Genomic DNA, 72,089 nt, shown 5'->3' on the forward strand with positions numbered 1-72,089 from the left:
TAATCAGCATCACTGAAATCCCACAACACCTATGCAAAGCATAGATATTCAAAAAGCAACACCATTCTCCGTTCCCCAGTTCGTATTTCAGTTTGGCTACACTCTACAAACACACATAACCTCAAACCTCATGCAACTAGTGTCACCAAAGTTGGAACATGCTGTTAATGTAAACAGTTGTGACGTCACGCTCATCAGAAGCAAACATGTTGTTATGAAGCATTGCCTAGTCTTCCTACAGCCTTTGACACATTTTGCTGTTGGCAAATGCTTGTATTAGCACTGTATTTTGTTGTAGTGGCCCATTTCCTTTGCAATGCAGCGGCCACACCGTTCAAACGCACGCAGGGCTGAACTACGGCACAGCCGACACAGGTAAGCGACACCCAGCATTCACGAGTGCAGCTATACCGCTACACCGAATTTTGGAAATGGTGCGTCGCGCACCGGATGCACAGAACGAAGCAAGTAGATAGTGCAAGCTGCAACGCAGCACGACACGCGTCTCCGCTCCACCGACTTCGCCATTGCTGACCACATGCGTCGAGTCAACAAGACTGCCCCACAAACACAAACATGCAGTCTGAAACGCAGTCACTCGTTTCGCAGTGTGCATTGGTCCGTTTGACAGTGCCTTCCTCCCTTCCGCAGACATCGCGGCGCTTCCACTCATGCCAGGAGCTGTACGTTCGGCACGCGGCCTTTGTCTCGCTCGGTCCACGCGGTCGTGTCACGACTCATCACTGCAGTGTATACACACTGTGGTCGAGCTATACTGCAAGGGCAACACGCCTGTACTGACGAATGTTAATGATGCATTGAATTTGTAACATACTGTAAGACTTCCGAAGAATAAATGTGTTACGACCAAAACTGTTCTAGTCATTCCGTCACCAAGCCTCTCCCTTGAACATAGTGCGTGGGCATGGCAATAAATGACTGTAAGTTGTGATACCACACTCTCCGTTTCACTGGTGACCCCGACGTGATTCGAGGCTAAAAACACATGGTGTCGAATGCTCGTCAGTACGATTGACGTGGAACTGCGAGTAGGCTGGCACTTACCCGCTTGCACCCGAACAGTGCTACATCGATTTTTTTTAACATACTTTTTTTGTATTGTTTTTGTGCATGTGTTTCGTTCCGACAGTCTACTGTTATTTTATTATGTTTTACTTTGTCGTGTTATTTTCATTGTATGCTTTCCCTTGTACAAGGACTCAACTCTAAGCTAAGTTGTAAAAGACCGTTGAAGACCTGCTCGCACGCAACAAGTGACTGGAGAGTGAGCTACAATCACGGGCTACATGCGCAGACACTGCACAGCCACAGACAGCTCAGGACAATTTTGACTCGCAAATCCACACCATACTGGCGCCGTCTACAATCGCTGGAGCACCCACAAACACTGGACTAGTGTTGATCAGGCTGCCCCCCTTTTGGCCCCGCGACCCTGTAATGTGGTTCAGCCAAGTGGAGGCGGTCTTTATGAGCAACCACATAACCTGTGACCTGGCAATATTTGGACACGTAGTAAGCTAGCTCGAAGAGAACTACGAGGCCACAATTCGGGATATAATCACTGCCCCGCCGACGCAGTCATCCTACAAACGACTGAAGGAGCAGCAGATCCAGCAGATCTCATCGTCCAATGAACAACGAGTGCACCAACTGTTGCGGCAAGAGGAATGCAGCAACCGGAGGCCCTCACAGTTCCTGCACCACTTGCGGAGCCTTGCGCAGTCCGACCTAGTGCCAGATTCTCTGTTATGCACTACCTGTGTGTCCAGTCTCCCAGCTCAGGTGCAGGCAGTGATAGCAGCACAGAGATGCAGCTGGACGCCGTCGCTAACTTGACCGACCAGGTGCATGATGCGCTGACAATGGCGCCTAGCACCGTGGCCGTGGCAGCTTGCAACACTGTCTCCCCACATCCGTGGTGGCACGCACCTCCCGCAGCCACATCGGAAGCCAACCTACACCAGCTAGTGCAAAACTTGACCGCACAGGTGGGAGCTCTCTCCACGCAAGTCGACTGGTTGGCGCGCTTGCAGCAAGAGGGCAGCACGCACTGCAGCAGGCTACAGGCGGTGCAGCTGGCATCGCAGCAACAGCTGCTCCAACGGTACCCTGGAGACGTCAGAGCAGGCACAAAGCGGTTGCTGCTGGTACCACACCCGTTTCGGCAACGAAGCAACCAGGTGTCTCACCCCTTGCTCGCACCCAAACGCCAGCTGCAACCTGGCCTAGACGCACCCTTCTGCAGAGCGATATCGAAGCGTCTGTTTGTCGCAGAATGGGGTGCAGGCGTGAGGTACCTTGTCAACACGGGTTTGGACCTTTCGTATTCCCCGTTCTATGTAAAGAGAATGCAGGCGGGTCGAGGCACTCTCCCTCACAGCGGCAAACAGTTCAGCTATTAAAACATACAGCACACTCAGCCGCAATTTAGATCTAGCTCTACACCGCACATTCTCGGCCACTACGGGCTGCTAGCCGACATCTCAAATGGCCAGCTCATCGACACCACAACAAATTTAAAGATAGTGGGACAGCGCCGGCACACCGCATTCTACAGTGTTAAACCCGTGAAGTGCCCTGGACCTTACGCTGACATCCTTGAAAAATTCTCCGATCTCACTTGCCCAGACGGCGCACCGAGAGACATTAAACATTCGCCGGTGCACCACATAACAACACCCGGATCCCCCACATTGTGTCGCCCACATCTACTCGTGCCCGATAGACTTGCAGCAGCAAAGACAGAATTTGAGGCCATGCTGCGGCAAGGCATCATTTGACCATCGAGCTGCCCATGGTCATCGGTGTTACACTTAGTACACAAAAAAGACAATTCGTGGCGCCCATGTGGAGACTATCACACGCTTAATTTGCGAACGGTGCCGGACCAATACCCAGTCCCACACCTGCAAGACTTTCAAATTCCGGTGGCGCCCAAAGACATTAAAAAAACAGCTATTGTAACGCCCTTTGGACTTTTCGAAAGCCTGTTTATGACTTTCGGTCTTCAGAATGCTGCTCAGACTTGGCAGCAGTTCCTGGACAGCATCTTGCGAGATTTGCCATTTTGTTTCGCGTACCTCGACGACGTCCTGGTGTATTCCAAGTTGTCCGAGCTCCACCGCTGCCACCTAATGACCGTTTTTCATCGCCTGAGTGAAGCCGGCATCGTTATTAATCCAGCGAAATGCAAAATCGGTGTGACGGAAATCGAGTTCCTTGGCTACTTAATTACCCCTACCGGATCAACGCCATTACCGGAGAAAGTGCAAGCAATACTGAACATGCCGCGTCCACAGACACACAAAGTATTACACTGTTACCTCAGCATGTTAAACTTCTATCGTCAACACCTGCCCAATGCTGCTGCTGTGCAAGAGCCATTGACTAAGGTGTTATACGGCTCTATCTCAAAGGAAAGATCCCTGTGAATTGGACAGGCACAATGGGGCAGAGCTTCACAGACTCAAAACGAAATATAGCAGAATCTATGCTGCTCACCACCCAGTACATGACGTGGACTTGGCTGTAGTCGTGGACGCCAGCCAGGCTGCCATCGGTGCGGCGCTACAACAGTGCGTCGGCGGGAGCTGGCAGCCTCTCGGTTTTTTCTTTTAAAAGCTGTCCGAATCGCAATGCACTTATGACCGAGAGTTGCTTGCCTTGAATGCGACAGTGAAATACTTCCGACCATCCGTAGAAGCCTGACAATTCGTAATTTTCACCGACCACAAACCGATTACCCACACGTTCCACAACAACCACACTAAGTGTTCACCGCGCCAACTCCAGCAATTGGAGTACGTGTTGCAATTCACGACAGACATCTGATACATTTCGGGGATAGACAATATCATTACCGATTGTTTGCCCCAAGTGTGTGCCGTTATCTCACCCCCTGTGAACTTTGAGGACGTCACCCAAGTACAGCAGACTGATGAAGAACTGCACAGCTTCCATCACGACACTTCCAGCGGCCTGCAACTGGAGATGGTGCCTGTCCCCGGCTCTGCACGGAAGACTTGGTGTGACATCTCAACCGGCACGCACCAACCGTTCCTTCTGGAGAAATTCCGGCACAGTGGCTTCGACTGCGTCCACGGACTGTCACACCCTGGCACCAACACCACTGTGACACTCGTGGCTGTGCGTTTCATATGGCCCGGGCTTTGGAAGGACTGCCACAAATGGGCGCGCACTTGCACGGCATGTCAGCGCGCCAAAAGTCAGGAAGCACACCCACGCACCCATGAGCACCTTCCTTGATGCGAGACGCCATTTTGCACATGTGTACATGGACCTCATTGGCCCGCTTCCATTCTCTCACGGCAAGCGGCATCTGCTGACTATGATGGACCGCTTCACTCTCTGGCTGGAAGCAACGCCCGTCGCAGACATCACCACCGAGACCGTCGTCACCGCATTCGTCGGCATCTGGGTGGCCCACTTTGGATGTCCCAGTCACGTGACAATTGACCGTGGCCGCCAGTTCAACTGCGCATTGTTCACACATGTCGCCAGACTGTGTGGCATCCAGTTACACAGGACAACAAGCTACCATCCGGCATCAAATGGCATGGTTGAACGGTACCACAGGACTCTGAAAGCCACCCTAACTTGCCACGACACCTCGTGGCCAGAGGCAGTCCCACTGGTGCTGCTCGGCCTGCGAGTAATGCCGAAGGAGGAGATCGATGCGTCAACTGCCGACCTTGTGTACGGAAAGACTCTGACAATCTCGGGCGATTTCGTTGAAGAAGTACCACTCCCACACGATGCCACAGCACCCACTCTGGCAAAATGTCTGCGCACTCACATGGCCGGCTTCCGAGCGCACGCACTGACGTGGCACGGCACTGGGAAGGTATTTGTGCACGCTGACCTGCAGCACTGCACGCACGCCATGCTGCATACGGACACACTACAGCCATCTCTCCGGCCGCCCTACAGCAGAACACATTGCATGATCGCCAGAGGAGACAAAACGCTGGTTATCGACTGCAACGGGAAGCTGTCTGTTGTGTCAATCGACCACATCAAGCCAGCTTACATCTTGCCCGCTCCAGCAGCCACACATTTCTTCGATCCAGCAGAAGATCTGGTTACTGACGACACTGCCTCTGGCAGCAATCAGACGGAGCGCACACCCGTAGCCGCTGGTGATGCACAGCTGCAGCCTGCTGTCATCGCATCACCACATGCACCTCCCATACCCCACCCAGGCAGCTGACATGGCCGCCCAGAATGCGCCCACCACAGGTGCACCGATCATCCCCACCACAGCTGCCAGCGGACATCATGCGCACTGTCTGCCGCATCCGATTCAAACGGCCATGCTGCGTCACCAACATGCTGTGCCACCCAAAACAGCAAACATGCGCCCAAGCCGACGTACGCCGTCAGAAGCCGGCATCCACAAGCTGCCGTCCAATGTAGAGATCCGGCTCCAACTGCCTGCGACCTTGGCCGGTAACTCCAGTCGAGCCCCGGAAAATGCCTCCCGTGTCCGTCACGGCTCCTGGACCCGCGTTCGCATCCCTCTGCCTCCGCCGCATTGAGGCCGGTTCGGCATCCGTGTCAGTTTAACGTATTCGCATCGCTGTAGAGCTCCGGACATCACACTCCACACCGCCCAGTTTGTCCGTCGGCGGCTCCCGGACCCGCATTCACACTTACGCATATTCTCTGGACCTCCATTGTCTCGAGCGTTGAGGTCAGTTCGAATGCTGTACTGTGTTCCCGTGACTGAGTCATTTGGTGAACTTGTGGAACGTTGTAACGTATGAACACTTGGACTTGCCACTCTGAATAATGTAAATGGTAAACTTTTCCTGTAGCTTTTGTGGATGCTCAGCGTTATTATCAAGATGTCATTGCCTTCGCCGCGCGCATGCAATGGACAGTTGTAGCCAGTGCTTCACGCCACTGTCACTAGCCAACCACGCGAGGACACGCCCACTGACCGCATGCTCGTCAGTCCGGCGCACTGACGTCATGGGCCGCCACCCTTCCAACGCTGACCGACCCCTGCCAATGTTGCCGCATTGTCATCACAAAGTGCACGAACTTAAAACACGTGCGCCACAGAAAGATACCCACGTTTTAGCAGCTACAGAGCTCTACTCTCCAAGGGGGGATCTAGGTTGCGGCCACACCGTTCAAACGCGCGATGGGCTGAACTACGGCACAGCCAACACAAGTAAGTGACGCCTGGCATTCACAAGTGCAGTTACACCAAATTTTGGCAACAGTGCATGCACCGGATGCACGGAACAAAGCAGGTAGACCGTGCAAGCTGGTCAATGCAACACGACACACGTCTCCGCTCCACAAACTTCGCTGTCGCAGACCACCTGTGTTGAGTCAACGCGACTCCCCGGCAAACGAGTACGCGCAGTCTGAAACACAGTCAATCGTTTCACGGAGTGCACCCTTCTGTTTGACAGTGACTTCCTCCCTTCCGTGGACATCCCCTCGCACCAGGAGCTGGACATTTGACGACACAGCCTTTGTTTCGCTCAGTCCACGTGGTCGCGCCACAACTCATCACTGGAGTGTATACCCTCTGTGATCGAGCTGTACCACTAGGGCAACATGCCTGTATGGACACGTTAATGATGCATTGCATTTGTAACGTAGTGTAAGACTTCCGAAGAATAAATGTGTCACGACCAAAACTGCTCTAGTCATTCCGTCACTAAGCCTTTCCCTTGAACATAGTACGTGGGCACGGCAATAAAGCCGGTTCACCGCACGTTATTGACTGTAAGCGGTGATACCACACACTTCGCTTCAGCAACTCAATTTTTACTTTCGTTTATTTTATTGCTGCAGTATTATTCTGTAGTATATCCTTTGTTAGATATATGTTCTTAGCAGTCAAAATAAAAAAAACTTGCTAACTAAAAACTAAAACAATGAAAAATTCCTGGACTTCTAAAAATTCCCGGATCTCCCGTGTTTTATATGCCCTGTGTAATACCGTGTGAAGAGTCAGAAATTAAGTAAGATACATTCCACAGGAAAACAGAAAAAGGTAAAAATTAAGAATGGTAGTTACAGGTTCAGATCATTACATTTTCAAATTCAAAATTAAGTTCACACCACTAAAAAAGAAACCAAAGTGCAATAAACGAAAGAGGAACTTCGATCCCCAACAATTATTTAGAAATGATAAATATAGAGAAGTCACACAAAACATAAAACTGACAGATAATTTAGAAGAACTGGTTCAAATTCTCAGGCAACAAGCAGAAAATTTTGTCCCATTGAACCCATGTAAAAGGCATGTCTGGTGGAACTCAGAATGTGACAAAATTCATGAAGAAAGACATCATGCATGGTTAAAATTTCAAACACACAAAACAGAAGAAAATGCAACCAACCTCAAAAATATCAGGAAAAAGTTCACACAAATTATCAGGCAAACCAAGAGACAATCTCAGAAAGATCTAATCGACTCAATAGAAGAAAATTACCACAAAATCAATTCCAGATACTTTTATAAAATGTTTGGAACACAATTACAAAAATTTGCCCCTCCCACATTAATGCTGAAAAGGAAAGATGGAAAAATGGCACATAATGACAAGGAAACTGCCGAAATCATGGCAAAAGCATTTAGTAAACTTTTGAATTGTGAAAAACCCCAGGTACTTTTAGCAATTAATACAGATACACCCATCAAGACTCCACCTGATCTCATAAATTCTCCAACAATCCAAGAGGTGGAAACGGCACTCAGAGAGATGAAAAATTATAAGGCATGCGGAGAAGACCAAGTTTCTGCAGAAATGTGGAAATATGTCAGTGATATTATTTTGAACATCCTTACACATAGCCCTAACAAAAATCTGGATAACAGAAAAGTTCCCTGAACGTTGGACCACAGCCATAATCCACCCACTCCACAAAAAAGGAGATAAAAGCAACCCAAGTAATTACAGAGGTCGGTCGGTCGGTCGGTCGGTCGGTCGGTCGGTCGGTCGGTCGCTCTCTCTCTCTCTCTCTCTCTCTCTCTCTCTCAGACTGCACATACAAGATTTTCTCCAGAATCCTATACAAGAGGATCAAAGAACAACTAGAGGAAGAATTAGGTGAAAACCAAGGAGGCTTCAGACCTTGGAGAAGCTGTGCAGAACAGATCATCACTTTATAATTAGCCATAGCATATTACAAGAAACAAAATATACCTCTTGTAACAACCTTTGTGGACTTTAAAAAAGCATAATACTGTATCCATAGACCTACAATGTTAAAAAGCTTATGAAATTTCGGGCTCCATACAAAATTAATCAAATTGATAGAACTCACCTCAACCAACACTGTTTCAAATGTAAAGTTCAGGGGGGGGGGGGGGGGGGGAGGAATTCTCTGAGCCATTCGTCATAAAAAAACAGGTTTAAGACAAGGAGATTGCTTGGCACCCCTGCTGTTCAACTGAGCTTTAGAATACATAATGAGGGAATGGTTCAAGACTAACCCAAAGAACATCCAAATAAGAAGACTCAAAGTCTAGAGTTTGCTGATGAACTTGCTGTCCTGTCCAACAGTATTCAGGAAACCAAACAAGTTATCTCACTACAGGAAATAGCACAGAAAATTGGTCTTGGAATATCCTTTGAAAAAGCAGTCATCATGTTAACTGACCCACCATACATAAAGAAAACTGCCATAGGAAACCAAGAAATCAAAATTGTAGATAAATTTAAATATCTGGGAGACATCATAACATAGAACCTCAATGAAGAGCCAACATGGCATAACAGAATAAACAAATTGACTAGAGCACAATATATCACCAAGAACACCTACAGCAAAAAGAGCCTTTCAATAGCAACAAAATGAAAACATCACAAAACAGCCGCTCAACCAGAAATTACGCAAGTGAAACCATCTTCAAAACAACTGACACGGTACAAATAGACAAAATACTCAGAACTGAGAGAATAATCATCAGAATGTGCATCAATAAATCATACCAGAAAGATGGACACTGGAGAGCAGCTACAAATGAAACAGTCTACAAGGAAACAGAACCGGTAATGAGCACAATCAGGAAGAAACACATTTCATTTTTGGGACATCTAATCAGAACATCAGAGAACAGAATCATCAGGAGAATAATAGAAACATTGTGGAATAGTTAAGTGCAACATTAAGTGGAGTACAGAAATCAAGAAAGATATGGATGAGCTACAGATTACACTGGAAGACCTAAGAAACAAAACTGACAAAATCAGGAAACTCACAGACAAACAAACCAGACTGCAAATGAGAATCAACAAACAGACAATACGAAGGGTGATTTCCGATGAAGAAAGAAGGACAAGATCTGAGAGAATGAAGAAGTACTGGGCTGACAGGAAACTGAAAAATTCTTTGTATAAAGTTGGCTGGAGTGGTCCAATGAAAGCCATAAAATTTAAATAATAGTAGTAGTAATAATAATAATAATAATAATTGGAAAAAGAAAACACTACATGGCAAGCACCAGTATCATCTAACACAGCCACACGTCGAAGAAGATGCATCCAACACATGGCTAAGAAAAGGCAACATATACAGTGAGACAGAAGGATTCATGATTGCAATACAGGATCAAACAATAAACACCAGATATTACAGCAAGCATATTATTAAAGATCCCAATACCACAACAGATAAATGCAAACAAATAGAAACAGTAGATTACATCACAAGAGGATGTACAATACTAGCAAATACAGAAAACCCCAGAAGACATGACAATGTAGCAAAAATAATACATCAGCAGCTTACCTTACAACACAAACTTATAAAACAACAGGTTCCCACATACAAATATGCACCACAAAATGTACTGGATAATGATGAATACAAATTATACTGGAACAGAACCATTATAACAGATAAAACAACACCACATAAGAAACCTGACATCACACTCACCAATAAAAAGAAGAAATTAACACAACTAATCGAAATATCCATACCCAATACAACAAATATACAGAAGAAAACAGGAGGAAAAATTGAAAAATACATCCAACTGGCTGAGGAAGTCAAGTTGACATCATACCAATTATACTATCAACTACAGGAGTCATAGCACACAGTATCCACCAGTACATCAACGCAATACAGCTACATCGAAGCGTATATATATACAACTACAGAAATCTGTAATTATCGATACATGTTCAATTAGCCGAAAGTTCCTAAATGCAATGTAAATAAAATAGAAAGAAACTTCCACATGGGAAAAATATATTAAAACAAAGATTCCAAGACTTACCAAGCGGGAAAGCGCCGGCAGACAGGCACAATGAACAAAACACACACACACACACAATTACTAGCTTTCGCAACCGATGGTTGCTTCTTCAGGAAGGAGAGAGAAAGACGAAAGGATGTGGGTTTTAAGGGAGAGGGTAAGGAGTCATTCCAATCCCGGGAGCAGAAAGACTTCCCTTAGGGGGAAAAAAGGACAGGTGTACGCACGCGCCCCCCCCCCCCCCCCTCCACACACACACACACACACACACACACACACACACACACACACACACACACACACACACACACAGACATATTTAAAGGCAAAGAGTAAGGGCAGAGATGTCAGTCGAGGCGGAAGTACAGAGGCAAAGAAGTTGTTGAAAGACAGGTGAGGTATGAGCAGTGGCAACTTGAAATTAGCGGAGGTTGAGGCCTGGCGGATATCGAGAAGAGAGGATATACTGAAGGGCGAGTTCCTATCTCCGGAGTTCGGATAGGTTGGTGTTAGTGGGAAGTATCCAGATAACCCGGACGGTGTAACACTGTGCCAAGATGTGCTGGCCGTGCACCAAGGCATGTTTAGCCACAGGGTGATCCTCATTACCAACAAACACTGTCTGCCTGTGTCCATTCATGCGAATGGACAGTTTGCTGCGTCATTCCCACATAGAAAGCGTCACAGTGCAGGCAGGTCAGTTGGTAAATCACGTGGGTGCTTTCCCACGTGGCTCTCCCTTTGATCGTGTACACCTTCCGGGTTACAGGACTGGAGTAGGTGGTGGTGGGAGGGTGCATAGGACAGGTTTTACACCGGGGGCGGTTGCAAGGGTAGGAGCCAGATGGTAGGGAAGGTGGTTTGGGGATTTCATAGGGATGAACCAAGAGGTTACGAAGGTTAGGTGGACGGCGGAAAGACACTCTTGGTGGAGTGGGGAGCATTTCATGAAAGATGGATCTCATTTCGGGGCAGGATTTTAGGAAGTCGTATCCCTGCTGGAGAGCCACATTCAAGGTCTGATCCAGTCCCGGGAAGTATTCTGTCACAAGTGGGGCACTTTTGGGGTTCTTCTGTGAGAGGTTCTGGGTTTGAGGGGATGAGGAAGTGGCTCTGGTTGTCTGCTTCTGTACCAGGTCGGGAGGGTAGTTGCGGGATACGAAAGCTGTTTTCAGGTTGTTGGTGTAATGGTCCAGGGATTCAGGACTGGAGCAGATTCGTTTGCCATGAAGGCCTAGGCTGTAGGGAAGGGACCGTTTGATATGGAATGGGTGGCAGCTCTCATAATGGAGGTACTGTTGCTTGTTGGTGGGTTTGATGTGTGAAGCTGGCCATTGGACAGATGGAGGTCAACGTCAAGGAAAGTGGCATGGGATTTGGAGTAGGACCAGGTGAATCTGATGGAACCAAAGGAGTTGAGGTTGGAGAGGAAATTCTGGAGTTGTTCTTCACTGTGAGTCCAGATCATGAAGATGTCATCAATAAATCTGTACCAAACTTTGGGTTGGCAGGCTTGGGTAACCAAGAAGGCTTCCTCTAAGCGACCCATAAATAGGTTGGCATATGAAGGGGCCATCCTGGTACCCATGGCTGTTCCCTTTAATTGTTGGTATGTCTGGCCTTCAAAACTGAAGAATTTGTGGGTCAGGATGAAGCTGGATAAGGTGATGAGGAAAGAGGTTTTAGGCAGGGTGGCAGGTGATCGGCGTGAAAGGAAGTGCTCCATTGTAGCGAGGCCCTGGATGTGTGGGATATTTGTTATAGGGAAGTGGCATCAATGGTTACGAGGATGGTTTCTGGGGTAAGGATTCCAGGAGTTCGAGAAAGTGGTTGGTGTCTTGGATGAAGGATGGGAGACTGCATGTAATGGGATGAAGGTGTTGACATACGTAGGCAGAGATACATTCTGTGGCGGCTTGGTAACCAGCTACAATGGGGTGGCCAGGATGTTTGGGTTTGTGAATTTTAGGAAGTAGGTAGAAGGTAGGAGTGCGAGGTGTCAGTGGGGTCAGGAGTTTGATGGAGTCAGGTGAAAGGTTTTGTATGGGGCCTAAGGTTCTGAGGATTCCTTGGAGCTCCACCTGGACATCAGGAACGGGATTACCTTGGCAAACTTTGTATGTAGAGTTGTCTGAAAGCTGACGCAGTCCCTCAGCCACATACTCCCGACGATCAAGTACCATGGTCGTGGAACCCTTGTCAGCCGGAAGAAGGATGATGGATCGGTCAGCTTTCAGATCACAGATAGCCTGGGCTTCGGCTGTGGTGATGTTGGGAGTAGGATTAAGGTTTTTCAAGAAAGATTGAGAGGCAAGGCTGGAAGTGAGAAATTCCTGGAAGGTTTGGAGAGGATGATTTTGAGGAAGAGGAGGTGGGTCCCGTTGTGATGGAGGACGGAACTGTTGCAGGCAGGGTTCAATTTGGATAGTGTCTTGGGGAGTTGGATCATTAGGAGTGGGTTCAGGATTACAGTTAAAAGGAAGTCACGCTTGATCAAGGTCCGCGTCACTTTCCATTTTTGACCAGACATAACGTCTGAGAAGAGAAAGAAATAATAGTAGTAATAATAATAATAATAATAATAATAATAATAATAATAATAGAGATGAGTGCTTAATTAATTTTTTGTATGAAATATTAAACCTATGCTGTTATACAGGGTCACTAACTATTGCCACCAAGAATAACTCTGAAAGTATGATAGCAGCTGAAAAGTTTGTGGGACAAATGTTGCATGGGACAAAGAGGGCCATAATATGATGGTTTTTTGTTACTAGGTGGGGTCGCGTCAGATATGAAGCTCAATTTTTTTTAAATGGGATGCTATGGTTTGTTCCTAATTTCCGATAGCGGCTATAGATACAAATCTAATGATGTGTAACAGTAAGGCTTTTGAAGGTCAAAAAGGTGGAATGAATGTCCATTTACAGATGTTCAAAGTGACGACCATTGATATCAAGGCAGTGCTGCAATCTTATCATGACTAAATATTCAATCTCATCATGAGTAAATATTTGCTTAATACAGCGTATCCACCCAATGTGCCACTGACATGTAAGCACCATTCGACGGTTTTGCACTACAACAGTGATAGGAACGGTAAGACTAGTATCGTTGAATCAAGTGAATGCGAATGACGTATTCCTTCGAAGAACAAGTCGATAGCTTCTCATTTACGGAGAATGCTAACGACATTCAGCGAGAGCTAGAGACTTAAAAGCTGAAAGATATCCTCAACATACTCACCTTACATGTCGTACATTTAAATATGTGTTTGATAAATTGAGAACAACTGGATTTTTAACATATCTGAAACAAATCCGGCAAAGGAAAGTTTCTAACAACGAAATGGTAATTTGTACGCTTGGTACTGTAGTTCACGATATTTGTGTTAGTTCTGTGGTGTTTCAAAAGTCTAATCAGGAAGCATCGTGTTTCTTTACCGCTTGAGCGACGCCAGGTATGTTAAGTGGAGACTTGTTATTTAAAAGATTTTGTTTCTTTTCTTTCATGTCGAGCGTGGCAGCAAGATGATCCAGTGGGGACTCTAGACGCACCGGACGACGAGAGCTAACCACTATGGCAGAGTAGTCTATGGCCGGCAGCTGGAAGAACCATTGAAACATCATGCTGACCGTTATTAAAACATATGTTTTATGTTTCTTTTCTTTTTTTAGAAAAGGAAAAGGAGTTCAATGTTGAATGTGGAAGGATAAAGTTTGTAATTGGATGTCAATTGGTTATCTGTTAATAAAACTTTTGAGTTGGAACAGTCAGTTGACTGTTGTTACGACATGCATCGGAAATATTACTTACGAGTGAGATTTGCAAGTTTTATTAAAATTCAGACTTCTTGAAGAGGTTCTGGCAGGGTTTTGTCGAGAGTGTGGACGATCTTCAATGGTTGACTGGTTTGAAGTTTTATTGGTGAGAGGTCGACACATATTGATATTTTTAAAATAATCAATACTGTGAAGTGTGTTAGGATTCTGTTTTAAAACTTTATCGCCGATTGTGGTCGGGAGGATCAGTTTTAAAGGGGAATATTTCATTGAATGAGAACAGGATTGAGTCTTTAGTGACATTAATTAATTATTTAAGGAAAAATCAAGGAGAATTTCAATTTATTCTGGCAAAGATATCAAGGAGTGTCAAACCGCACAACGAACATATAGAAACTGACTTTGTTGAACTGTCAATATTTTTTTATGATAAAACTTGTCTACAACAGGGACTGGTGAATTTTGCTGGTTTATCCTTATCTACTAGGTTGCACCTGCTACAGCTTAATGTTTTTCTTTATCGATTTTTCAAGTAACTGGGAAAGAACTTATAATCTGATCTGCGGCGGACCGTTGAAATTGGGTACACGGTTAGGTTGTTGTGAAGCCTGTTGGTTTGAAGATTGCCTTTCTTTCCCCTGCAGCAGACATCGTTGCTGAGGTGCTGTGACAGGATCGGTGGTTCAGTGCAGTTCGCATCAAATCGCAAGGGAATCTGGCATGAGCCAGAGTAGTGTTGTTCGTGTTCTGCATCGTCATAAGTATCATCCTTACCATATCAGTCTACACCAAGAATTAACTGGTACAGATTGCATGTGTCACATTGAATTCTGCTGATGTGCTCAACTTGTTTCAGAGGAATGACACATTTATTAATTTGATTTTATTTACTGACGAGGCTACATTACCAAACCATGGAATGTGTTAATTTGCATAACACACATTATTGGGAAACTGAAAATCCATGTTGGCTGCGGCAAGTTGCACACCAAAAACCATGGTCGGTGAATGTAGGGTGTAGGATTCTGGAGAACACAATTATAGGCCCCTATTTCATTGAAGGAAATCTCAATGGTAGAGGTGCACCACATTCCTGCAAGAAACATACATCTGTTCTTACAAGAAATACTTTTAGGACCAACGAACAGAATGTGATATCAACACAATGGGTGTCCGGCACATTTTTTGCTGATGGCTAGAAATGAATTGCAGAGAGAATTCCCAAATCATTGAATTGGATGCGGCAGAGATGTGTCGTGGCTGGCTGGTTTGCGAGACTTGACGCCTCTGGATTTTTTTCTTGTGGGGACTTGTAAAAGACATTGTTTATAGAGACACTCCAACTATAACTGAAGAAATGCGAGAGGGAATTGTCAGAGCATGTGCTTCCATAAGTGCCAATGCGATAAGGAATACCACTCAATCCATGATAAGAAGATTGGAACACTGCATTGATGCCAGTGGTCATCGCTTCAAACACATTCCGTAAATGGACGTTCATGCCCCCTTTTTGACCTTTGTTGACCTTCAAAGCCCTTACTGTTACACATCACTGGATTCATCTCAATAGCCACTACCAGAAAATAAGTACCAAACTATAGCATCCCATTAAAAAAAATAATAAAATAAAATAAAAAAAAAAAAGTTGACCAGCATATCTCTGAAGCAACCCCACCTAGCAACAAAAAACCAATGTCATATTATGGCCCCCGTTGTCCCATGCAACTTTTGTCCTACAAACTTTTCAGCTCCTATCATACTTTCGGAGGCAATAGTTAGTGACTCTCCCTGTATACTGAACACCGCCAACAATCTTGAACATAAATTATAAGTATTTCAAAAAGTTATTCTATGTTTAAACAAAGAGAGAAAAATCATTTATTTCAATTCTTTTTAGTGTGCTACGAAAGTACACCAAAATATAAAATGATTTTTTAGTACACAATTTTTCCTTCGTATTCAAAAAATTATTTATCATCATACAAGAAATTTGACTATTTTCTTTAATACCAACAATTTTCATTAAAAAATGTTACAGATGACATTACACATTTCCTGTAAATTTTCTTATGATTTTATGTTATGCAAATATCTTCATAACTTCATTTGGTATATTCTCAAATTTTGTAACACTGTTGCTACAAGAGTTTCCACAATCAACAACTTCCCAAATATTCAACTACAGATAAAAATCTTCCTTAGGACAACTAATTTTCATGTGTGATTACTGAAGTCACATAGTGCTGTACAAATTCTGTGTGAGGGGGGATGTTGTAATAAATTAGGATCTGACAGAAATTTTACTCACATAACAAAAAATGTGGATTCCTTTTCATGGGTAAATTACATTATCCATAGCTGTGGGTGTTCACAGAGTTTTCCAGTCGTTGGATGCAATTTTGCCTTAAATATATATTTTTTTATTTGTGTGTGGATACATTCACATATTGTGGGGATACACTACGAAGATTATTTACAAATAACGGCAAATGCTCTAAAAAACAAACTTCCATTCTTTATTATTGTCTTACCATACAATTTTAAATGCAAACAAAACATGTTACCATTTATATCTTAATTTTTATAATACTGATATATAACCGAAATCCATGTATGACAAGAAGGTTAATGGTTGATTATTGTCAACATTTTATAAATATTATCAACGGTCATTCTTAAAAATCTTTAAAGAAATACAGATGATGTAAATAAAATAGAAAGAAACTTCCACATGGGAAAAATATATTAAAAACAAAGATTCCAAGACTTACCAAGTGGCAAAGCGCCGGCAGACAGGCACAATGAACAAAACACACAAACACACACACACACACACACAGACAGAATTACTAGCTTTCGCAACTTATGGTTGCTTCTTCAGGAAAGAGGGAAGGAGAAGGAAAGACGAAAGTATGTGGGTTTTGAGGGAGAGGGTAAGGAGTCATTCCAATCCCGGGAGCCGAAAGACTTCCCTTAGGGAGAAAAAAAGGACAGGTGTACACTCGCACACACACAAGCACACATGTCTGCACACGCACACATGCACGCGCAAACGCATGCACATCCATCCATACATATACAGATACAAGCCCAAACTCTCTGCCTTTATATATGTCTGCTTGTGTCTGTATATGTATGTGCGTGTGTGTGAGTATATACCTATCCTTTTTTCCCCCCTAAGGTAAGTCTTTCCGCTCCTGGGATTGGAATGACTCCTTACCCTCTCCCTTAAAACCCACATCCTTTCGTCTTTCCCTCTCCTTCCCTCTTTCAGAAGAAGCAACCGTCGGTTGCGAAAGCTAGAAATTATGTGTGTGTGTTTGTGTGTTTTATTTATTGTGCCAATCTACCAGCACTTTCCTGCTTGGTAAGTCTTGGAATCTTTGTTTTTAATATATTTTTCCCATGTGGAAGTTTCTTTCTATATACACTCCTGGAAATGGAGAAAAGAACACATTGACACCGGTGTGTCAGATCCACCATACTTGCTCCGGACACTGCGAGAGGGCTGTACAAGCAATGATTACAAGCAATGATCACACGCACGGCACAGCGGACACACCAGGAACCGCGGTGTTGGCCGTCGAATGGCGCTAGCCTGCGCAGCATTTGTGCACCGCCGCCGTCAGTGTCAGCCAGTTTGCCGTGGCATACGGAGCTCCATCGCAGCCTTCAACACTGGTAGCATGCCGCGACAGTGTGGACGTGAACCGTATGTGCAGTTGTCGGACTTTGAGCGAGGGCGTATAGGGGGCATGCGGGAGGCCGGGTGGACGTACCGCCGAATTGCTCAACACGTGGGGCGTGAGGTCTCCACAGTACATCGATGTTGTCGTCAGTGGTCGGCGGAAGGTGCACGTGCCCGTCGACCTGGGACCAGACCGCAGCGACGCACGGATGCAAGCAAAGACCGTAGGATCCTACGCAGTGCCGTAGGGGACCGCACCGCCACTTTCCAGCAAATTAGGGACACTGTTGCTCCTGGGGTATCGGCGAGGACCATTCGCAACCGTCTCCATGAAGCTGGGCTACGGTCCCGCACACCGTTAGGCCGTCTTCCGCTCACGCCCCAACATTGTGCAGCCCGCCTCCAGTGGTGTCGCGACAGGCGTGAATGGAGGGACGAATGGAGACGCGTCGTCTTCAGCAATGAGAGTCGCTTCTGCCTTGGTGCCAATGATGGTCGTATGCGCGTTTGGCGCCGTGCAGGTGAGCGCTACAATCAGGACTGCATACAACCGAGGCATACAGGACCAACACCCGGCATCATGGTGTGGGGAGCGATCTCTTACACTGGCCGTACACCTCTGGTGATCGTCGAGGGGACACTAAATAGTGTATGGTACATCCAAACCGTCATCGAACCCATCGTTCTACCATTCCTAGACCGGCAAGGGAACTTGCTGTTCCAAGAGGACAATGCACGTTCGCACGTATCCTGTGCCACCCAACGTGCTCTAGAAGGTGTAAGTGAACTACCCTGGCCAGCAAGATCTCCGGATCTGTCCCCCACTGAGCATGTTTGGGACTGGATGAAGCGTCGTCTCATGCTGTCTGCACGTCCAGCACGAACGCTGGTCCAACTGAGGTGCCAGGTGGAAATGGCATGGCAAGCCGTTCCACAGGACTACATCCAGCATCTCTACGATCGTCTCCATGGGAGAATAGCAGCCTGCATTGCTGCGAAAGGTGGATATACACTGTACTAGTGCTGACATTGTGCATGCTCTGTTGCCTGTGTCTATGTGCCTGTGGTTCTGTCAGTGTGATCATGTGATGCATCTGACCCCAGGAATGTGTCAATAAAGTTTCCCCTTCCTGGGACAATGAATTCACGGTGTTCTTATTTCAATTTCCACGAGACATATTTAAAGGGAAAGAGTTTGGGCAGAGATGTCAGTCGAGGCAGAAGTGCAGAGGCAAAGATGATGTTGAATGACAGGTGAGGTATGAGTGGCGGCAACTTGAAATTAGCGGAGATTGAGGCCTGGTGGATAACAGGAAGAGAGGATATATTGAAGGCCAAGTTCCCATCTCCGGAGTTTGGATAGGTTGGTGTTAGTGGGAAGTACCCAGATAACCCGGACAGTGTAACACTGTGCCAAGATGTGCTGGCCGTGCACCAAGGCATGTTTAGCCACAGGGTGATCCTCATTCCCAACAAACACTGTCTGCCTGTGTCCATTCATGCGAATGGACAGTTTGTTGCTGGTCATTCCCACATAGAATGCGTCGCAGTGCAGGCAGGTCAGTTGGTGAATCACGTGAGTGCTTTCACATGTGGCTCTGCCTTTGATTGTGTACACCTTCCGAGTTACATGACTGGATTAGGTGGTGGTGGGAGGGTGCATGGGACAGGTTTTACACCGGGGGCGGTCACAAGGGTAGGAGCCAGAGGGTAGGGACGATGGATTGGGGATTTCAGAGGGATGAACCAAGAGGTTACGAAGGTTAGGTGGACAGCGGAAAGAAACTCTTGGTGGAGTGGGGAGGATTTCATGAAGGATGGATCTCATTTCGGAGCAGGATTTGAGGAAGTCATATCCCTGCTGGATCAGAGTCTGATCCAGTCCCGGGAAGTATCCTGTCACAAGTAGGGCACTTTTGGGGTTCTGGGTTTGAGGAAGTGGCTCTGGTTATTTGCTTATGTACCAGGTCGTGAGGGTAGCTGCGGGATGCGAAAGCTGTTTTCAGGGTGTTGGTGTAATGGTCCAGGGATTCAGGACTGGAGCAGATTCGTTTGCCACGAAGGCCTAGGCTGTAGGGAAGGGACCGTTTGATATGGAATGGGTGGCAGCTGTCATAATGGAGGTACTGTTGTTTGTTGGTGGGCTTGATGTGGGCGCATGTGTGAAGCTGGCCATTGGACAGATGGAGGTCAATGTCAAGGAAAGTGGCATGGGATTTGGAGTAGGACCAGGTGAATCTGATGGAACCAAAGGAGTTGAGGTTGGAGAGGGAATTCTGGAGTTGTTCTTCACTGTGAGTCCAGATCATGAAGATGTCATCAATAAATCTGTACCAAACTTTGGGTTGGCAGGCTTGGGTAACCAAGAAGGCTTCCACTAAGCGACCCATAAATAGGTTGGCATACGAGGGGGCCATCCTGGTACCCATGGCTGTTCCCTTTAATTGTTGGTATGTCTGGCGTTCAAAAGTGAAGAAGTTGTGGGTCAGGATGAAGCTGGCTAAGGTAACGAGGAAAGAGGTTTTAGGTACGGTGGCAGGTGATCGGCGTGAAAGGAAGTGCTCCATTGCAGCGAGGCCATGGACGTGCGGGATATTTGTGTATAGGGAAGTGGCATCAATGGTTACAAGGATGGTTTCCGGGGGTAACAGATTGGGTAAGGATTCCAGGAGTTCGAGAAAGTGGTTGGTGTCTTTGATGAAGGATGGGAGACTGCATGTAATGGGTTGAAGGTCTCCTGACCCCACCGACACCCCACATCCCTACCTTCTACCTTCTTCCTAAAATTCACAAACCCAACCATCCCAGCCGCCCCATTGTAGCTGGTTACCAAGACCCCACAGAACGTATGTCTGCCTACGTAGATCAACACCTTCAACCCATTACATGCAGTCTCCCATCCTTTATCAAAGACACCAACCACTTACTGGGCATTTCCACTGAATATTCTCTCATTCATAAGTTCTCAGCCACCTTAACTATCCTCAAAAGTCAGAGGATGTTAATGACAATTCATCTGCCCCCCACCCACGGCAATGATACAAAACTCAAGTTTGCCATCTAATTGCCATCATCTGTCTGAAACCTTAGCTATCCATCACCACCTACACGGCCACTCCTTATCAATATCAGTTTTATTACATCTAAAACAGATCTTTTACATAGCCAGTTTCTCTGAATGTTCATCAGATTATTAAAAGTTATAATCATACAACCACTGGGGATGTCAGCTTTTGCCCAAAATTACAATTTATTTATACATCCCACCTATCCATGTTTCCTACAGAAGCCTTATGTCTATCTCACTTGCCTTAATTACTTTCAGTTAATATGATGGGCATCACACAAAAATTTACTTTAAGGCCAGAACTACCAAGAAATAACATAAAAACAAATTTTAGCTTTTGAGGAAATCTTACACCCCACCCCCGAACGCTGGCTTTAGTCTGCAAGTTGTGATGTTCTCCAAGTATAGTTGACAACAGTTTATATATGTCTGCATCACTTGCATGAAGTATTCAATTTTTTGCAGAAATATGAAATTGTCAACTTACCTGGACAACAAAAATAGAACTTTTCTCCTTAATTTAAGGAATAGTCCTAGATTATATTTTGATGTCTACATCAACATTTGTTGACTGTGTATTGGAATTAATTAATCTGCAAAAATACGAGCTTCTTTCATAATGTACTTTTCAGATTTTTTTTTTTTTTTTTTCACATTTAAACTTCAAACTTTATGAATGAACTGTTTCATAATGTGCATTCATCCAATAGTGGCATTTTAACAATTTCATTTAACTATTAAGAAACAATTTATTATTAAAACTGATTTTTACATTTATTTCAAAATTCATATATACATTTATAGCACTCACAGAATACTTTAAAAAGTACCATACTGACAAAAGTATCAAAAATTACTGCTTTTACACACTGTTATATTTACAAGATTATGAGTTACCGTAAGAATTTGCACAACTTTTTTCATGTATGCTTTACACTATATAACCGCAACGACTTTTCTGAGAGCGCTGACAAATAAAGTATTCCATCCACGTTCAATGGGCAAATATCGATAATAGGTTCTGAAGCCGGAAGACTGAGAAGACGCTGACCTGAAGATACACTCCACACGGCAACAATTTTTGAGCTCTCAATGTGAGCTGCCACCAGTGTATCTCCCTGCACAGAGACAGTACAGGGTCTTGACAAAAGTTTCTGAGTTGTACTTCCCATAAATGTGTGCACAGGGCAACAAACTGCACTTGTGCCATCTGCCCCAAACTGACACAAAATATGACAAGAATTTGGAACCCTTGCATTAGGCCTAGTAGAGACTAAAATATGATCTGTGTGTTCATCATAACACAAAGAAGTAAAAGGTCCAGAAAGAGGTAAATGTTGCACTGAAAAATTATCTGCATTTCTTTCGTATGCACAACATGAATTAAGCCTACATGCTAAAAATCCTCCCCGTGACAAGGTTCTATTTCCCTTGGCAGGAAAGGCTGCTAATGACGTAACAGGTGATGTATCTCCAGGTACAGAATGACGTGCAACTGCATTACTCGTTTGCCTCATATCAAACTGGGACACTACACCATTCTGGCTTCCGACAAAAAGTACATTTGGATCATTAACATCCCAGCAACAGCTCCACAGAGAACTGTCTGTTGTATATGTATGTACAACAGAATTACTTGTGATATCCACTAATTTAGCACATTTGTCCAGAGAAACAGTAAGAAGCAATTCATTTCTTTCATGATGAAATGCCATGTCCCTGATTGGCTTTGGATGGAGGAAGAGAAATTGTGTTGGATGCAAATCTACAGCATCTATCTTTTTGATACCAAAACCTGAAAACAGATTATTTGTAGAGCTTTGCGAAACAACTAGAAGCTTGTGCCACAGGCTGAATGCAGCAACACGGCAGCCTCCACTTTTACAAACTTCTATGGTGCGATCGTGTAGGATACGTATATTTCTCTGGGAGCTACTCTGAGATGCTGACATTTCTCTTCCACGCACTGCATTCTGTGACTGAGATGAAAGCAATTGTTCGCACTTACGCTTTAGTTCCCAAATTTCCTTTAAGTGGAGTTCCTGGTTCAACTTAGATTGGGCTAATTCAAGAACAAGTCTATTTTTCTCTTGCTGTAAGCTTTCTACCTGCAACTTCAATTTTTCTTTTTCTACAGTGTCAAGTGCTTGAACTCTACGAGCATATAAAAATCTTATGTCTTTTGGTGACGCTTTTTTATTGCACTGAGGGCATCTCCTCTGTCCAGCTGAGCAAGAAACTTGAAGCCAGCGTGTAATACACGAATATCCAAACAGATGTCCACACCTTAGGGAAATCAGTCGATGACTTCCTGCATTGGTCCAGAAATCCATGCAGATTGGGCACAAACTTCCATCATCCCCATCATCAGATGCATTCAGGTCGTCTTTTGTATCTGGAAAGAATGTGTGATTATTGCAGTGATTAAAGTATTTTACATCGGTAATAAAACATGTCATACTGTAAGGATTGCTCGACTAATCCCCCAATGAAGATATATGGAATTTATTTGGATAATGATAAGACATAAAACAGAAGCTGCAATTTATACAAAATAGGTTACCTGCTTTGCACATTTTTCAATTTGAGCATTTATATACATACTCACTGAAAGCAGCAAAATCCACTATAGCTATACAGGCATGAAGCAAGAATAAGCACCTATAGAATTTGGAATGAAATGATAGCTTAAAGCACTGGCAATACAAATACACTTTAACACTGAGGATTTGGCAACTAAAGTGTCGTCCAACTGGCTTATTCCGTGTTTTTCAGTTTTTATGAATTTTGTGCAGCAGGTTTTACTGTACAGAACGTAAGTCAGTTTACTGCATTTGAAAGAGCGGTAATTTTTTCTTTGAAATAGTGCAGATTTACAGCAGTCCCAATTTTTCAATATTAAAATAAAGTGTTTGTTCACAACCAAAAAAATAGTTTTTCCTGATTAATTTCCTACTGGAGGAAGTGGTTGGTACTAAACATACAACCGCTAGAAATTTTATTATTTTAACTGATAATTGCTTATTTACATCTGCCTTAGCGTTAAAAATTTTTGAAGCCTTTTGGAAAACTAAGTACTACATCACATTATCTACAGTGATACCAGGTATCTTTTCTAGCCACTTTCCCAGCCATTAACTTGCTTCGTTTTGGGCAAGCATTACACCTCCTTTAAAACCATTTTGACAATTCTCTATCTGTAAGAAATTTAGGAAAATTTCTTAAACTGAATTCTGTTGTCAGGTAAACTATTTTGAGTGAATGTTGATTCCAACAAGCCGCCTCCATTCACCAAAGTATCTCCCAATTCAGTAATAAATTCAAGAAGATGCTAGCAGGCCTCAACTTTCATACAAAACATATTAACAGACAATCATCACCTGTATTTTGCCTGCCATTTCTTACACTGTATACTCTTAAAATTATGTATTTGATCCAAGCTCTGTATCATCATATGATAAATAAATAAATACCCACTAAAACGTGGAGATAACTTTCTTGCCCTAAATTATTTTGCTCCGTGTCTAAAGGGCATCTGCTCACTGTGATCCACAGTAGCTTTGTTTTTATTCTAATTTGTATTAGAACCAGTCGGGGTTTCATCTTCTCTATCAATCCTAATTTTGTTCTGACACTGATAGTGGCCCCCCCATGAACCATGTACCTTGCCGTTGGTGGGGAGGCTTGCGTCCCTCAACGATACAGATAGTCGTACCGTAGGTGCAACCACAACGGAGGGGTATCTGTTGAGAGGCCAGACAAATGTGTGGTTCCTGCAGACGGGCAGCAGCCTTTTCAGTAGTTGCAGGGGCAACAGTCTGGATGACTGACTGGTCTCACCTCGTAACATTAACCAAAACAGCCTTGCTGTTGTGGTACTGCGTACGGCTGAAAGCAAGGGGAAACTACGGCCGTAATTTTTCCCGAGGGCATGCAGCTTTACTGTATGGTTAAATAATGATGGCGTCCTCTTGGGTAAAATATTCCGGTGGTAAAGTAGTCCCCCATTTGGATCTCCAGGTGCGGAATACTCAAGAGGACATCGTCGTTATCAGGAGAAAGAAAACTGGCATTCTATGGATCGGAGCGTGGAATGTCAGACCCCTTAATCGGCAGGTAGGTTAGAAAATTTAAAAAGGTAAATGGATAGGTTAAAGTTAGATATAGTGGGAATTAGTGAAATTCGGTGGCAGGAGGAACAAGACTTCTGGTCAGGTGAATACAGGGTTATAAACACAAAATCAAATAGGGGTAATGGAGGAGTAGGTTTAATAATGAATAAAAAAATAGGAGAGCGGGTAAGCTACTACAAACAGCATAGTGAACGCATTATTGTGGCCAAGATAGACACAAAGCCCATGCCTACTACAGTAGTACAAGTTTATATGCCAACTAGCTCTGCAGATGATGAAGAAATTGATGAAATGTATGATGAGATAAAAGAAATTATTCAGGTAGTGAGGGGAGACGAAAATTTAATAGTCATGGGTGACTGGAATTCGACAGTATGAAAAGGGAGAGAAGGAAACGTAGTGGGTGAATATGGATTGGGGCTAAGAAATGAAAGAGGAAGCCGCCTGGTAGAATTTTGTGCAGAGCATAACTTAATCTTAGTTAACACTTGGTTCAAGAATCATAAAAGAAGGTTGTATACATGGAAGAATCCTGGAGATACTAAAAGGTATCAGAGAGATTATATAATGGTAAGGCAGAGATTTAGGAACTAGGTTTTAAATTCTAAGACATTTCCAGGGGCAGATGTGGACTCTGACCACAATCTATTGGTTATGAACTCCAGATTAAAACTGAAGAAACTGCAAAAAGGTGGGAATTTAAGGAGATGGGACCTGGATAAACTGACTAAACCAGAGGTGGTACAGAGATTCAGGGACAGCATAAGGGAACTGACAGGAATGGGGGAAAGAAATACAGTAGAAGACGAATGGGTAGCTCTGAGGGATGAAGTAGTGAAGGCAGCAGAGGATCGAGTACGTAAAAAGAAGAGGGCTAGTAGAAATCCTTAGGTAACAGATGAAATATTGAATTTAATTGATGAAAGGAGAAAATACAAAAATGCAGTAAATGAAACAGGCAAAAAGGAATACAAATGTCTCAAAAATGAGATCGACAGGAAGTGCAAAATGGCTAGGCAGGAATGGCTAGAGGACAAATGTAAGGATGTAGAAGCTTATCTCACTAGGGGTAAGATAGATGCTGCGTACAGAAAAATTAAAGAGACCTTTGGAGAGAAGAGTACCACTTGTATAAATATCAAGAGCTAAGATGGAAACCCAGTTCTAAGCAAAGAGGGGAAAGAAGAAAGGTGGAAGGAGTACATAGAGGGTCTATACAAGGGCGATGTACTTGAGGACAATATTGTGGAAATGGAAGAGGATGTAGATGAAGATGAAATGAGAGATACAATATTGTGTGAAGAGTTTGGCAGAGCACTGAAAGACCTGAGTCGAAACAAGTCCCCAGGAGTAGACAACATTCCATTGGAACCACTGATGGCCTTCGGAGAGCCAGTCCTGACAAAACTCTACCATCTGGTGAGCAAGATGTATGAGACAGGCGAAATACCCTCAGACTTAAAGAAGAATATAATAATTCCAATCCCAAAGAAAGCAGGTGTTGACAAATGTGAAAATTACTGAACTACCAGTTTAATAAGTCACAGTTGGAAAATACTAACACGAATTCTTTACTGACGAATGGAAAAACTGGTAGAAGCCGACCTCGGGGAAAATCAGTCTGGATTCCGTTAAAATGTCGGAACACGTGAGGCAATACTGACCTTACGACTTATCTTAGAAGAAAGATTAAGGATAGGCAAACCTACGTTTCTAGCATTTGTAGACTTAGAAAAAGCTTTTGACAATGTTGACTGGAATACTCTTTCAAATTCTGAAGGTGGCAGGGGTAAAATACAGGGAGCGAAAGGCTATTTACAATTTGTACAGAAACCAGATGGCAGTATATTGAGCAAGCAGTAAAGTAAACAAAAGAAAAGTTCGGAGTAGTTATTAAAATCCATGGAGGAGAAATAAAAACTTTGAGGTTTGCCGATGACATTGTAATTCAATCAGAGACAGCAAAGGACTTGGAAGAGCAGTTGAACGGAATGGACAGTGTCTTGAAAGGAGGATGTAAGATGAACATCAACAAAAGCAAAACGAGGATAATGGAATATAGTCTAATTAAGTAGGATGATGCTGAGGGAATTAGACTAGAAAATGAGACACTTAAAGTGGTAAAAGAGTTTTGGTATTTGAGCAAAATAACTGATGATGGTCGAAGTAGAGAGGATATAAAATGTAGACTGGTAATGACAAGGAAAGTGTTTCTGAAGAAGAGAAATTTGTTAACATCGAGTATAGATTTAAGTATCAGGAAGTCGTTTCTGAAAGTATTTGTATGGAGTGTAGCCATGTATGGAAGTGAAACATGGATGATAAATAGTTTGGACAAGAAGAGAATAGAAGCTTTCGAAATGTGGTGCTACAGAAGAATGTTGAAGATTAGGTGGGTAGATCACATAACTAATGAGGAGGTATTGAATAGGATTGGGGAGAAGAGAAGTTTGTGGCACAACTTCACTAGAAGAAGCGATCAGTTGGTAGGACATGTCCTGAGGCATCAAGGGATCACAAATTTAGCATTGGAGGGCAGCGTGGAGGGTAAAAATCGTAGAGGGAGACCAAGAGATGAATACACTAAGCAGATTCAGAAGGATGTAGGTTGCAGTACGTGCTGGGAGATGAAGGAGCTTGCACAGGATAGATTAGCATGGAGAGCTGCATCAAACCAGTCTCAGAACTGAAGACCACAACCATAACAACAACTGATAGTGGATACCCCCATTTTGTGTTTTGTCATAAAAAATAAACACATTCCTCATGTCTTTCCATTTCACGAACAGAAAGTGGTCTCATCTGCAAAATGAAAGTTGTAGTGTTTCTCCCACTACTTGGCAATTAGATCTTTTCAGAATTGTACAGTAAGGTCATCTTGGAAAGGAATACAATGTGTCTGTCGCACAACAATTTCTGCGCTTGTACTGCATGTGACCTCATGAGATGCAATGCATGGCAACAAGATGAACATGAATGCTGCAAAGCACGTAACACCTTGTGTTGTCTGTACTTGTTTCCCCACCAATATGAGTGGCAGGTGCTGCCATCTACATCTTTTGTGTTATTACACCCATCATAGAGTATCTTCATACAAGCTGTAAGAAACATTGGAATACAATAGAAAGAAACTTCCACATGGGAAAAATATATTAAAAACAAAGATTCCAAGACTTACCAAGCGGGAAAGCGCTGGTAGACAGGCACAATAAATAAAACACACAAACAATCACACAAAATATCTAGCTTTTTTCAGGAAAGAGGGAAGGAGAGGGAAAGACGAAAGGATGTGGTTTCTAAGGGAGAGGGTAAGGAGTCATTCCAATCCCGGGAGCGGAAAGACATGTCTGCGTGTGTGTGTGTGTGTGTGTGTGTGTGTGTGTGTGTGTGTGTGTGTGTGTGTGTGTGTGTGTGTGAGCGCGTGCATGTGGGGGGGGGGGGGGGGGGGAGGGAGAGCCACGCACTGTGGACAAGAGGGTCTGTACATTGTTACCTAACATAATTCTACGAGTGTTGAATATATCTGTAGTTCATAGTGTTAACTGGGATACACACTTTTCATTATGGGTGTTTTAAAATGTCAGTACTTTTGTATAAGAAAGAAGGTAACAATATTTTGTAGTTTTAGTTAGTAAGTCAACTAGCAACATCCATATTTGCACCGAAAGAGCCTCAAATTTATCCCCTGCTAAATTTTTTTTTATCTTTGTGTTACCTTGCTACTGTGTTTTCCAAATTTGCCTTTATATTTTGCAAAGACAGTTTAAAATAGGCATCACAATTTTGGAAAAGAAACATAATTTTAGTTAGATAGAACATGGCAACATTTTTCTTTATCTTCCAATCTTTAGGGTAGTAGTTTCTAATGTTCGACAGGGATGGGGCTTTTATAGCATAAAATATCATTCCACCTTCTCCTTCACAGGTTGTTTTCAGTAAACAGCCCAGAAGTATCCGCACAACTTTGTCTTATCAGAATGAAGCATTAATGCCTGGGAAAAAGCTTAGCATTCTTTTCATTACTCTTACCATTTGGGACAGGTTTTTGTTAATCCTCCTGACAGCATTTTCACCTGTTTTCTTAAGAATGTGACAACCAATTTTGGACAAAATCAGAGTGACAGTGTACAGTTGCGTATAAACTCTACGACTGATAATGACTTAGTTTATAAGAAACAGATTTCAGTTGTCACATGTTCCATCTCTGCCACCTTTTCTTTCAGAAATGACTATTCCACCATCAGATGCCTCAGATATTTTTCTTGAGCAGATTGTTTTCTGTCTCAGGACAGCTTCATTCTCACCACTGTATATTGAGATATGTTGCTCCTTATCAAAATCACATCTCCAAGTGGTAATATTGTGGTTTCCCCAGCAGTATATATAATCAGGCGCAGCTCACAGCTAAAGGGCCTGAGGTGGAGCTGCCCTAAAATATATATTAAAATAATTTTTCAATAAATGATTACATAACTTAAATAATCCGACATTTTGAATATTTCCCATGGGAATACTGAAAGTCAATCTTTTTGGCACTTTATTTTGACTGATACTTCTCAAACACATAGTAGCTAGTCTTATGGCTGTGCCCTGCAATGCCTATTACCTCTATGTAATACAGCCTTACGGGTGTTGCTTCTACAGAATATAACTTATGTACCTCTTAAATGCCCAACTAGCAGAGCCTTATGGTAACCTACAAATTTCCATACAATTTTCACATTCTGCTGCTTACATAAATGAAGGAAGTGGGTGAAGCTTCTATGGAATCAGGCTCCAAATATCACTTTTATGCTTTGGTGTATCATCATTGACATTTAGTATTAATGTTTTGATGATGTTTTAGATAGTTTTTTGATCATATCATTGGAAATTCTATCCACTGAAAGAATAACTTTGAGTTTCTTCACAGAGAACATTAGAATATGATTACAAAGTTTCACTACCTAGCGGCAGTTTCACAAATGAACAGCGCAAAAACATGTGAAAAATTTCGTGTTACCATTATTACCAAGTATCTTTTTGTATGTGTTGTGCCCATGTTCTAGTAAGTTTTTATTTTCTTACTAATAGCTGCAGCATACCGCAAGTCTGCTAACAGTACAACATGAATTCAGTGTGCAAATTATTAGGCAAAAATACGGAGAATGGGCTTGAAAAATAACTACTGAATCCTCCAAATTTAAATGAAATGGAATTGGGCCATTTTGTAGGGCAGATGGACTGATTTCATCTATAAACAAATGAATTAAGGTAAGCAAAATTTGCATTAATAAATGAGAAGGAATTAATTTGTTGTAACTACTTGTTTTGTCTACCAAAGGTAGTGACATGTTCATATAAGCCATAGAGACACGTTCATATACCAGCACATTTTCCGATACACTGGAACAACAAACTGTATTAAAAATTACTTGTTTCGGAGAGTTCTTTAAGGTTGTTTATCGTTTAAACTACAAAATTTTCACAATAAACAAATATAAATATGAAAAGCAACAAATGTGGTATGCTAGCTTCAAAAACAAATCAACATGAAAGCAGCTCAGTTTGCTTGTATTAGCCAGTCGTGCCACAAGACCCAAAACTTCACAAAATCGCTGCTTCGTTCTGCACACTCAAACATCATAGTTGAACACACACAAAACATTCAGAGTCTCAAGTTTAGATTTGGAAACAAAAACTTAAGCATGCAACGAACCAATCCAGATTGCATCTTTTAGTACAACTGGTTGGGATAAAGTGCTGGAAAATGTGATTACTGCAGATAAATATACTACCTATAGATCTTATGTTTTTTTGCTTTTGGTGTCATTTAGAAGATTATAAAATAGAAAAAAGTTACTGTATGTAAACTTTTACCTGGCGTGAGATATTTGTGAAGAAAAATTCGACACTACTGGCTAGCATGTTATGAACTCAGGCAAAAGGAGACTAAAAATGTTCTGTCAACTAGCTAAATTGATAAATTAAATTTACAAAATGTCCACCTTGCAGGTACTGGTAATACAAACGGCAGCTACACAATTTTATCGTTTAAAAAAGCCTTACAATTATGATTATGTAAAATTAGGTCTAAAGAAGAAAATACTTCACTAATCGTAAAAATGAAACCAGCTATGTGTAATAACAGATACTTACTTTTATGTTCATATGCTTGATTTTCATTTGACTGACAATCAGCTTTAAGAGAGCCTGTATCACTTGATTGGGGTCCAACATGGGAAACAACCTGCAAGAGAGATACAACACGTTCACTGTGGTTCCTCAAGAGAAGCAGTTTTTATAGATATCACTGGACATTTATTTTACATGGGCATGTCTACACAATGTAAACATTCTCCTGAATCATAAGATCTGTACAATGAAATCTGACTAAATTTTGCACACACTGCTTTCACACTACGTGTAATTTTGAATAACATGAGCATCATTTCTTTAATATGACAATTCTTCTTCCACATACCAATTGTTGTTAAGCAACTGCTCTGTGGCACTATTTCTTTTCTTTACTGACAATATTTTTGACGTTTCATGTCGTTTACCACTTCTCTTTTGTTGTATCTTCACTTAGTTGATAAGCACTAGCATTCTTAATGGGTACATTATTAGTACATGGAGCTTAGCACTCCACACACAAAAAAAAAAAAAAAAAAAAAACTATATAGAGACGTTACACATTACAATTTTGGAAACATTCCACGTAGGCACCTGCTGTACTACAACTACTGGCAGAAATATTCCACTTCCTATGTTCACGTTTCTTCGAGGGTATTCATTTAAGTAAATTTACAAGATAAAATCATTTTACCTCGGTTTCTGAAGCAACAGTTTCATGCACGACAGCTACCTCGGAATCCTCTTCTTCCGTTTCCATATCTCCATCTGTTAATCAGAATATGACAACATTTATGAATAATCAACAAGAAGAAAACTTTACACACAACTGAGTAATAGCAAAACATACCATACACAGTCGCGTCGGAATCGTTACCGTCTTCCATCGCTTTATCTCATGACATTGACAAGTACATCAATACAAAACACACTAATACACAGCTCATAATTCACGTCAACGACGCTCTGTCATATACAAATTTCAGGCGTCAAATCCATTACTTCGCGCTATATGGTTTCAAACTCAGTTAGTACCGTGTATCTGCGATATTATACATAATATTTACATATCTCTGCGTTCCGACCCGACAGTTAGTAAAATTCGTCTGTAAAATCCACTTGACTTGCCTTTTAAATGGCACTAGCAAAACCGAATGTCATTAGGGTGTTGCGTTTGCATTCTAAAATCAGTGCGTAACAGTCGATGTTTACTGGAGACATAGGTTTTTCTCAAGTTACTTTTTTACAGCCGACTTCACACACGCAACAAATATGTCACCACAGCTAGTGGCATCCTGTAGCTGCAATCCAGTTCCATGTGTGAACTGACAGTTTGCTCTAGCGCAACAGAAGTAACTTTTGCTGTGCTACTAAAAGCTCAACTTAGTTGTACTAACGTTCTTTCCACTTGCTCCCAGGTGGCTGTATTTAGAAACACTCACATTCTGTCGCAGTTATCGTGGAGTGCTCCAATCGATTCCGGTGTGTTTTCATTTAACTGCCTAAAATAGTCAAAACGTTGGTCAGCAGGTACGCTTTCGCAGCTTTTGGAACTACAAGAGCAACAGCTTACATTTAGTTTTCTGTGTCTGCGGAGCTGTTAAACAGGAAACTACTTACCAGAAATGCCTACATTAACGAATACGTTAAGCTTCTTGGAAGAGTGACGTGTCTCCAGATGATATGTACATGCCAGCTGTCGGAAGTTAGCAACAGTAGACGGCATTTTCGTTTCTGAGTATTATTTCTTTTGTGATTGTCTTTGTGGCCCCTGATTTATCCCTGCGCGAAATATATTTTTGGGTATAACATTTGCGTTTCGTTTTCTTTGCATTTAACTCTAGCCACAGTTCTAATGCCATAACCTGAATTCCAGCATCAATACTACAGTTTAACACATGTTAGACTGTGTTAATACCCATCCATATGTTTTCAGTTGACTTCATGTTGAAAGCTGCCGACTACGTAAAATTTGTGCCGTCCTGTGGGCACGATAGCTGTGGCATCACATTTAGTTGTATGTGTGAACCCGGTTCTAAAGAGACCCTGAACTATTACAATCGTATCTACAGAACAGTATGCAAGTTATCTGTGTTGACCAAGAAATAATCCAGCATACCACAAGTTACACTTTATGATAGGTGTTACGCAGAGATCTGTACTGATCTTTTTATTGTTCCTAAAATCCAGCCTTTGCAACATGCAGACGATACAACTTCAATGATATCAGAATTGCTCAAGCATCCTACTGGTTTAAAGCAAATGTATTCTTGCTGAATGAAAATATTTCGGATGGTTTTCAGTATAAAAGACTGTATGATGATCCAAGTCATTCTATAAAATTGTCTTGAGGTCAAAACGTGTACAATATTCGAGGGTGGTTTGAAAAGTTATCGGAATCACCACGAGAGGTCAGCGCTAGCGCAACTAGTTGTTCACGTGATATTCATTGGACTGTTACCTGTAAACACGTGCCACGTCAGTGCTCTTGGGAGAGAGCTTGGACTATGACATGGCTCTGTTGTTGTTCCCGCGTAGTGATTAGTGAAGATGGTAAAAATCGAGATTCGAACAATGATGACGTACTTCATAAAAAAAGGTATGCAAGCAAAGGGCATTCATGTCGAGTTCCAGAATACACTGGGGGACTCTGCTCCTTCATATTCAACTGTTACCTAATGGACAAATTTATTTAAATTTGGTCGGGAGAGCATAGATCATGATCCACGCAGTGGTCAGCCAAGATGTGTCACTACTCCAGAAATCATTGCAAAAGTGCAAAAAATGGTCATGAAGGATCGCCGATTGAAAGTGCGTGAAATTTCTCACACTTGCCAGATGTCATCTGAATGGGTTTATCATACTTTAACTGAAGAATTAGACACTGGATCTAAAACATGTACCATCGCCATGGCAAAAATACATTAACTAAGGTATGAGTTGTTGCCACACCCATCTTAATCACCTGATATGGCCCTGTCAGACTTCCATCTCTTCCCAAAACTGAAAATTTTTCTTGGTGGACAAAGATTCACTTCAAACGAAGAATTGATACCCGGAGTTGACAACTAGGCTATTTTGCAGGCCTGGAGGAAACTCATTTTCAATTTGGGATCGAGGCACTGTAACATCGTTCGGTCAAGTGCATTAATCTACAAGGAGACTACATTGAAAAATAAAAAAAGTTTCACTGATGTAAGTACTTTTTCTCTATTCCATTCTGAGAACTTTTCAAACCACCCTCGTAGTAGTGGTAAGTTATGAAGGGTAATTTATTTGTTAAGTCGACTTATTCACTGTGTACCAAAAATGTTAGAAAGTTCTATTTTTAAATTTTCCCAAGTTTAATATCATATGGTATAATTTTATGAGAAAACTATAGTTGTGTAAATGATGCCTTATTGCTGTAGAATAAAGCTGTTAGGGTAATTACTGATTCTCCATATAAGGCACACTATAAATCTTTGTGGTTAGCTGCCCACTAGTGCTACTACATAAACGAATTTATCAACTGTAATATACTCCTGTAACATTGAGGTCAATTCACACTGGCCATCATGGCACCTGTCATGTAATGGCATTATAATATCAAGGTGCATTGACATTGCCCATCAAGTCATGGCATGTCAAGTCACGTTTATTTATTCATTTTCGTGTTTCATGGATCCTTGATGCGAGTGTATCGCTAGGATGTAGAACATATCAGATTATTGCAGTAATAACCTTATCTAAATGGCGATGAGACTTACAAACTAAATCATAAACACATACATGAGTATCAAGTGTATTATAGTAGTAATATATTATAGTAGTAATAATGATTACACAATCATATTATAAGCCTTCCATTCTAATACATATAAATCGCATTCTGTCATCAATTGATATGCCAGAGATACATAATCCGTTCCTATAGGCTTAAAATGAAACACATTGTGTTAACTGCCACACACTGACAAAAAATTCGTGTAAAGAATAGAAAGAGCTGCTCAAAAGAAAAGTTTTCAGCTGCTTTTTGAATTTAGTCCTATCCCCAGTGGCTTATTTAACATGAAACGGAAATTGATTGTACAGAGGGGTTAAAGAAAAGTATTCACTGTTTAAAAGCCCATAACTTGCAAACTAATTGATGGAGTTGTCTCATTTTTGGTGAAAGTGTAGCTTAAAGCCAACTTAAAGATATCACTGTAGGTGTTCGAAATGGTCACCATTAACATCCACACACAAATGATGCCACCAAACTTGGGCATGAATGTACGATGGATATTCGAAGTGTGGCTTTTCTCGATAAACGACGTCCTTTAGTGTACCCCACAGGTAAAAGTCCAGAGGAGTTAGGTCTGGGGAACGTGGTGGATACTCCATAGCACCTCTATGGCCTATCCATCTTCATGGAAGATTTTGGTCAAGATGCGCACTAACACGATTTTGGTAGTGGGCTGGGGCACCATCTTGTTCAAAGTAAACTTCCCGTTTCCATAGAAGTCTTGGATGTCAGGTAAAATGGATGTCTGAAGCTTCTGAAGGTACACATCACTGATAACTGTGCTGTCAAAGACGAATGGCCCAATCAAGCCCCGGTAAGACAACCCACACCACATATTTACTCCTGGCAAATTTACGGCTTTGTCTATATGGAAGTTCGGATTTTCGGCGGCCCAGTAGATGCAATTGTGGCGATTTACTGTACCATTGAGTTTGAACTGTGCCTCATCAGACCACACAATCATCTCTGCAAACTCTTCGTCGTTGCACACCATGTTAGTAAACCACTCGCAGTGCTCCATTCTACGATCTGGCTCGTCCTCGTTCATAGCATGTAGTAATTGTGGAATGTAGCACTTCAAATTCGCTGAACACTTGAGTGACCCACTCCAGTTTCACGGGCACACTGTCACACAGACTTTTGTGGTGAGTGAGTGAATTGTTGTAACACACGATGAGAGTTAGCTGGACTTGTTACTGTTACACGTCGTCCAGATCGTTGTTTGTGTACATCTTTAACACAGCCTTCGGCTTCAAATTTGTCTCGAATGCTACGAAACGTGTCGGTGGCTCTGTTTGATACTCATTTCACCATTGCCGTTGAACCTCATTAATGTTTTCATACTTAAAATACCACTTCAAAACTGACTTCCTTTCATCGATTGTAAGCTTTGCGCCGGCCATGTTTACTCGAGTAACTAGCTGCAACTAAGAACAAAACACAAACTATCTGGCGACTGTCATCTGACAAAACAAAACAACTCAATACAATGCATGTGTGGCGACTGCCGGAACTACAAACCATTACACTACCAAAGATGAGACAACTCCGTCAATTAGTTTGCCAGTTATGGACTTTTAAATAGTGGATACATTTTTTGGTCCCCTTTGTATACCTTTATGCTTGAATAACGTACTCCTTTCTGTACAATGCGGAGATTTTTTTATGTCTTTGTGAATATTATGTTTACTTCTTGTATCATGATCAGAATATTCACTGTTTGTTTTGTAATGGTATGATTATTGCTCACAAAGTACATTACTGAAAAAATTAACTGAGATCACAGGTGAGGATCCTAAACTGTTTGAATAAGTTTCTGCAAGAGCATCTGTGGTGCACTCCAGCCTTAATTCTGATGACTCTTTTCTGTACAATAAGGATTTTATGTGACAAAATATGATGCTATATATCATAAGTGAATGGAAATATTCTAGGTATACAGCCTTAATTGTTTCCAAGTCACAAAGAGATGAAATTGAGGAATGGCAAATACTGCTGAATTCAGTCTTTTACATAGGTCATTGATGTGAACTGACCAGTTTAAATTGTTGTTTATGTGTAATTCCAGGAATTTGGATGACTCGACTCTAAATATTTCTTTGTGAATACATTTTATTTAAATATTTTCCTACTTTCATTTGCTGTTAGAAACTGAATGAATTGAGTCTTGTTAACATTGAGTGACAGACCATTTGAGGTGAACCAGTCTCTGTATTCTTTGAATACAGTGGTTCAGTGTTCTCTAGATTACAGCTGAGTGTTTTGTCAATTATTATCATTATGTTATCAGCTTTTTGTCCTATGGCATGGCAGATCATTGATAATGATGAGGAAAAGTAAGGCACCAAGCAGAGAGCCCTGTGGCACTCCACATTTTACTATGCCCCAGTCAGAGCAGGCAGGTGCCATTGCAGAATTGTTCAATACCACCTTTTGCCTTCTGTCATCTATATATGACTTGGGCCATGAAGTGCAGTAACACAACTTCATATCTTATATATGTGAAAGCTGGAGTGCACATTTGTATCAAATTATATTTATTGGTCCCAAATGATTTGCATCTTTCAGGGAGAGCTTGTAAATTACAATTGGAACACAGAAATACAAAACAACACAAAAAAGAGTGTGTGTACGAAAAATCTCATTACATGGGACAGAAGGGGAATTTCACACAGGAGCTGGAGGAAAAGAAATCTGGATTCTATATTTTAGAAAGTCGAAGCATCAGATTTTTAATTTGTTACATCAAATTACACCAAAAATTATTAAACGGAACACTGTTACAAGCTGCCATCACATTCTGTGGAAAATTGGCTTAAGTTTAAATTTAGCTGCTAGTACAGTGCAATTTTTTTGTGCAATAGCCATATATCCCTAAATACCTTTCCCTTCAAAGTTTGTAGGTTTTCTTTACATCTTGTGTTTGGCATTTTGTAGATCAAATGCCTCATTTGTATTGGGGTTAGATAAATGTTGCACACTGACACCTGCAAAACTGTTTCACACATATTCAGAACGCTACTAAACAATAAATAAGCCTGCCACAAACATGTGTTTAGACAAACAATCAGTAGTATCTGAAGGTTTCAGTACATTTCCACATAAGACTCTACAGATGCTTGACAACATTATAAATTCCTCCTGCCAATCAGTCTAATTCCACCTGCATACTTTTTTCACTTCACAAGTTGCAGTTATATTGCAATCCATTTCATTCTAAAATATTACATACAGTTGTTGTTGTTATGGTCTTTAGTCCTGAGACTGGTTTGACACAGCTCTCCATGCTACTCTATCCTGTGCAAGCTTCTTCATCTCCCAGTCTCTACTGCAGCCTACAACCTTCTGAATCTGCTTAGTGTATTCATCTCTTGGTCTCCCTCTACGATTTTTACCCTCCACACTGCCCTCCAGTACTAAATTGGTGATCCCTTGGTGCCTCACAACATGTCCTACCAACCGATCCCTTCTTCTAGTCAAGTTGTGCCAGAAATTTCTCTTATCCCCTATTATATTCAATACCTCCTCATTAGTTATGTGCTCTGCCCATCTAACCTTCAGCATTCTTCTGTAGCACCACATTTCGATAGCTTCTATTCTCTTCTTGTCCAAACTATTTATCGTCCATGTTTGACTTCCAAACATGGCTACACTCCATACAAATACTTACAGAAACGACTTCTTGACACTTAAATCTGTACTCGATCTTCACAAATTTCTCTTCTTCAGAAACGTTTTTCTTGCCATGGCCAATCTACATTTTTATTCTCTTTACTTCGACCATCATCAGTTATTTTGCTCCCCAAATAGCAAAACTCAATTACCAATTTAAGTGTCTCATTTCCTAATCTAATTCCCTCAACATCACCTGACTTAATTCGACTACATTCCATTATCATCATTTTGGTTTTGTTGATGTTCATCTTGTACCCTCCTTTCAAGACATTGTCCATTCCATTCAGCTGCTCTTCCATGACCTTTGCTGTCTCTGACAGAATTACGATGTCATCGATTAACCTCAGAGTTTTTATTTCTTCTCCATGGATTTTAATACCTGCTCCAAACTGTTCTTTTGTTTCCTTTACTGCTTGCTCAATATACAGATTGAATAACATCGGGGAGAGGCTACAACCCTGTCTACTTCCTTCCCAACCACTGCTTCCCTTTCATACCCCTCGACTCTAATAACTGCCATCTGGTTTCTGTACAAATTGTAAATAGCCTTTCGCTCCCTGTATTTTACCCTTGCCACCTTCAGAATTTGAAAGAGAGTATTTCAGTCAACATTGTCAAAAGCTTTCTCTAAGTCTACAAATGCTAGAAACGTAGGTTTGCCTTTCCTTAATCTTTCTTCTAAGATAAGTTGTAAGGTCAATATTGCCTCACATGTTCCAACATTTGTATGGAATCCAAACTGATCTTTCCTGACATCGGGTTCTACCAGTGTTTCCATTCGTCTGTAAAAAATTCGCCTTAGTATTTTGCAGCTGTGACTTATTAAACTGATAGTTCGGTAATTTACACATTTGTCAACACCTGCTTTCTTTGGGATTGGAATTATTATATTCTTCTTGAAGTCTGAGGGTATTTCGCCTGTTTCGTACATATTGCTCACCAGATGGTAGAGTTATGTCAGGACTGGCTCTCCCAAGGCTGTCAGTAGTTCTAATGGAATGTTGTCTACTCCTGGGGCCTTGTTTTGACTTAGGTCTTTCAGTGCTCTGTCAAACTCTTCACGAAGTATCATATCTCCCATTTCATCTTCATCTACATCCTCTTTCATTTCCATAATATTGTCCTCAAGAACATTGCCCCTGTATAGACCCTCTATATACTCCTTCCACCTTTCTGATTTCCCCTCTTTGCTTAGAACTGGGTTTCCATCTTAGCTCTTGATATTCATACAAGTGGTTCTCTTATCTCCAAAGGTCTCTTTAATTTTCCTGTAGGCTGTATCTATCTTACCCCTAGTGAGATAAGCCTCTACATCCTTACATTTGTCCTCTAGCTATCCCTGCTTAGCCATTTTGCACTTCCTGTCGATCTCATTTCTGAGACGTTTGTATTCCTTTTTGCCTGTTTCACTTACTGAATTTTTGTATTTTCTTCTTTCATCAATTAAATTCAGTATCTCCTCTGTTACCCAAGGATTTCTACTAGCCCTCGTCTTTTTACCTACTTGATCCTCTGCTGTCTTCACTATTTCATTCCTCAAAGGTACCCATTCTTCTTCTACTGTATTTCTTTCCCTCATTCCTGTCAATTGTTCCCTTATGCTCTCCCTGAAACTCTGTACAACCTCTAGTTCTTTCAGTTTATCCAGGTCCCATCTCCTTAAATTCCCACCTTTTGCAGTTTCTTCAGTTTTAATCTGCAGTTCATAATCAATAGATTGTGGTCAGAGTACACATCTTCCCCTGGAAATATCTTACAATTTAAAACCTAGTTCCTAAATCTCTGCTTGCCATTATATAATCTATCTGAATCCTTCTAGTATCTCCAGAGTTCTTCCATGTATACAACCTTCTTTCATGATTCTTGAACCAAGTGTTAGCTATGATTAAGTTATGCTCTGTGCAAAATTCTACCAGGCGGCTTCCTCTTTCATTTCTTAGCCCCAATCCATATTCACCTACTACATTTCCTTCTCTTCCTTTTCCTACTGTCGAATTCCAGTCACCCATGACTATTAAATTTTCGTCTCCCTTCACTGCCCGAATAATTTCTTTTATCTTATCATACATTTCATCAATTTCATCATCATCTATAGAACTAGTTGGCATATAAACTTGTACTACTGTAGTATTCGTGGGCTTCTTGGCCACAATAATGCGTCCACTATGCTGTCTGTAGTAGCTTACCTGCACTCCTATTTTTTATTCATTATTAAACCTACTCCTCCATTACCCCTATTTGATTTTGTGTTTATAACCCTGTATTCACCTGACCAGAAGTCTTGTTCCTCCCACCACCGAACTTCACTAATTCCCACTATATCTAACTTTAACCTATCCATTTCTCTTTTTAAATTTTCTAACCTACATGCCCAATTAAGGGATTTGACATTCCACACTCCGATCCATAGAACACCAGTTTTCTTTCTCCTGATAACGACATCCTCTTGAGTAGTCCCCACCAGAGATCCAAATTGGGGACAAGTTTACCTCCAGAATATTTGATCCAAGACGACGCCATCATCATTTAATCATATAGAAAAGCTGCATGCCCTCGGGAAAAATTACGGCTGCAGTTTCCCCTTGCTTTCAGCCGTTCGCAATACCACAACAACAAAGCCCTTTTGGCTAGTGTTACAGCGCCAGTTCAGTCAGTCATCCAGACTGTTGCCCCTGCAACTACTGAAAAGGCTGCTGCCCCTCAGCAGAAACCACATGTTTGTCTGGCCTCTCAACAAATACCCCTCCATTGTGGTTGCACCTACGGTATGGCCATCTGTGTCATTGAGGCACCCAAGCCTCCTCACCTATGGCAAGGACCATGGTTCATTCGGAGGGGGGGAATTAAATACAGGAACAGTATGAACTGTACAGCTTGAGCGCATTTAATTATTTGCCTCTACTAAATTTAAAAAGTGGATTTTTATACATAGTGTTACTGTATTTAATGTATAAAAATCCACTTTTTAAATGTAGTAGAGGCAAATAATTAAATGCGCTCATACTGTACAGTTCATACCTGAACCTCACTGCTTCAATTAATCTTTTGTGATTTAATATAAATTTTAAGAAAATAAATAACGGAATGAAACTAGTTATAACAAATAAGAACAACAAACAATTGGTATCTAACATGAAAACAATGATGAAATGAAATATGGAGATCTGTGCATGGCCCTTTATTGGTAGGAAATGATAAACAACAGACAGATGATGTCAACCATCAAAACTTTCTTCCCAAGAAACCTTGATGGTGCTGTGGTGTGAGGTGACAGGATGGGATAGCCGATGTGGATGCCGCTATTTGAAGTGCTTTGCAGAATGTTTTGATGGGATGGGATGTGATGTGATATGACAGTCAGTGTGAAGTTGCCTACAGTTACCTTGTCGATTCTTTTAAATTATTAATTATTATGTTATACTATGAGTATGATGTTATCTAATATTGTAATGGCCTAATGTCAATGAAATTATTATTATTATTATTCATATGAATCAGTATCTATGGTAGAAGCTATGTAGACTCAATTCTTATCTATCATAATCTTTTCTGTGGATCAAAAGTACAAAACACAAACAAAATTTCAAATTACAGTAAATAGCTCTATAAATAACAATAAAATTAATATTCATGCCAACTGTACTGAATTATTTAAACACTTGGTATCCTTACTGCACTAAGTAAATACGTCTACCAAACTGTTGTAGATATTAGGGAAAACATTAGTATTTTTCTAATAGTTGTATACATAATTAAGGAGAAAAAGCCAGTCTTAACTTACTTTTTCTGATGGAAAAACAAAAAAACCCCAAAACAACATTTTCTATGAGGGTATAAAATTACACAAATAACGTTTTTGCTCAAGATCAAATACTAATATTGTGTGGTGGCAACTCATACCAAATGTGTAATTATCATATTATCAGTAGGTAACCCACATAAATTAGTGGACCCCAGTAGAGTAGCTACAGTATGGGCACGATAATTTGGACACTAGCCTGAAAGTACTGCTGAGAATTTTGCACTTACTTCTTTTGTTGATCAATTAAAGTATTTTTGCTCAAATTTCTTTGCTGTTACCTTCCTTGTACCTTGTACGTTGTCTCTCCAACTTTTGTGATTGATATTTTTAGGTATATCCATCCCTCTTCAGTTTTATTGCATACTGTGGTTTTCGCTATTGCTGCAGAGAACTTCAAACTTACATCATCATTCCTCAGGACTACAGTATCCCATTTCCTACTATGCTGACTCTTCCTCATGATTCTTCTTATCCTACCCTGCATCATTATTAAATCACTGTCTGAAATTGTATCTGCTCCTGGGTACACCTTACAGTCTAATATCTGATTTCAGATTCTCTATCTGACCTTCTCCACTTGTGACTTTTGAACAGTGTATTCGCTGTTACCACCTGAAGTTAACTGCTGAACTTAAGTAGTGTTTCCCCTCTCTCATTCCTACTACTATAATCTACTTAACCTTGTCTCTGTTCCGTCCCCAACCTCGAATTTCCATTCATACATGATTATTAGATATTTGTCTCCATTAAGTACTGAATTACAGCTACAATATCCTCAGATACTTCCTCTCTCTCTTCATCTTCAGCCTGTGACTTGAACAAGTATACTCGAACAAATGTTGATGGCGTATGTTTGCTGCCAATTCTTATCAGAATAATCCTGTCACTAAATTGTCAAAAAGAACTTGCTCTCTGCACTACATTCCCATGCGTGGTGAATCCTAATTCGATTATACCAATTTCTGATGTGGAAGGTGTTACCCTATATTCATCTGAATATAAATCTCTATTTTCTTTCCATTTCACTTCACTGATCCACACTATATCTAATATTAGGCTTTGCATTTTGCTTTTCAGATTTTCTAGCTTCCCAAAGACATCCAGACTACTGACATTCCTTCTGGCAATGGAAAGATCATTGTGGCACTTTTTCACATTAAAGCCATATATCCTGTGGGTACACATTGTGTGTTTATAATATACAAAGTGTACATAAAGTCTGCGAACGCTATGCTTTCAATTATTTATTGCACAAGGATCAAACATTGTACAGTTATCATACATATGTCATTTTGAAGAGAAACTCTGAAAGTTTTTTTCGTGTATACCGCCATAGCGTATTGTGTTGGGAAAAGAGAAGCGCATGTCCCAGTGTGAGTGAAGTGAGTGTGGAACACGTACGAGAGACGTTCATGAGGAGTCCAAAGAAATCGGTGTGACGTGCATCCTGTGAACTTGAAATGGCTCCAATGACAGTGTGGAAAGTCCTGTGACAGAAGCTGTCTATGAAACCATTCAAATTGGAGCTAGTGCAGAAGCTCAATGACGATGACAAAGTTTTGTTCACAGTTGCAACAACTGAATGAGGATGGGGATGGCATTTGCTGATCGCTTAATTTTTGGCGATGAAGCCACTTTTCACACTTATGGAAAAGTGAACAAGCATAATTGTCGAATCTGGGGTACAAGGCATCCACACGAATGCACTGAATTTGGCGTGATTCTCCAAAGGTACATGTTTTTTGTGGCTTGTCACATCGAAAACTGTATGGGTCATTCTTCTTTGCCCAGAGCACTGTCGCTAGATATTCCTAGTTGGACATGTTGCAGCAATGGCTGATGCCACAAATGCAATCGTACTCTCCATTCATCTTTCAGCTGGATGGCGCCTCACCTCATATTCATTGTGAAGTTCGTGGGTACCTGAACACAAAGCTGTGCATTGATGGATCATCCGTGCTACAGAAGGGGACAGTTATTTCATGAACTCGCCTCCCCGATCACTTGATTTCATTCCGTTTGACTTTTTTCTGTGGGGACACATTTAAGATCTGGTCTATGTACCACCTCTACTTTGTGATGTAGCAGAGCTCCGGGAGAGAGTACACGAGAAAACTCCCACAGTCGACGATGGCATACTGGAACGTTTATGGCAAGAATTAGATTACCTCATTACGCTTGCCGGGTCACTCATGGTTCATATATCAAATGTTTGAAAGTTCCTCTTCAAAATGCAATATGTATGACATCTGTACAATATTTAGTTCTTGTGCAACAACTAATTGAAAGTGTTACCAGACTTTATGTACAGCCTGTATGACATTACTTAGTAGGTGAAAAAAATTTTGTGAAAAGAAGGTCATTTTCAAAATTTATAAGAAGAAGCACATATTTATTAGCAAATTATAATTGAGATCTTACATGAAAAACACAGTGGAATCACTGACAATGTCGTAGAAGCATTACAGGAATAGAAGAAAGTGGACCTTTACAAGCTTTCCTACATACCTTTATGAGACGGTCTCTTCTCCTGCTCTGAGGAAACAGTTGTGAGCTGTACAAACTGGTTGATTTCTATGAGAAAAAGAAACAGTATTTTGCTTAGTTTACGTGCAAAACATACAATATAAAATATACAGGTGTTAGCGAGTTAGTTAATCGTCAAATATTTCAATACAAGCCAGTTCTGAACCAAAAAAGCTTAGCAACATTAATGCCCAATTCACCTCCATTACAGCAAACACATCAACAGATATTGAAAGCAGTCGTGATATAACAGATCTTACAAGGTTCGAAAGAAACTAAAACATAAAAAGTCTAACTATAAAATTTTTATGGACATTGGACTAGGTGAGTGCATCATCGAAATAATATACAGTGCTTCTCAAGATAGAGAACTCACCAAAGCCTCATAGTATCACACAAAATTAACATTTCAATTAATAATACATAATTTCATTATATATATATATATATATATATATATATATATATATATATATATATATATATATATATATATATAACTTTTTCCTTATAAGTCCATCTACCAACTTCTTTGTTATTCTGTTAATTTATGACAAGTATCATCATAGGTGTGACAATGTATGGAATTGTCACTGTGAGCACAAATGTAACTATGCTAGCCGACTGTGGCTTGATTACAGGCGAGGAGCTGAATCCTGGAAGTGAGAACAAATGTCTAGAGAAATGCAAAAGACTAAGGTTTGGTCTATGGGTGTTGAAATCAGTGCTAGAACTGCCTAGCCAAGCCTATTGATACCAGCAAGTGGTCGCCTGGTTCTATGGCTCTGCCCATTCCACAGTTCACACTCTCCCTCCATGGCAGCATTCTGTACTATATTATCCTGCGATACACATACCAGCTTCTATGAATTAAACTCGACAATCACTGTAGGGATACTAAAGCACATCCATGTGGAAAAGGCCATGTGAGGCCGAAAATGACCAGGTTTATGCCATGAACACCAATGCAAAATCGGAGAGGACATGAGATTCCTTGTCAGCAGATTAACCACTGAAGAAAACAATGCCAACACGGCTTGATCCGCTGGAGGGCTGGCAGGCTGTGGAGACTGGGATAACGTCTGGTCCACCACATGACTGGGGCGAGGACTTCACCACTGGTTAGTAGGAAAAAGAGGACACATGCTCATGCTCATACTCCACAGGCCCCACAGTGGGAGGTGCAGGAGCTAGCCACACTGGTGCCCTGTTCGGTGGTTGAAAGCAGAATAGAACAGGTCGTGACAGGGGCAGCAGCAGAGAGCATGGTGCTCAGGTTGGGAGCCTCCCACTGGAAGAACTCCATGACAGACCCTGGCTGGCTTGGTGATGGCAGTGTCGAAGGTCCAACAGGTTATGGCTGCAACTGAATTATGGATAACATGCTCCCAACCAACATTCACCACAAACAGCTGCCAACATTTGAGACCCACCACTATGCCAGACAGCCAAGCTTGTTCCCAGCTGAAAGACTGGTCCCAAACGGCGCCCTTAAGAAGGAAACATGGCAGACCATGACAGAGTGAGGTGTGCAACTCAGGCTTCAAGAAATCCAAATGACTCTGTACTTGGTGCCCATACGAATATTCCATTCGACTACACCCATTAACCAGTGTCAGCTGTTACAAAGCCAGGAAACTCGTTAGGGTACCATTGTGAAATGAGGCTGACACAGACTTTTTCATTAGAGCCGTGAACATACGGAAAAAGTGCTCCACCTCCAGGTTAGACGCTAAGTGAAATGGAGTGGTACTCAGATGCTAGAAACCACTGCAAATGCAAAAGTTTTCAAACTTCTACAAAACAAATTTCCAACTGTTATCAGATTGTAACGATTCGCCAAGGTCTTCATACAAGCCACGCCTCTGTTTTTGTAAGCTGCAGAGACAGGGAACTGCCCTATAAAAGAAATACACTCTTTACTATAAAACACATCTTGATGGAATGACTGTTGTAAGGTAGGGCAGCACAAGAATCTGTATGTATCTAAGTTAATTAGGCTGACTGACACTCCTGTATCTACCAGAAACTCAGTCGAGCACCCATTCACTATCAACGATAGCAGAATACGCTGGGGCAAAGCTTGCAGAGCATTATAGACAACCTCTGAATCCAGAGAAAGTATTGAAGTACTGACTACTGCCTCACAGCTCACCAAATGTAGAAACTGTTGCTAAACGGCCTATTTTGCGGCAGACCCAGCACATGAACTTTGCAAATAGGAAATCCTGTTGCACATGCACTACATGACAATTGGGGTAGGACCACCAGTTTGGCCACTGAGTGGAATTTGATCAACACAGAGCACGAAAAACGGCCCTAGTCGGGATTATGATGCTTCAAATGATGCGTACCAAACAAGCCTGACACGGGTGAAGATCGGCATGCCGTGCCGTCAGTGCACTCACATCATTAAGGCGTCAACACACAGTAGTTCAGCAGAAGGCATGGCCGCCTGGATCACCCCATGTGGCATCAGGACTGTGTACCATGAATGTCTGACTTCGTCACCTGCTGGTTGCTAGAAAGTACTTCCACTGCCATTTCCATAATATCATGTACTTCAGCAGTCAGTGATTTTGGGTAGAGAAGTGGCGTAGAAGGTCAATGGCCCAGTTTGAACCTCAGAGACAGTTGTTAACCAGATAATCACATCCATAATTAGTGAGTCTACATACGAAGTAGCACACTGGGGACAGTAAAAACCATACTTGTGCAAGAGGCCTTGCAGGTTGGTAATCCATGCTGCATATGACTGCCAGATGACTGTGGTACTTGTTACACTTTAACTGTCACCATATAGGTTCGATGACCAAAATACTGCGTCAGCAACTAACACAGTTCATCAAAGGTAAATTTCTCAGTGTTAATAAAGGGTTTCAGATTCTGAATAATTTCATATAAAATCAAGCTACTAGACAACAAGGCCAATTATGAAGTGAATCGACGATATGCCATATCTGGCAGTAAAGCAAGAAGTCTTACAAAAAATTCTAATTTTTTGCATATAAATATTGGAAAAGGAACTAATTTTCAGTTACTGGTACTGCACATCGCCTGGGGAAGTATAAATAAAAAAGAGAACATTCTCCAGAGAATATTTTCAGAGCAAAAGAACATTCTCTGAGAAGGTTCGCAGTTTCATACCAATAAAAAATTCGATGCATATTCTTTTCTCACTACTTCCCCTCCTTCTTGAAAAGGTTGTTGGCATGTGTCATCTGCCGTGTCCGGCACAGAATGCATGCATAATGTTACATTTCATTCAGCTCACTCAAATACACAAACTATTCATTGCTCAAATATGGAACTGGCATCAGTGTATAATGGTAGAGTTGCAACAAATCATTAAGACGATTATGGACAGCTTAGGAAAATGCATTTTCATGCGATGTTTCCGACTTTTCTACGTGCAGGAATCTTTTTTGTTATTAAAGTTATGAGAACATATTATGCAAACTAAATCTTAAGATTAAATGAAATTTTCATCTACTCCAAACTGGAACTCTGACAGAGCTTTTAGCATGAGATAATTTGAGATGCATAATGGTCTGTTCTCATGTCAAGCACGTAAGCAGTCGCCTATACAGTTCATTACAAGAGCAGATTGCTAGGTTTGTAGTAAAACAGTTATTAATTTTTCTGATTTGCCTAGTTATTTGTAACATGACAAGATAAAAGATTTATTCTGTGACAATGCATCATAATGAATATTTGGAAATGTCAGTGACACAGTTGTTTGACGTATACCTAAGTCTTCTTGTACATCAGTCTGAAAAAACATGTGAGTGCTAAGCAGTAACAATAATATTTTCATTTTGCACTTCATTTGAAAGATCTCCTATCTTCCTTCATGATTATCTGGAAGGAAGTTCCCAGGCAAATAATGTTTTTATTGTTAAACCCATATAAATCCCTACAGTTCCTATTTCAGTATTTCTTTAGGCTACATATACCCTCTTCACCTTCAGAGCAACGTAACTTCCGCCATTACAACTAAAAAGTTGGTAGGACTTTGATTTTGGTCATGAAACAAATTGTATCACTTTTCCTAAGAGGACTTTTTGGCAGTTACATAATTATGAGGGTGTAAAAACGTATGCACTAGTCTGTTAATTTATTGTTCTAATAGCGAGTTACATTTATCTGTCCTCAATACAACACTTAATGTTGTTGACATTTGAACACTGATTGTTTTTTATATGGGCTTCATTTCTTACCTTGCTTTATATGTATCTATAACTTTTCATTTTTTACTAGATTTTGATGTGTTCATCACAAAGTTGAAACTCATTTGTGCTGTACTCTAGAACACAATTCAGACATTGTTTACTTCTAAACAGAAGAAACTAGTCAAAAATTCAAAATAGTGTATTATACTATGGAATAAAATTGTAAAATAGACTGCCACAAGAAATAAAAGGTGCAAATGATCAAACAAAACCTTTAACCAAAACCTAAAAAAAATCAGTAAATAATAGCTACTATACTGTAAATGAATATTTAAAATAAATATAGATTTAACTTAATGTTCATGAACATCATACTGTGTAACAATTTATGATATGATTATGAAAGTAGAACTAAGTGTAGGAGCTATAAATACTGTAAGAGGAATGTTTATTTTAATAAGAAATCTTGTACAAACGCTGGAAACATCCATACAAATGTCTATTGTTCTATGGATGAATAAATACATTAATAAATATGCCTAGTTAATGTCGATTTCTGCTTTCCACTGTTTCTCATTGTATTCTATTTGCTTTGCTAACACTGCTATTCAGTTGCCTGTTAATACCTCACTTTTATTAACGCAACTCGTCCTGTCGGTTTCTAATATCCTGTTATGTTATTTTCCAACCTGAGCCTGACTGATGTTTTTGTGTCAATGAATGTACGAATAGCTGCATTCCTAATGTTTATACTTTTGTAATATATAAGGTGTATTTGTTCAAATTCTGTAAGTACTATAGTGAACTGTCATATCTATTTTATTTTTGTGATTGTAGTAATATTTTTGTGTGGTTACCATATCAAGCTAAGATCTCGTGGGGACACTCTGAGGTGGGGCTGTAGATATGAAGTAAAAAAATTATTTAATATAATTATTTTTTTTAGAAACTGTTACATGGAATATGTTGCAGCAGAAGTAGTTGGAACACCACGAGTTTCAGAAGATTTCACTTTTCTTTAGAAATTATTTTTCCTTTCTACATATTTATAAATTCCCATGCAAGTCAGCTTGTGGTTAAACCTGCACTGTAAGATTGGTCCTGGGTGTAGGCTGCTTTGCAGTGACTTTGAGGCCATGATACATTGTTGCATCCAGTTTTATGGTACAGTCAAGAGAACTGAAGGACTGATGACACTTGGCAACTTTATAACCTGTTATTAGTTCTGCAGCAGAAACAAGCAGTTCCTCCTGGGTATCTTCTTTAATCATGAAGATAGAAATGGGCTTGATGCCTTTGCTACTGCGAATCTGTTTGTATGATTCTTTGTAGAAATGTGATGCCTCACATCTGTCTTACCTCCATGAGCTACTTTGATGAAACAGCTACAAATCTTACAGACTACTTCCTGATCTGTACGACTTTTCTTGACGAAAGACCACTCTTTTGTGTAATCACCCGAAAAGTGAAACTAACTCTTTCCTTCCTACAGCATTTTCGTAGGTTATTGTAAGTTTATTAGATGGCAAACAGTGGACAATAGCACTTTAGTCATCGAAGTACACATAACTATACGCTTCACGCCCTGTATACCGCAGTAAACACTTAAAATATTACTAAATTGCCCTCATTGTTCATATTACGTTTTGAAAGAACTGTCTGATCACTATTCAAATGGGAACTGCCCGATTTTTCTGCATGGTGCCGCTTAAATAGTTCCAGCCCCATATTACGGGAGAAGTCTGATATTTTCTCGAATGATTGCGCTGTATCTAGGAGGTGCTTGCATCGTTGATACAGGTTACACATCATGCAACGTCGTCTGTGAAATGACCTTGTCAACATAAACTTGTTGACATAAATAAAACTAACTGAGGCTGCATTCACATGTCACGCTAACAGATGGCATTACTCTGGTACCTGAGCCAAGCTCATGAAAGTATTTTGCAAAATCGGGACAATATTGAGTCTTCTCACGATGTCAGGACAAGAAACTTCATAATCCTGACAGTCTTGATATATTGGGATGGATGGCAACCCTATATTCATAATATATGTTCCAGTTTCGTTGATAAAACCAGATGATGAAAAATCCTGGCATACTAAAACTATGTACCAGACCGAGACTCAAATTAGGGAACTTTACCTTTCATGGGAAAGTTCTCTACTAGCTGAGCTACCCAAGCAGACTCACGATCCATCCTCACAGCTGTGGCTAGGCCATGTCTCCGCAATTCCTTTCTTCCACGAGTGCTAGTTCTGCAAGGTATGCAGGAGAGCTTCTGTGATGTTAGAAGGTAGGAAACGAGGTATTGGAGGAAGTGAAGCTGTGAGGACAGCGTGAATCACTTCTGCATTATGATCACATATCTACAAGTCAAAAAACATTTGATCAATTAAGTTTCAGAGGTCTTTCCTAGTCTAGAGTATTTATGGGATGGTGGGTGGTAAACGATGTGAATATAACAAGTTAGTCAGTTAAGATACAGTTTGAAAGGTTGTTTTAAAGTTTATTTTGAAATCCCAAACTACAATAATATTTTCTTTGAAATTCCTTAATTCACTAAAGAGTCTTACCACACTGTCCAAAAAGGGCATAAAATTACGTGATGAGGATCAGTATATACACATATTGGTTCTCAAAGTTTGCAAATACAACATTCAGACACTTTTTCAATGTTGTTGATGTTATTGAAGTAATTTCTTTGAATTAAATTCCTTGATTGATATATGTGCATGGTCCTCTGCCTATAAAAGACTCTCTACGGAACCTACTAACAATATCAAGTCCTAGCAGTACAAACTTGGTTTTCCTTTAATCATTGTGCACCCATGCATGAAACTGAAATACCCTTTAGCTGATCAAACAGAGATACTTCTAATTCAGCAATCTTACTGGTCACGCCCTGAAGATTCTGATAAAATATTGCGAGTGATTTATTGCCCTTGAGAACTGTTGCACTACGCACCTCAATGTCTGGTTTCTACCTGTATTCAATAAGAAAATCCTTATAGAATCCGAATGGTGACACTCTTCTTTTGCTTGATGGGTGCATGGTTTTTATCGCTTCAGGTGGTTTAGTTGGTACTGTTGTTGCTGGTGACAGTGGTGTAAGATGTCCTGTTGCTTCTGAAGATGATGATTGCTGTACATTGGACCATTTTGTTGACTGAGAAGCAGAATGTGGGAAAGTACTGGGCTCACTACTTTGCATCGTCCTAATGAATTTATAGTGTCTCCAATTTTGTGGCAAAATAGCGTCTTAACCTTAATATTTAGATGTAGACCATGCTGCGTAAAATGTTCTCTCTCATGGAAATCTACAGATAAAAATGCTAATTCTGGAATGCTTTACAAATCTTTCAAACCACTTGAAGTGGTTATAAACTTGTGTCTATGAGAAATTCAATGGCAATTACTGGTGTTCTCCTAGTAGAGTTCAAAAATTCTTTGAAATTGTTAATGGCTTTGAATAATCCGATTTTGTGCACATAATTAGCATCCCCCATAATTGCTGTACATTGCAATTAAGTGGAGAGATTGTCAGCACTAGTGTTGCTTGTGATTTCTACCAAACATGCCCCAGGTTTTACAATGGAAGTAGCATTTACATGAAAATCATCACCTAAGATTTCAGCAAGGCCGCTTCCAAGGCTACCAGGATATATCGTTACATTAAATCTGGAAATTTGCGAATTGAAATTCGTACTTATGTGCACATGTTTGTTTGGAAAGTTTGCCGTATCTGAAGATAGCTGTGCCTTCTATATGCTCTGTCCTTTGAATATGGTATTTTTAAGCATGTGACTGTATGTAGGCCTACTGTGTTCACAGGTATTTCAGATTTACCTACACTCATTTCTGCCTCAATTGCACGACTGTTTACTGTTGAATTAAACATGTTTCATTGTGTGTAAAGTGCTATGAAGGCTTGTCATCACTTTTAAGCATTTCAGGATACTGTTCATCCATTTCCACATCAGACCATAGTGAGGTCAGTACACTTTCCGTTTGTCCATTGGCGAACATTTCAGATGCAGGCTGACGACCTTTACTCATAAACATCCCGTACTACATTTTTCACTAATTTAAGTTATTATAGTCAAAACACTCTGTATGGTACCACTTTCGTAATGTAGAAAAAAATTGGATTCCTTTAAGAACAATTTTATGACATTATACACACTTTAAAAAATACCAAGAAATTAGTTTTCATTGAACGATTTATACATACTTCAATACTGGACGCCATCTTGCGTTCTTTATCTTACAAATTAGAACATATTTCACACAATCTGTGCTTTTAACATTGGGGAAGGTTCTTGTTAAGATACATATTTAAATAATGAGTATTTAGTTGAGAGTTTCTCACTTTCAAAGAAACAAAATGGCAACATTGGTTTCAGAAATTGCAGTAAGTGTACCAGTTGAAGACATAATCCCTCTGTTTAATGGGGCTCCCAAAACCGGATTTTGTAAACTGATTTCCCAATATCGCTTCTGGGTGACCATGTAAACACCTTAAAATCAATTTTGAAAATCAGCTTCTGAGATGCCGATTTTCCAATTCCGCAATCGATTTTCGCTCCCATGTAAACGCAACCGGTCTTGAAACGTGCTTGGGCTGTTAGGTTTCGTCTTGTTTTTACAAATTTTTGGGAAATATGAATGGAGTGGCGTTGTGTACAGTAAAGGCTAAGCAGATATATTAGACTGAAGCTGTTTACACCTAGTGTAATTGAAGATAAAAACGATTGTGCTGACTAAATCGCACACTGTAACAGCAGTTTTCCAGGCGCCATATTTTACTGGGCTAGCAAATTTGCCTCGCTTCAGGCCTTCACATATAAACGCAACAGCGAAAACGGTTTCCGAAATTCAGTTTTAGTATTCCGGAGGCTGTGTCGCATGTAAACGAGATTACTGCTTTAATTCATATGCAAGATTGGCTGCCACAGTCACAATCCATCTATTTATAACCTTTCAGTGGTTTCACAAGAGAGTTATTCTAATAGCACATTCATTATTTCGATGTACAAAGCATATAAAATTTTATATATGTAACTATATAACATTGCTTTATATATATTGTACTGAAATGAATAAACAAATAAAATCAAATAAAATAAGGCGAGGCAATATAGAATGTATCCATTGGCGTACATTTCCATTTATTAAAACACACAAAATTTTTATACATTGCAGATGTTGTTGTTGCTGTGGTCTTCAGTCCTGAGACTGGTTTGATGCAGCTCTCCATGGTACTCTTCATCTCCCAGTACCTAGCCCTTCTGAAATAATTAAGTGTTGAAATCATCGAACAGTTCCATTAAGTCACAGCAGCAAGGTCACCAAATGTGTGCTTTGTTCCAAGGAAGGCCTATCATGCTAAGACTCGATGCGGCTAAAAAAGTGGGTAGACATTCCCAATGTTCGAATTTATGCACGAAAATGTAGGTATCACTGCAGTGAACCTAATGTCTTCCATTTTAGGCATTAGGTTCATCATAATGATACTTCACTAAAATATGACTTTCTGTTTTCAGTAACTTCTCCAGACAATATTTTGAAGTAACTGCGATTTGTTACTGTTTCAAGTTGCAGTTAAGAAATTCACAGCTCTTTATACCTCTGCAACGTTAAAATGTGATGACTGGCAAGCAGTAGCAACTATGGCGTTAAATTGCATAAATCGCCTTTTAATGTTGCAGCTATTTGACTCTCACCTGCCTTCAGTTGGTTTAGACTTCCCCTCCACAATGACATTGAAGGTTGTCGACAAAAGACGAACAAAATACGACAGTTCCTGAATTCAATTCTTAAAACTTAACAATCATGGTTCACTTGAATCAAACTCTGATCAAAAACAGTGCATCACAAAACAAATACACATACAATAGCTTGGGCCCATAACCTGATCTCTTACCGAAAATCACAGTCAGAAATAAAACGGAGAAAGTAAAAACTGCCTTCTTATTAGAAGCAGAAGTGACACCATTACTGCAATGAAGAATAAAACCAAAGATATACTTTTGTAATCTCACAGAAACGGCAATGCACAGAACAAACGAAAATGTCTTGTGCGCTCACATCACGAATTTTGAGAGCAAAGCCATCAGCAACAACAGTCAATACAACAAGCTCACTATTGCCAACTAGGTGATAGTACGCAGTGAAACTCTGGGAAACAATTTTCGCAATTTTTCTGTATGTACAAAATAATACTTTGAAATCACATTTTTAATTAAAAAGCGAAAGAGACATATGATACGTAGTGTATACATCATTTGGAAAAATATTGATAATGCCAAAATACTCACTGTTTCAGAATTTGTAAATTATGGGAATTATAGAAGCAGTTACACAAATATGTACCACTTTTGTGCACATAACTTTTGTTGTTATTTGACATTCGTTACATTTACCTCTTGCAGATCTATAACAATAATTCGGCCAGTGACCGCTTCTGTTCTTTCTGGTGTTAGTATTTGGTTTACTTGCCTGTCTTCTCTTTCTTGTACGTTTGTCTGGTGAACTATCCAATGATTTTCTATTGGACGGTTTTCCTGATTATCATAAGGATTCAGCGACATGAGGCTTGAAATCAGAGGCTTCGGCTTTTCTCTTCAATATTATTTTCATCTGAAACTCTGTTACAGAGTAACCAAGCAATAACACAATTCATATCAAAAAACAAAAGAACAGTCTTATATAATGTTTCTTTGACTTGTTCTTTGTCATATAAAGAGCTAGTAGGGAATCAAGGGTGTTAACACTCCCCCATACATTTATTATACACCTTCACAATTCTTGAGAATTTTATTTAGACACATTGTTGTTTTGTCATATCTTGTAAACTGGTTTTCTGGGTATGTGCTGCTAAAGTGCTAAGTAGGCTAACACGTCTGTTGTCTTGCCATTTCATAAAAATCAAGTCTTGTACAGATGCTGAGACAGTCAATTCAATGGATGAGAATCTTCCCTGCCTCTTCAATTTACCATCAGATGGCGTCTTCATATTTTTTACTGGACTGTTCTAAGATTGTGAACATCAACTTTTATCAGTTCAACTTGTAGCTCTGGACTGCAGAACAAATTGTTGTAGAATAATTTGTGATTTTTTATGATTGGGTGTTAATAAAAGAGTATTCATATGAACTTAGTCATATCTTAAGTTATTTATGTAATCAACCACTTATAACAGGAACGTTCCCTGGCTGGCTTAAATAGGCTGAAGTTACACCTCTCCACAAGAAAGGGGACAAAGAAATGTCATCAACTTAGCGACCTATCCCACTTTTGCCAGCTTTTAAAAATCTTTGAAAAGGTTATGTTCAAGCGTCTACTTAAGCACCTTAGTGAAAATAACATACTGTCAAAGTCACAGTTTGAATTTCTTAAGGGTTCTGATATTGATAAGGCTATTTACACTTTCAATGAAAATGTCTTTAATTCATTAGACAACAAATTAGAGTCAACTGGAGTATTCTGTGACCTGTCAAAAGCTTTTGACTGTGTGAATCACAGCGTTCTTTTAAGTAAATCAAAGTCTTATGGCATGACTGGTAGTGCTGCAAAGTGATTTCAGTCATATCTTACTAATAGAAAACAAAGGGTGCCATTATGTAACTCTTCAGCAGTAGGCAATCAGACATCATATGACTGGGAAGAAGTTACCTGTGGTGTTACCCAAGGTTCCATACAAGATCCACTACATTTTCTTGTGTATATTAATGACCTGTCATCTATTACATTACCAGATGATACGTTTGTCTTATTTGCAGATGATACGAACATTGCAATAAATAGTAAATCAAATATATATCAAATTTTTTCCTGACATTAATAAGAGTTTCATAGCCAATTCACTGTCATTAAACTTTGAAAAGACCCACTATGTGCAGTTCAAAACTTCCAAGAGATTTCCTTCAAGCGTGTGTTTAAATTATGATGACATGAAAATAGGAGAAGTTGAGAGTGTAAAATTCTTGGTATTACAACTTGATAATAAATTCAGTTGGGAGCGGCATACTAATGAACTGCTAAAGCGCCTAAACAGGTCTGTGTTTGCAATGCAAATCGTGTCAGACATAGGAGATATAAATATAAAAACACTGTCGTTTTTTGCTTATTTTCACTCCATTATGTCATATGGTATCATATTTTGAGGTAACTCCGCAAAGTTTTTGAGTATGGAAGCGTATAATAAGAGTAATGTGTACTGTAAATCCAAGAACATCATGTCGAAACCTATTCAAAGAATCGGGCATACTAACCACAGCTTCTCAGTATATTTATTCCTTAATGAAGTTTGTTGTAAATAATACATCGCTTTTTCCAACTAACTGCTTAGTACACAGTATCAATACTAGGAATAAGAACAATATACATAAAGATTTAAAATCAATTACTCTTGCCCAGAAAGGAAAAGTACTCAACAACACATATTTTCAATTAGTTACAGCAACCATTAAGAGTTTAGTTTCAGACAAGAAACAATTTAAACATAATTTAAAAGAATTTTTTGTGGCCAACTCCTTCTATTCCATCCATGAATTTCTCAACAAGTGCAGTACACCATTTAATGAAAACGTATTATATTTTAATTTTTGACAATACTTGGTTGTAATAGCCAAGTAACTAGCTACTATGTGAATGATGCAATTATTAAACCTTTAAATATTAGAAGTTAATTTTAATTCATGTACATTGACTGAGGATCATTAAAATTATTGAAACTAAAGCTTTTCTAATTACATTTTTGTAATTTGTTTATCTGACATGTTCCACTCCCAGGAGGATTCCCTCTTTTGTGGATCTATCAAATGAATAATAAATCTAATTTAATCTTCCGCAATCCAAGCACAACGTTTCCACTTGCATTTATAAGAGGAAGATATAATACCACCAGCACTTGCTAAGCAAAATATCATGTAACCCAATTTCCTGGGTTTCTGACGCTATTATGGCCTTTGAATAGGAAGATTTGTGCATCCGAAGTTGGTATATTCAATAATTTTTTCTCAGAGTCTGTATTACCACTGTAACACTGAGTAGTGTATCAGATGGATTGGGTAACTAAACACTGTCAACAAAATGTAAATATCTATTGTGCCTGCTTGTCAAGGCACTGTTTTTAATTATTCCAGCCCCCCACCCCCAACGCCCCTCACCTGTCACTTATTATTTACACTTTACATGTGGACTCATAACAGCTTATAGTTATGTTAGAGGCTTTCATTTCCAGAATTGGTCCACGACCTCTGGTAGTTTTTAATTTGTTGTGTCTGTTGTAAAATTTTATACATTGTGTGTTCTGATTATTATACCAGATAGCAGTACGACACTTATTCTTTGCAGATGTACATATTTCTACAAACATTTTTATTTTATTTTGTTGTGCTAATTTATAGGCACTAAATGTTTAGTTCTTTTTAATTATTTACACCATGCCATGCATGTAGCTATATTAGCTCTTAAGCACGGTGCTTTTTATTTAACAGGGATAGAACTGTACTCTCGAGGTAATTCGTTCTGCGCTTGTCATATGAAAGCTTTAGGGAAAACCACATTTCACTCATACACAAGTACCCCAATCATACTGTAAACATTTGTGGAGTACCTATCACCCAACAATTAACTAGGAAAATGGCAAATTTTGTTAGTGGTGGCCATGATAAGACACCATGTGAAACATTACTAAATACCTTCTCTGTGCCTTCTCTGAAAAGTACCTAGAACCAATAGTTAGGAACAGCATTCATGATTAAAATATTTGAGCTCTATTCGCAACAAATAGATTTGACTTCCTTCAGGATGTCCAAATCGAAAATCGTATCAGTGACTATTACACAGCTGTGGCAACAATGATCTCCAAAATACTAAGGACAACTGAAACAAGCAGAAAACTATGTATATTGTGAAACTAGATAAAACATCTTTAGTGTCATACCTCAATTAAGAACTTGAAACTTTCAGCACAGTCCAGGAGCATGTAGAGGAAGCCTGGCTCAAGTTTAAAAGAATAGTTTACCATGCAGTGGATAAATAAGTACCCAGTAGAACAGTTCACAACGAGTGGGACTCTCCATGACACATAGTCGCTGTAAAGAAACCTATAAATAAAAAGAGATTACTGTGTAATGGGTGTAAAACGAAGTGTAGGGCTATAGATAGAGAGATGCCAAATGATACGCATTTGGCTGAGACGCATTCAATAACAACCATAGTGGAATATTGTCGAAATATCTTTCCCAAAATTGAAAGATATTCTGATCACATGTAAAGGCTGTTAGTGGCACCAAAGTTAGTGTCAAGTCCCTAGCGAATGAGACAGGAACTGAAATTGAGGTCAGCAAAGCAAAACCTGAAATACTTAACTCTGTTTGCATTTGTCCCAGTTTAATTCTTGTACAACTGAAAATATGAATGAAATAAGTATTATGAGCAATAGCTAAAATCGATAAAATTCAACAAACCTGCAGAGCCTGATGGAATCCTTATAAGATGCATTATTGGTCCCCTTCTAATCATAATCTATCATTGATACCTCACTCAGAAAACCATGCCCAGTTCTTGGAAAAAGTAAAAGTCTCACCCCTCTACAAAAAGGGCAGTTGAAGTGATCTGTGTAACTACCTTACAATATCCTTGACATCAATTTGTTGCAGAACCTTAGACCATATTCTGAGCTCAAACACAATGAGGTATCTTCAACAGAATGTCCTCCTCAATGCCAATCAGCACAGATTCCGAAAACCTCGATCATGTGAAACCTAACTCGCACTTTTCTCACATGACATACTGAAAGTAAAGGATCAAGGCAGCCAGGTAGATGGAATACTTCTTGATGGCCGAATATCATTTCACTAGGTACCACACCTAAGCTTACTGTCAAAAATACGATCATATGGGGTCTCAAGTGAAATTTGTGACTAGATTGAGGACTTTTTAGTAGGGAGGACACTGAATGGAGAGTCATCGTCAGTTATACAACTAACTTCAAATGTGCTGTAGAGAAGCGTGTTGGACCCCTGCTGTTCGTTTTGTTAATCAATGACCTAGTGGACAATATTAATAGTAACCTCAGAATTTTTGCAGATGCTGCAGTTACCAATGATGAGGTACTGTCTGAAAGAATCTGCATAAATACTTAGTCACATGGTGATATGATTTCAAAGTTATGCAAAGCTTGGCACCTTGATTTAAATGCTCAGAAATGTAAAATTGTGGAATTTACAAAACGAAAAAACGTAGTATCCTATGACAATAATACATTACCAGCCATTAAAATTGCTACACCAAGAAGAAATGCAGATGATAAACAGGTATTCATTGGACAAATATATTATAATTTAACTGTCATTCGATTACATTTTCACGCAATTCAGGTGCATAGATCCTGAGAAATCAGTACCCAGAACAACCACATCTGGCCATAATAGCGTCCTTGATTCACCTGGTCATTGTGTCAAACAGAGCTTGGATGGCGTCTACAGGTACAGCTGCCCATACAGCTTCAACACGATACCACAGTTCATCAAGAGTAGTGACTGGCGTATTGTAACAGGCCAGTTCTTAAGCCACCAATGACCAGACGTTTTCAATTGGTGAGAGATCTGGAGAATGTGCTGGCCAGGGCAGCACTCGAACATTTTCTGTATCCAGAAAGGCCCGTACATGACCTGCAACTTGCGGTCGTGCATTATCCTGCTGAAATGTAAAGTTTCGCAGGGATCGAATGAAGGGTAGAGCCACGGGTCGTAACACATCTGAAATGGAAATTCCACTGTTCAAAAAGCTGTCAATGCGAACAAAAGATGACCGAGACGTGTAACCAATGGCATCCCATACCATCACACGGTGTGATACGCCAGTATGGCAATGACGAGTTCCCTCTTCCAATGTGCATTCACCGCGATGTCGCCAAAAACGGAAGCGACCATCATGATGCTGTAAACAGAGCCTGGATTCATCCGAAAAAATGACGTTTCTGCCATTCGTGCACCAAGGTTCGTCGCTGAGAACACCATCGCAGGCGCTCCTCTATGTCAGGCAGCATCAAGGGTAACCGCAGCCGTGGTCTCCAGCTGATAGTCCATGCTGCTGCAAACGTCGTCGTCGTCGAACTGTTCGTGCAGATGGTTGTTGTCAACATCTGTTCACTCAGGGATCGAGACATGCCTGCACGATCCATTACAGCTATGCTGATAAGACGCCTGTCATCTTGACTGTAGTGATAAAAGGCCGTTGCGATGCAGCACGTGTTCCATATTACCCTCCCAAACCCACTGATTATCAGATTGTTTATGTAGGTTCTGGGACACTAGGACAATTTTATAAAAAATAAAAAAATCTCTTGTGACTGTGTCACTCGCTATTTTCTTATTTTTCACAAAATTGTCCTAATCTCCAGAACCAACAAAAACAATCTACTATCACTTTTACTGATTAATAATATTATTTAATATAATAATATAATAAGAGCTACAATAAAAATCATATATTTTACATACATTTCCTATAGGTGAATGTAAGGTAATTAAATATATTAGGTAATTAATTATTATTTTAACAAAACAATGTTTAAAAAAGGCATTTTTACTTCATTTTCTTAGGTCCAAAAATTGTCCTATTTTTGACTTTTGTGAAAAAGGTGTTTTCTAAAATTATTTTCAAGACAATATTTAAAAAAGAATTTTTAGTTCATTTTCTTAGCCCATAAAGTATCTTACTTTTGTGAAAAACTTGTTTTTTAAAATTGTGTTAAAGAATAAGTATAAAAAATTATTTACTTTCTGCTTTTGCAGTCATAAGGTTATATAGATGAAGTAAATATGATTTCAGGGTCTAAATTTTTATTACTTGGTTTTTTAAAAAATCTAAATCAGATAGGTATGACAATTACTTTACTTCCAGTTACTTTTTGAATGTAAGTAAATTGATTGAAACAAAAGTAAATTACTTTAAAAATTTGCATTATGAATATAAAGAAATGTATAAGTTAACAAAACTAAATTTTTTACATGCTGAACTTCGGATCATGAAAGTCATTATTTCTATTTTTAGTTTCTTCATTCATTTATATTTCAGGTTAATTTGCTGTTTTTAATTACTTCAGGTTTCCAAGGATCAATCAATTTGATATATCTATTTGGTAAAATAACTTTAAAATCATCATTAAGTTACATACAAATTTTTTCTCCATATCTAGTATTTAAATATTCACAGTCAGTAACATTATATAAAACATTAATCTCTAGTTCAGTTATTTTTTAATCTCTTTTCTGACACTAACATCATTAACCTTCTTGATTATAGTCTCCATTTATGTAGAATACATTTCATCAGATTTATATATAATAATTTTTTATTAGATTTTCAAAAATGAGTAGTGACCATATGTTAATGTTTATTATCATTTATTTACTGTTAAATAAACATTCTGTACAATGTTTTAAACTTATTTTGTTTTTAACAACACATTTTTAATTCCTTTACATTTCTTTTGTATTTTCTCACCAACTTTATAAGCATACATTTTTGCTCTTAAACCACAAAAATAATCCATTATTTTTCCATTAAAATCATCTTTCATTTTACCAACAATTTTCTTGTTTACTTGTGGAATATTATATATACTATCTGTTGGATAATCACTTGTATCAAAATAATCAATCATTGATTTCATAGCTTCACATAAATCTTCGGTTTTAATATTGTAAATCTAACTATCTGTATCTTGATAACTTAACTCAGTATTTTCTCCATATTTATGTTTCATAACTCTGTAGTGAAAATCATACATTGCGTCTTTAGATAAATCAAGTATACTTAATCCAACATAAATAGGTTTATTAAATATTATTTTGGTTTTATTCATATGAATAGCAGCTAGATTTTAATTAAATATAGTTCTATGTTTAAAGTTTGATTTAGCTACAAGTTTATCACGTAATTTACGATTTGAAACTAATTTTTTATCTTGTCTATTTCTTAGATTTTCCATTGTTTTACCAAACACAGGAGTATTCATGATTTGTAGAAATCTTTTTCTAAATCATTTGAAGCTATAGTTCTCAAGCGTGTGTTTTGATCTATGAATTTATTTCAAAAATTATATGGTTTAAATTTTAAAACTTTATATGTTATTGTAAGATTCATTGCTAAAGGTAAATATTGTTGATGATTTGTATAATGTACTACATAATTACACTTTTTATCTAAAGTAGTTATTAATTTACTTTCATTTGTACCTATAACAAGTTTTGAATCAGGAGCTAGCAGTAAATTTTTATGTAAAGCATGTAATTCTTTTGGATATTCTGTATATATTTGAAATATATATAACATCTTGACTATTGTTTGACGTTTTACTTATTTTAGTACAATTAAAATTATTTGGCTCGTCCCATTTAAAACCACCATATGGCAAAAATTGGTTCATAGCATAACCATATAAATTATTTGCAGCTAGATACATTCTATAATTTCATAATTCTTCATTGTTATAATCTTTTAATTATTTATTATTTGCTTTTACATAAATTTTACAACATTGTGACATTCCACATCTTATTCTTTTTCAACCATTAAAAGCATATCATAATCATATAATAATTCAAGTTTTTTATTAGTAATTTTTAACATTGCATCCTAAGATAAAGCTGGTACTGTAAAATAGCAAGAAGGATCTTAATGATATGTATTTATACATGTTTTCTTAAATTTTCAAAACACAACTTAACAGTAATACATAACTTTTAAGATATAAATCATGATATTCAACAAGATTTTTAATTATAAATTTTTCCCAAACTAAATTTGCGTGTTCAGAACCTTCATCAGTTATATCACAATCATATAATTCACTATAAAATTTATCTTTTTTAGTAATTGTGTTTCTTCAAATTTTTTCCAAGAATCCACGTTATCATATGGATAAACGCCTTTTCTAATTACCAGATTAAGTAATTCAGGAGAAAAATGCTTTTTAATATTTTTAATTGGTTTTTCCTTAAATTTGATGAAAGTTTATCAAGAAGCCATAAATCTAGATGTATCAATAAAACTCATTTTTAAAGTTTTTGTATATTTACTAAAAGTAATTTATTTGCTTTCATTGTTTGCTGTTAATTCTATTTCTTATTATCATAACCAAGTTCTTTGACAAAAAATGTGAATCATAACCAGATAAATTATGTAAATAAATAGGTACAATGTCAGGTTGTTGTAGTTTTAAATTACACATATTACGTAATGGACCAATGTATTTTCCTGTTAAATGATCCTGATGACGTAATTTTTATTCTTTTTTGTATAAGGACACTTACTTAGTGTACAAATTGTGTATTTAAGATACATTTTGTATTCATCAAGATCAAGTGGTTCCATTTCTTCAATTACAGAATACTTTCTTCCAATTTCTTCAACTTCTTGTTTTATACATTCTATAAATCTTGTATGGCAAATTTGTCCTTTATAATTTCCATATCTATATTTAATATAATAACATAATCCACTTGTTCATGTTTTCGATATTTCATTGTATATGGTGTTTCCGGAGTTAGTTTACAATTATCCATTTCTAAAAGTAAACTTTCAAAATGAGCATATTAACAAATGGAACTTCTTGGGTAAAACGATAATTTTGGAAATATATAAGTTCTCCTCTACCTGGCATTTCAACTTTTAATTGTTTATTAGTTAAACAATGTTTTGTGTGCTCATCTAATTTTTCTTTACAAAAAAATGTAGTAAACATAAATCGCAAATAGATTTTACCATTTCATGTTTAGCAATTTGACTTGATACAAGTCTAGATACATTTTTTATATAACAGTAATGTGTATTATTATCTTTCTTGAAATAAAGTAGATTTACATGTTTTTCCTTTTTAATGGATACACTTGAAAATTTTCATCTTCATCATCAAAAGAATAAACATTATTAGACACATTAATTATATTTTCCATTTTTGGAATATGATCAACTAATACAGGCAATTCAATTTTTTCAAGTTTTTATCAAGATCAAGACCAACTTTTTATATTTTGTTTTTCTTCCTAGATGTTCATCTACAGGAAACGAAGCTGCTTTTATAGAGCATAAGAAATACTTTTGAACATTATTTTTCACATTAATACTTTTTATTTTTAATACCATCTGGTTAATCATTATAAGATGATCCCCTAAGTGGAAATTATTTATTAATTGCTAATTGTAAATCAATTATTCTATTTAATGACCATCCTTATCTTTTTTTCTAAAATATGTCTTTTACCATATTTGTATTTTTTATTAAAAAATTTTCTGTTAAATTAGTAAAGTATGGTGTTTGTTGACCAAATACTTGAACTTTTTCATTTATTTCATTTGTTTGTAATTTATATTCACAATAAAAATTAAAATTTGTCTTTACCCCATGATATACTTACAAATAGTCTTTAACAATCGTACAAAATTTTGTTTTTACTGCATTTAAGAAATGATTAGGATCAAGTATATCCATATTATTTTGTAAATTTATAGTTTATTATCTATTTCCAAACGCCTTTTCAACTAAGTAATCTTTAATTGATTTTCTATCTCTTGGCTTCAGAAAAATATTTGTAGACAATGGAAATATTCCTTTTAAGTTTATCTTCTTTAGTTAGAAAAACATCATAAATATCATAAAATGGTAACTTTTTCCAAAGATTTTCACTAGGTTCAGCTTCATTATTTTTAACAATATTTGTTTGAATTTCACTTCTTCAGGTATATAAATATTAAGAATATTTTAATATTTTATGTTAAAAAAGGATTTTTATGAACTTATTCTTTAATATAATTTGAAAAACACGTTTTTCACGAAAGTCAAAGATAGTACAATTTTTGGAGCAAAGAAAATGATGTAAAAATGTCTTTTTAAAACTTTGTTTTTTAAAATAATAGTTAATTACCTAATATATTTAATTACCTTACATTTACCTATGGGATGTGTACATAAAATAAATGATTTTAATTATAGCTACTATTATATTATTTCATTATATTATATTATTATTAGGTAAAAGGGATAGTAGATTGTTTTTGTAAGTTCTGGGAGATTAGGAAAATTTTGTGAAAAATAAGAAAATCGTGAGTGACGCAGTCACGAGAGATTTTTTATTTTTTATAAAATTCTCCTAGTGTCCCAGAACCTGCAAAAACAATCTACTCCGATTCCATATTCTGCTAACAATCATTGGATCTCGACCAATGCGAACAGCAATGTCGCGAGATGATAAACCACAATCGCTATAGGCTACAATCTGACCTTTATCAAAGTCAGAAACGTGATGGTATTCAATTCTCCTCCTTACATGAGGCATCACAACAACGTTTCGACAGGCAATGCCTGCTGTTTGTGTATGACAAATCGGTTGGAAACTTTCCTCATGTCAGCACATTGTAGGTGTCGCATTCGGCGCCAACCTTGTGTGAATGCTCAGAAAAGCTAATCATTTGCATATCACAGCATCTTCTTCCTGTCGGTTAAATTTCCCATCTGTAGCTCATCGTGGTGTAGCAATTTTAATGGCCAGTAGTGTATTAATGAGTGACTGTTGGAATTGGCCAACTAATACATATACCTGAGTATAATAGTTCGTAGGGTTATGAAATGGAATAATGACATAGGCTCAGTTGTGGTTAAAGTACACATTTTATTGATAGAATACTGGGGAAGTGCAATCAGTCTTCAAAGGAGACTGCTTTTAGATCACTCTTGTGACTGGCTCTAGAATATTGTTCAAGTGAGTAGGATCCATACCATTTAGGGCAAACATGTGATACTGAATGTATGCAGAGAAGGGCAGCATGAATGTTCACAGTTTGGTCTGTGGCAGAGTCTCACAGATTACTCTTGAATACTCTTGAAGACAGAAGTATAGTATTCTGAGAAAGTATATTAACAAAGCTCCAAAAACCAACTTCAAATGATGACTCTAGGAATATATTACAACCCCCTACATGTCGCTCACACAGGGAATGTGTGGATAAGATCAGAATAATTACTGCATGCAGAGACATTCAAACAATCATTCTGCCCCTGCTACATACGTGAATGGAGTGGGAAAAATCCTCATAAATAGTGCAATGAGACGTACCCTCCGCTATGCACTTCATGGTGGTTTGCAAAGTATAGATGTAGATGAATATGTAGATGCAAAGAACACATATTTTTATGGTGCTGGCTGTTATTTTTTATGTTTTACGTTTGTATGTACCACCAATAAAGCCTGTGTCACTATGTAGCTGTATACTTTCACGTGCAACACCATTTGGCATCTAATACTTGTACCCACATTAGTTGTTACATTTAGAATGCTGTAAATTATACTAAGTAATTATTTTGCATTATGATTATCTTCTGTAAACTTTTCTCACTCATTCTCATTCGTGGTTCAATTCTCTTTGTAAATCATATATACTTCATACAACGGTGGTGTAGGCTGCCACACCCACTTTTGTGATGTCATCTAGTGTTCAAAATTTGTTTTCTCGTATAATGTACAGCGATCTTGTATCAGTCTACTTATGTTTGTTACCATTCCAAGATGTAGCTATTATGCTAACTGGTTACTTACAGTTCTTGGGCAGGCTGATCCAGCGTGAGAGTTCAAACTGGAAGCAGGCACGCCCCCAGAGGCACTGGCAGGCAGGAATGAGCAAACAGCTTGTGTATTTGCTCACAATGTGACTGGTGGACAAGGTTTGCCAAGCAGCTTACATGCAGCACTCTGAACAAAACACTGCCTAGGGAGAAGACCATGTACATGGCAATAAGGGTGACTGATTATAATTAATAAAAAACATTAATATAAGCCTTAGTTTAAGAAATACATTCTGCTTATTCACGAGTAATGAAATATTGGTTGGCAGTCCTCGAGCTGCCGCAAGACGCAGAGTAGTAGTAAGAGTTGGGTCGAGCAGCTGGGACATTTCTGCAGTTTTTACTCTCTTCATTAAAGAAATCAGTTGTTCACAACCATATGTCGAGCCGAACATACGAGGGGCGGTCAAAAAGTAATGCCTCCCATTTTTTTCTACTTAAAAAATTAAGTTAAGTGAAAAATTTGAATTTGGCGCCATTCCTCAAACCTTCTTCTGCAATCCACTGCAGTAGTAACTTTCTGTGTCAACAGGTGGCAGCACAGCAGAAGTTTGTAAGATGGCCGACATCGATGTTCGTTTGAGACAGCTTTGTGTGATTGAATTCTTGAATGCAGACGGTGAAACGCCCATACGCATTCATGAAAGACTGAAGAAGGTGTATGGTGTTGTGACAGTGGATGTCAGCACTGTTAGACGATGGGTTCGTCGTTGTAAGGAAGCTGAAGGGCAAACACCGTTGACTGACGAAAAGCGGAGCGGCAGGCCGGTGAGTGCAGTGACTCCACACAACATTCAGCACGTTGATGACATCATTCGTGGTGACCGTCGGGTGACTGCAGATGAAGTGTGTTGCATTACTTCTCTTAGTAAAGGCAGTGTGATCACGATTATTAAACAATTGGGGTACTCAAAAGTTTGTGCACGGTGGGTTCCAAGAATGTTAACCGATCAGAATAAAGAGGCAAGGAAAACAATAGCCTCCCAACACTTGCAGCGCTTCCGTTTGGAGGGAGATGAGTTTCTGAAAAAAATTGTGACCGGGGACGAAACATGGGTGCATTTTTTTGAACCCGAATCAAAGAGGCAGTCAATGGAGTGGCGTCACACAAGCTCGCCGAGGAAGAAAAAATTCAAAACTGTGCGATCGGCAGGGAAAGTTATGGCAACAGTTTTCTGGGATACAGAGGGTGTGATTCTGGTTGATTTTTTGGAGCAGGGATGCACAATAAATTCTGTTCAATACGTCACAACCCTCAAAAAACTTAAAGCACGTCTTCAGCGAGTTCGCCCAACAAAATCAATGGCAGATGTTCTTCTTTTGCATGACAATGCAAGACCACACACCAGTCGTCACACCTCTGACGAGATTGTCAAAATTGGATGGGAAGTTTTGCCTCATCCCCCATACAGCCCTGACCTGGCACCATCAGACTTCCATCTGTTCGGGCCACTAAAAGAAGCTCATCGTGGGATTCATTTTGAAGATGAGGAGGCCGTCAAAACATCCGTGCGTCAATGGCTTAGGAAGCAGAGCTGTGATTTTTACCGTGCTGGGATACATGCCCTTGTTCAAAGATGGACCAAAACTGTAGAGATGGGCGGAGATTACATTGAAAAATGACAAAATGATCCTCAATGTTGTGGTTTTCAACCTATGTAATTGCATTTAAATTTCCTGACAATTAAACGTAGAAAAAAAAATAGGAGGCATTACTTTTTGACTGACCCTCGTAGATGTCAGCTCCATTCCGGAGTAGTTTGGGAATATCTGTTCTTGGGCAGTATGCTGATTCGGACATGCATGTGTCAGTTCTAGTTACATTTATGAAGCATCAATATGTGGCAGAACTGAAAATGGAGTGCTAAATAGTTTAAACTCATTTTGTAGGCATCGAATCTCTTGAAACCTCGCTTCAAAACGTTGACAAAGTTGTGAGATAATTTTTGATAATCAGCCAAACTTATTTCTTCAGACAGTTAAAGGGATGAAAAACCTTAGAAAACAGTTAAGTTTCAACTACCAAATTGCATTTCAGATAAATCAAGTTTGTCCACAAATGAATTAATTTTATCGCATATATCAATAATTAATAGTTCCTTTCCTTGAAGTGAAGTATTTAAGCTGTTTAAATGTCTTCTAATGTCAATTAGGAAAGCTAGTTCCGCTACCCATGTCTCGTCACGATAGTTGCCTCTCTTCTTCCATTTCCATAAACAATACAATCTCTTCCCAAATTGCGGAAACTAGCTCATGAACTTCGGCTCTTCCTAGGCACTGTACTGTGCAGTGATAAGGAATATCACCATAGGCTACTTCCTGGTCTTGCAAAAAGTCTTTGAAGTGGCTGTAGTTGACACAGTGGCACCTTACAATATCTATAGACTTCACTGCAACCTTCATGATGTTGACGCATTTCACACTTTCAGCACAAAGGGCTTCCTGGCGCACAAAACAGTGTATGCTTGATATTTCTCTCCGAAATTTCGTCTTGATTTTTTCCTTCAGACAAATCACAAAATCTTGCTGGCTTCCAACCATTTGCGGGGCCTGTACTGTGTCATGTCATGAACTCTGGTAGTGTATTCTATCAGTGTCATCTCTAGTGGCTCCTCGAAAACCTGTAGTCCGAAATTAACGTCCCTCCCAAATATCGTGAGCTGAGCAGCGTTGTGACATCTGTGGTATCGTCAAGGGCTAATGAAAAAGTTTTAAAAGTCTGGCAATTCTGCTTCAGTTGATTTTCTAAATGCGTGCTGATATTGTGGATCCAACGAGTTAACCATTTGCTTGGAGAGGTAAACTCCTTCAAATTTCATAATGTTTGCTGGTGCTAAGTACTCGACGATGGTGGTCAGACATGATTTCACCAAGGTACCCACTGATAATGGTGTTCCAGTTGTTGCAATGATGTGTGCAGCATTTTAGCTCGCTTGAAGCGCCATATCATTTGAATATTCGTCGATATGAGCAATCTACAATAGTTGCATAAAATGTATGTAATAAACAAAATCAATAGATTTACGGAAAGTATAGAAAATGTGTGTATTATTAGCTATATTTACTTATTTATTTTGATCAGTTTTACCTGTTGCTGAACCTCAGCTGTCAGTTGCTCACCTTTGTGTTACCTTCTTACATTACTGTCTAGCTCATCGTATTGTGTCACACGAAGAGACATGTAGCGACGCTGTATTATACTTCTTTGTCTTATTCAGAACTTTATGACACATTAGACACTGAGGTAACACTTCTTTCTCAACATACAAAAACCGTTCTTCTCAACTTGGCGAAAATGGGAATATGCTGCTTCTAGAACTCGTTATCGTCACTACATCCACTATGAATCCCAAGACGTAACTAAGCGACAGGTACATAACGCAGCAGTGACCATGTGCATTGAAATGGTCCCTTGTGGAAGGCCTACTGCCTAGCGACTGGTCATTGCGCGAGCCCTTGAGCACTTGTGGGTGGCCGTGCCCCATGGGGCTGACTGGGTACAGCTTGCTCTAGGGTACATAGCTTCTTATGATTGTAATGTTTTTAATTCTATGTATATATTGGTGTTGTAACCCATTTTTATTTCATATGTAGTTATGTGATTTATTTTATTTTAACAGATATCTGATGATGGAAAAACCCCAAAACACGTAATACTTGATTAATAGCAGTTTTGCAGACTAAATATATTTTTCAACATGGTCTCATATCTCCAAGGTGACTTTACATCACAGCTACGGGACACCGGAGTATAAAGTGCAGGTGAATGGCTCAGGTACACTATCTGAGCTAATACGGGATTTTGAAAATGTGAATACCTAAATAAACACCTTGCAGTAGAATGTTTAATTTGTGCCACACCACTAGATTTTCTGTTGTGCAGCCATTGATAAAGATTTAGTTAAAATAAACCTGGTCCCATAACCTGGCAACTTTTCCGTTTCTCATATCTAAATAACATTCACAAAATGATGACTCTATCAGTTGATTTTATTCAATTGAAAAAAATAACTGAAACAACTGAACAACGAGAAATAGCAAAAAGCATGCTTTTAGATCTTTGAAGTCACTTAATGTAAGCCACAGATATAATCATTAAATTCCAATCTTGACAGTGCTTAATTTGTAAATTATTGACAAAGACATTTCACTCCTGAGAGAGAGTGTGTTTTTATAATATATATGCAAATGTACATAACATCGAATATAGGCCAATTTACTGTTGGTTATCACATTACATCAAGTCAAAACATTTCATAATGCATTTCAAATGGCAAGATTTCACACAGGTCGCCAACAAGCCGCTGCGTCGCATCAAGATTTCTTCTGACAAAGTTTTGTGGGTCTCGTCGTCCGCTAACATCAGAAGGTACCCTATTTTCGCTGTGCTGGCTCGTGTTATAGTTTCCAGGAGAGCTTCTGTAAAGTTTGGAAGGTAGGAGACGAGCTA

General features: G+C 39.4%; 1 protein-coding gene across 1 annotated transcript; it reads right to left on the reverse strand.

Annotated features, from left to right (window-relative positions):
• Positions 1 to 21,375: 21,375 nt before the first annotated feature.
• LOC126365803 (E3 ubiquitin-protein ligase RFWD3-like) lies at positions 21,376 to 32,725 on the reverse strand. Its single transcript, XM_050008384.1, has 4 exons — positions 31,911 to 32,725; positions 31,755 to 31,828; positions 31,085 to 31,175; positions 21,376 to 23,208 (listed from the first exon to the last, which is right to left on the reverse strand). The coding sequence occupies exons 1-4, from the start codon at positions 31,945 to 31,947 to the stop codon at positions 21,734 to 21,736; spliced, it is 1,677 nt and encodes a 558-aa protein (XP_049864341.1). The 5' UTR covers positions 31,948 to 32,725; the 3' UTR covers positions 21,376 to 21,733.
• Positions 32,726 to 72,089: the final 39,364 nt, after the last annotated feature.

The sequence above is a fragment of the Schistocerca gregaria genome, chromosome 4, assembly GCF_023897955.1.
Source record: "Schistocerca gregaria isolate iqSchGreg1 chromosome 4, iqSchGreg1.2, whole genome shotgun sequence".
Lineage (NCBI taxonomy): Eukaryota > Metazoa > Arthropoda > Insecta > Orthoptera > Acrididae > Schistocerca > Schistocerca gregaria.

Excerpts from the sequence above, each read along its gene's own strand:
- LOC126365803 (XM_050008384.1), bottom strand. The coding sequence starts at position 31,947 with ATGGAAGACGGTAACGATTCCGACGCGACTGTGTATG. Across the intron at positions 31,829-31,910 it reads TTCCGACGCGACTGTGTATG|ATGGAGATATGGAAACGGAA; the intron begins GTATGTTTTGCT and ends TCTGATTAACAG. Across the intron at positions 31,176-31,754 it reads CTGTTGCTTCAGAAACCGAG|GTTGTTTCCCATGTTGGACC; the intron begins GTAAAATGATTT and ends TCTCTCTTGCAG.